Source organism: Mchenga conophoros, linkage group LG14, assembly GCF_057382185.1.
Source record: "Mchenga conophoros isolate Kocher_MC1m ecotype Shallow Benthic linkage group LG14, M_conophoros_male_GT1.1, whole genome shotgun sequence".
Lineage (NCBI taxonomy): Eukaryota > Metazoa > Chordata > Actinopteri > Cichliformes > Cichlidae > Mchenga > Mchenga conophoros.
In genome coordinates this window covers 23,649,051-23,721,139 of record NC_140539.1, presented here as the reverse complement: position 1 = coordinate 23,721,139, position 72,089 = coordinate 23,649,051, and the positions used below count along the sequence as shown (strand labels likewise).

The 72,089-nt window shown below is 41.5% G+C and overlaps 1 protein-coding gene across 1 annotated transcript; it reads left to right on the top strand.

Annotated features, from left to right (window-relative positions):
* Positions 1-41,003: 41,003 nt before the first annotated feature.
* LOC146559755 (uncharacterized) lies at positions 41,004-71,656 on the top strand. Its single transcript, XM_085244345.1, has 23 exons — positions 41,004-41,031; positions 41,115-41,147; positions 42,327-42,369; positions 48,735-48,889; positions 49,491-49,625; positions 49,993-50,187; positions 51,821-52,012; positions 52,542-52,733; positions 53,409-53,600; positions 54,130-54,321; positions 55,073-55,264; positions 55,794-55,985; positions 56,665-56,856; positions 61,851-62,048; positions 62,219-62,232; positions 62,320-62,342; positions 63,061-63,161; positions 65,824-65,909; positions 66,747-66,826; positions 68,422-68,581; positions 69,542-69,704; positions 69,829-69,882; positions 69,982-71,656. The coding sequence occupies exons 1-23, from the start codon at positions 41,004-41,006 to the stop codon at positions 70,233-70,235; spliced, it is 3,066 nt and encodes a 1,021-aa protein (XP_085100471.1). The 3' UTR covers positions 70,236-71,656.
* The last annotated feature ends 433 nt before the right edge of the window (positions 71,657-72,089 follow it).

Below are 72,089 nucleotides of genomic sequence, written 5' to 3'. Positions count from 1 at the left end.
AGTGTATGTTGAGACGAAGAGGAGGACAGGGACAGGTGATGCTAGGGTGAGACAGACGTCTCTCACGGAGTCCTTTAGTGCTGCAGGCAGGCAAGGTGTTCAAATAGCGCACAACTTCAGTTTTTTTTATTTATATATGATGAACCCTGCATTATTAAGTGATAAGAACAAGTAATCTGATGTCCTATAATCATTATGACGCTATAATGTGAGATACAATAAATAAAATAAGTTTTTGTACAAAGTATCGGTATCGGATCAGTATCGTCGATACCACCCTGAATATTACTTGGTATTGGATCGGAAAGGAAATCAGTGGTATCGCACATCACTACTGTTTGCGTTTTTCCCCTCCTTCGTCCAGAGTGGTTTTGCTGCGTCTGTCTACGTCTCCCTGCATCTCCATTTGTGTCTCTAGGTTTCTGGTTTGTTTTCTATTCTTAGTTTTCCCAGTTTAGGTTTACTCAGTTCTGTTTTTCGCCACCCTCGCCTTTGTTACTTGAACACGCTTCTTCAATAAAGCTTCCTCACCTCAGTTGTGCTGCATCTTGGGTCCTTCAATAATTTACACACATCTTGTCCCGCAAACCGTGACACTATGTACATTTCATTTATCCACCATCATACAATAAGCCAAAAAGAGGTCAGACCAGATAATGCAAAGCATTAAATAATCAATATTCATCTGAAGAAAGCTTACCAGTTAGAAAAAACGGTGGTATAGTGGTTAGCACTGTCGCTTAGCTAGAAGGACTCAGGTTTGATTCCGGGGGTCAACCGGGTGCCTTTCTGTGTGGAGTTTGCATGTTCTCCATGTGTCTGCGTGGGTTTCCTCTGGGTACTGTGGTTTTCTCCCACAATCCAAAGACATACATATCTGTATGATGTACTGGCGACCTGTCCAGGGTTCCCCACCTCTCACTGTCTCAAAGACAGCTGGGATACGCTCCAGGACCCCTGTGACCGTTACGGGGATAAAGCAGCTTGGAAAATGAATGAATGAAAAAAAAAAGGTTTCTGATGTCACAGAATAAATCAGTGTAATGTGGGTTTTGTTTTGTTTTAACAGATCATGGCTCAGCAGTGGACTGTTGGAGAAGTATCTCTTTGGCTTGAGGAAAATGAATTGGCAGATTTTCAACAGGTCTTTGTAGGTGAGCATTTCTGTGGATGTGCCATATCATTTTCCATGGTGCCGCACAAGAAAACCAACAAATGAAAAATAGCTGAAATATCAACAGATATATTATGAAAGTAAATAGGGATTCTTCAGTGCCTGCGGACTAAAAGACTGTCCCAGAAAATTCTTGTCTGTGAAATCTTTGAAAAATCACATAAGGAAGAAACAATAATATATTAGAGTCTGCCCCAGACTGTGACACTGTGACCCTGTCATCCAGGAAACTGTTGAATCTCCCGGATCATCTGAACTAGCCCTGAGTGAACTTATAGAGAACTTTACAGAGACTGTGAGAAACCAATTGGCATTGTTTTCTTTGAATCTTCAAGAGAAAAGCATTGTAAATAGAAAAGTTCAAACATTTGTTCTTAATGAAGTAGAGTCACTTTTCAAGTATTTTATTGAAAACTATAGGGAGATATTTACTCAATGTTTGCAGACTCTTAATTTTGATATATCAAGTCTTCATTATATTGATGGCAGTAGTTTGGTAGAACATTGCTTCAGTGCAGTCAGGAATACATATCAACTAGACAGATACCGTGTTGAGAAATTAAACTTGATTGAACCTGTTGAATGCATCCTGGGGATAGATCCTTTTTACTGGGAAACAGGAGACTTTTAAGTATATTCCACTTCTAAAAGTTTTACAATTATTATGTAATGATCCTAACATTTTAAAACAAATATTTAAGCCAGATCCCTGTGCTCCTGAAACCTTAACAGATTTTAGTGAAATTTTAGTGAAATTTACAAAGAACATGAGTTTTTTAACACAGGCAACCTACAAACTACAGATGACCGTGGCCTTCAGCGGATTGTCAGACAGAAGATTCAAGAATCTGGCAGATTGGAATGAGCCAATGTCGGAAGCAACTCAACTGAACCAAGGAGAAGATGGACTGGACTGTTGGCCAGTGGTCAAACGTCCTGTTTTCCGATAAAAGTAAAGTGTGCCTTTCATTCAGGAATCAAGGTCCAAGGGTTTTGAGGAAGATGGGTGAGGAACAGAACCCAAGCTGCTCGAGGTCCAGTGTGAAATATCGACAGTCAGTCATGATTTGGGGTGCAGTGTCTGGTGCAGGTGTTGATAAACTCGGTTTTCTTAAATCCAAGGTCACCGCAACAGTCTACCAGAATGTTTTAGAGGATTTCATGATTCCTTCTGCTGAGGATCTGTATGGAGATGCAGATTTACATCTATACACAATACTAGAACAATGGCTGCAGCCTACAGCCTTTAAACTCATCATTAAAATGATGTCTGTAAACACATCAGTCCAGATGTATGTTACCCCATTACTTTATGATACTCAGAGTTAAAAGAACCGAGACAGAGTGATTAAAATAATAGCTGTCAGTTCTCTCATTCAGTATATTATTGCCTTCTAACAAGACGGGAGATGACACTACTCATTTCAATTAATCTATTTTAATACACGAATGTACACATTCATTTTCAGCTGGACAAAAATTATGATGATCAAGAACCATGTGCAGTTTTTTATGCCTGTCTTTATTAATGCATTTTGAAAATGAATACACGAAAGCTAGATGTTTTATAAATTAATCAAATCCCTGCATCTAACACAGTATGCTTAATATGAGCATTGAATGTCCACTATATTTCAATGAGTATAATTTAAGCATCTACAGCATCTGTACCTGGTCAAATGTGTGGTAAAGATACAGATAATCAAAAAGAATGAAAAACGTTGAAATTGATTCCGTTCACCACTTTTCTCTGTATGCTCTGTCATTATAGAGGCCCTGAATGTTGTGCTATATACAATAAATGATGTGAAATGATTAGATCAGTAACTTTCCAGTAGAGATGATCCACTGTTATCTACTTTTTCCCAGGCAAGCATGAGCGAGAATCTACAGCTTTCTACTTCCCAAGGACACGTAGTCTAATGCCTTTATTTTTCAGGGCTGTGTTCACTTAATACTATACTATATAACTTTATAACACTTATTAATAAAAAGCATAGCATTATTCAGGCACTTCAATTAATTTTTCTCAACACCTGTTGAAAATCATGCAAGCATCTCACCACATATGGCAAATAAGTTCCATTTTATAAAGTACACTGTTGAAATTATAAACTTATCAGTAATTTTTTAGTAAATGGATGTCACTGATAAATCAGTGGTGATTCACCGGCAATTGTTTAACAAACTTTGTTTTTTGTTGAATTCATCAGCAGCTTTGGAGGGATGCATTCGAATATCTTCTGTTCCACTTTTTCAGCTTTCAGGTGGTGAAAAAGCTAAAAAATTGTGCTAAAAAGAGGTGAAAAAGCTGAAAATTGTGCTAAAAAGAGGTGAAAAAGCAGAACTTTGTGCTGAAAAAAGGTGAATTGGCAGATTTTCTGCTGAAAAGAGGTAAAGAAGCTGAAGTTTGTGCTGAAAACAGCTGAAGAAGCTGGAATTTGTGCTGAAAAGTAGTGAAAAACTACTCACGGCATTCACACAATAAAGAATAAAGAGAAATAGGAATGCATTCACACAATGAGTTTGGGTGTTGGGAGGATGATCTGTAATTGGTTAGGGAACTAACACTTATGGAGGGGGTCAGTTTCATCTATGTTGCAAGGACCTTCACTTTCCCTCAGCTTTAGTGAGCATTTCAGCATCTAACAGTTCTCTTAACTTTAAAAAGGTTGATTGAATTCAACTAGACACAATGCTTTTCAGTGGGAGAATCATTTCATCCCTCATCCATTAGTTGTGTGTGATACTGCATATTTTGATATTGATCCGATACCAAGTAAATACGGGCTAGTACCGCCGATACCAATACCGATACTTTTTCAATAAAGGTGGATGCATCACTGAATTGCTAAATCTCAATTAATTTTCATGACCTGAAGTGTTTTTTGTGATGATTCCTTTTTTATTCTTAAGTAGTAAAAACCCAGGACATAATTAGGACAAAGTTTATAATTAAATTAAAAAATACTTTATTATTGTGGCGGGGCATGGTCTGCAATGCAGCTGCCTCGCTGGTTTAAAATCTGTGCTCTGCTTGTGCTGTCGTTGTTGTCGGTGGTGATGTGTACGGCTGGCTTCGGAAGAGCTGCAGCCGTTGAATGTACTGTTACAGCAACCGTGTGATTATTGTAAGGGTGGACGGTGCGCAACTCGGGATGAGCCGGAGGCTGGCAAGCCAGCAGGACAGACATCATTTTAATCATGAGTTAAAAGGCTGTATTCTGTGCATAAATATAACAGGGCTCAGTGCTGGTTCTTGGTCTGAGCTACTTGAAGATTTATTTGTGAAGAGCACATTAGTTTACACAAAATGGTAGCTAGCTTGTACTGTTGGAAAGTAATATTAACATAAGCTAATGTGATCTTAAAAGAATGGGGGTACATGGGGTCATGCAAGCGTTAGCTAGGTTAGCATGTTACTCCAACTGGTCTCCAGGCTGTCCACAGGTGCACACTCTGATGTTCAGCCTTCCATTTCATTGCAGAGTCCCTTCATTCTTCATACATCTGTGTTGGGCAGAGTGTAAATCCCGAGGCTGTATGGCCTTTTGTACAAGCACGTGTACACTTCATAGCAGTGCAAAGCTATTGGCACAAACAGCAGTGTAGCAAAATCCATTCAAACAGCTTGCTTCAGTCTTACAAATCAGAGTGCTCATTACATCGCATAATTTGCATTGCTTCTGGATTTTGGAAACGAGAACCAAAATCCAAAAGTTAATCTGTTAGCTAATCCAGTAGTTAACCCAAAGCTAATACATTTGCTAATATAATACCTAATCCATGAGCTAACAGGAAAGGAAATCCAGTGAGGAAATTGGTTTTCAAATCAGAATCGCTATTTTCAGTCGCAAATAAACATTTGATTTTTTAATACATTTACTTTTTTCCCTTTTTAAATTGTATTTTTTTTTTTAAATAAATTCATTCTTTTTTGTGAAATGAATTGTTCATTTGAAATATTTGTTAATGGATTCATCATTTGTTTTTGAAATATTTATTTATAAATAGTGTTTTTATGTTAAACTATTAAATAATAAATTACTTCAGTAATGTTCAAATAAGATGAGATAAGATGCTTTTCATACAAGTTTCACACAAGACAGATACAAACTTTATAAGATTTCAATATGGACAGTGTTAGTCAAGTTACTTGAAAATAGTAATTAGTTAATAATTATTGATTACTTCTTTAAGAAAGTAATCCTGTTACTTTACTGATTACCCATTTTCAAAAGTAGTACTTTATTACTTAGTTACTTTTTAAAAACATGACACACAACCTAATTAAATTTGTAATGGTCTTTTGCATTTAATGCTTCATTGAGCTGTATGTCCGGATCTTGCTCTTTTTCACCATCTGGTGGTGCACTGTGGAGGCTACAGTTGTTTGCAGTTTGGGTCTCCACCCGACCGTTTTATTTGCTAACGCACATGGTGTCTGCTAGTGATGTGGATTAACAGTAGTCCTGTGCCATGCTACAAATTTTGGTATATATCCAATACCCAGTCAATACAGGGCCAGTATTGCTGATATCAGTACCAATAATTTTAATTCATTCAGGGAGCTAATATCAGCAGAATAGAATGCCATGACTTATGAGGTGAATTCTCAATCTGCAATTTTCTGAACATATTTTAATCACTACTATATTACTGTGGTTGTTACTTTCCAAAATAATTGCTTAACACAGTGGCTCCCAAATTTGGGGGGGGGGGGGGTTCCCAAAATGCAAAGCCATTGTAGGGAGGTGCGGTATAAATTAAAAAAAAAAAAGACACTGCTAGCATAATGGACAGGTTTTTTTAAGGGGTTCCCACACAAATGAAAAGCAGAAGATGAAGCATCGCCAAATATGCTTCCAAACCAACTTCCTTCCAAGCCAAAGACTATAAAATATGATGAAGCGTATCTACCTTTGGCGTCAGCTGCATAGCGGTGGTGCCAAGTAGGGGTGGGTTTCAATAATCGAATTTCCGATTAAAATCGTTTTTATCTTTTAAAAAAAAGGTATTGATTCATTAAATCCTGAATTGATTTTTAAATATAAACATACGGTGCCAGAAACGCCAGGATCTTAGGTTAATTACCTTTAATTACCACGGGCTTGCCGGCGGGCCCAATTTACAAGCACTGTTAAATGATCCTAACTCCGTCATCGTTTATGCTAGAATAAAAATGCGAACGGTTTTGAAAAGAAGAGAAGCAGAGCTTTACGGGGATATGCGGTGCTTTACGCTAGCATGAAGCATACACAAGCTAATCCTGTCTGAACTGAGAAGCAAAACTCCACCTCCAATTTTACCATGTGTGCATCACGCTACTGTAACTCTTCAAGCATTTGAGCAAGAGATGAATTTTAAACAGCGACTGAAAGCTGAGAAGACGAGCTTTACAAGACTTTATGGTGCATTATTCAAATGCACATGCAAAGACGGTCCCATCACTGAGCAGAGACCGGTGTTGCGCAGCGGAAGGTTCGGAATTTTGAAAAATCTTATAGTGAACAGAGAAAGAAGAGAGAGAAAATGTCAAGAAAAAGTAAAAGACAGAGAAAGCTACCCAGAAGGTTCATAGAGGAGGAAAATGACCTGGAAGGAACAGGAACAGAAGGAACCAAGCTCGTCTGGAGTTGCTCAATCTAAACAAAAGTAAGTAATGAATTTTGCAAACATAAGAAAATGGAGATTTACTTACCTGGGTGATTGAGAATGCATCAAGATAAGAAAATAACAATTTTGCTAAACCCAAGTTTCTGCTTTGTGTGATTTTTTTGTTATTATTATCTGTAACTTTATTTGTTTCAATTATCAATTATTTTTTACATATTCTATACATACTTTCCATTATTATTATGCTATTTTACAATTCTTTTAGTTTTTTTGTCTCTATGTATGCACTTACCTTTACCTTTAGTTACCTTTATTCACAGCTAATGCATGATTATCTTTTAGGCAAGTTTCTGCTGTACAGACCTCCTCTGTAATGGAGAGGAGTCTCAGCCAGGGTCAGACTTGCGGACAGCGGGATCAAACCTCTGGGAATCCTATTCGCTGAAAAACTGCTAAAACCCTGATGTGGTTCCCCAGCCACCAAGGTTTATCCCCAAAAGAACCCCTGGTGTACAGCCACCTCTAAATTGTGGAAATCCATCAGCTGGTGAAATATTTTCACATTTTTTTTATGCTGATGTCCTCAAAATGCTGTGTACAAACACCAACAAAAATGCAGCAAGAAATCTATAGAGAGGGAGGAGGTTTGAATGGAAGGAGCTAACACCAGTAGATATCCAGAAATATCTTGGACTGCTACTCTACATGGCTGTTTTGCGCCTCCCAAAGAAGACTTCTGGAGGACAAAAACAATTTTTCAAACTCCCTTTCCTGTCTCTATTATGTCCAGGAATCAGTTTTTTATAATATCAGCTAATAGCTGAAGATGTCAAAAATGACAAGAAAAAAAGGCAGGTCTCCATTAGGTCAGGCCTCTTCTTGAAATGATGAGAATCTGAAGCATGTCCCTGTATCATCCGAGGCAGAATATTTCTGTGGATGAGAGTATGGTTGCTACAAAGGCCAGGTTGGGAATCAAAAAATATATGAGAGACAAACCAACTAAATGAGGGCTCAAGTTTTTTGTACTAGCTGATGTAAATGGGTACACCATAGATTTCAAGCTATACATAGGCAAATCCAAAGTGGCCTCTGGATCTCCTTTGATGTGGTCACATCTCTCATCAAGAAGGACTACGTTGGCTCTGCCTACATCATATACTGTGACAATTTCTACACAAGCCCCCTCCTCTTCCATCACTTGGGCCAGCAGGGATTTGGGGCTTGTGGCACCTACAGGCAAGGGAGAACAGATGTTCCATCCACCCAAGAAAATTGTCATAACAATAAAATAACGTAAAATGTCTACCAGGTATTGAAAGCTAAGGTTATTCTGAATAAAGGGGCAAAAGCATTCACTTATAGTATGATTTCTGGTCCTTTTACAGCCAAAACTACCAAATAAGTCCAGGCAGCCTAAATGATGCTTGGACAATTTCAACAACCACCAAACAGCTAAAACAGTAGTGATGGGATTTCCGGCTCTTTTTGGAGAACCGGCTCTTTCGGCTCGGCTCACTAAAAAGAGCCGGCTCTTTCGGCTCCCAACTGGCTCTTCGGGTTGTTTTGTTGCTTTAATTAATTAATTATCAACAACAATGTAAAATTACACACAAAAGGAATTAGTAATATAAAAAAATGTGGTTTTCTTTATGTATGTTTATATATAAATATTTATGGGGGCCCCTAGAGACAAAAACACGTACAAACTCCAAAGCACGTACAAACTCCAAAACACATTGCTAGTGTTAACTGAACTTCCAAAACAGAGCTACCTAGATCACTTAAATTACACAATTGAAAGCACGTGTCTATTGTTTTTGTATTAATACACAAATACTCATTCAAATAATTTAAAAAAGAAATTCATTTACCTGTTACTACCACACACCCAATCCGATTGTTGGTAGTGATGTGCAGATCGATCCTGAAATATCGATTCCTCCGATACCAATCATTTATGTTCTAGAATCGATTCTCACATTAAAATATCGATATTTTAGTAATTTAGAGTAAATTTGTAGTTTATCATTAACAGGAACACAGTGGAAAGAAACTATAACATTCGGATTGTCTACATTCAAAGGAACTACTTCCTCTTCCGCCTTTCATAGTCATGTGCGAAATACGGATGTATAAATGTCTCGCAGCGCCTTGGCGTGCGCACTCACAACAATGGCTGAGCGTAATTGTGCGGACGTATTTTACCTCCACAAACAGCTGAGATGTGGATTGCGATACATGTGGCAAAAAAGTGCTCCAAGAGTGAGGTGTTGTGGCCGTAGCCTACTAGGGAGACATTCAAAAGGTCTGTTGGGGGGGGGGTGTAGTAAATACATTTTACAGGGTTTATTTATCGGTTAAAATACGTTAAATCACCGTTATTATTGGCCGGCCCGGAAACAGCGGGGGTGTCCAAATTCAGAGGCTGCTTCCACCTGAGGACCCGGCCTTCGCGGTCTAAGGAAAGCCGGGTTGTACATCACGAGCCCCCTCGGTGGAGGGTGAATACAACTGGGCGCTGACGTAAACTCTCGACCGTCTCACACTTCTGTTTAATCATTTTCTGTTTGATGTTTTTCAGCTGTGTGAAAACCCCGGAGGAACCCTCCTGAGGGAATAATAAAGTTTAATTTAATCTAATCTAATAACTTTAATCTCAGCCAAACCGATTTACTCACGAACAAATAAAACACTGAAAAAGCCAAACAATAACATTTTTAAGTTATCAAAGTGACTTGTATATCATGTTTAACCCGAGTAGCGAAAGACCGCGGGGGTTTGAAAACAATGTGTCAGTTGGCTCAGATATTTGAAGTTTACACAGCTACATTCTCACCTGAAAATATGTTAAAAGTTTTTTGCGACCCAGAAAGAGAAATAAGAGTGATATTAAAACTAAGTAGCTGCCGCCATTGTTGGAAACTGGAATTGGCTGGGCCCGCTATGAATTCTGCGATATGGTTTTTCAATTTTGTTGTCCGGGTGGAAAATCGGGAGAAATTCAGGAGAATGGTGGCTCCGGGAGATTTTCGGGAAGGGCACTGAAATTCGGTATTCTCCCGGAAAAATCGGGAGGGTTGGCATGTATGATAACACATATGGCAACATCACTAACCTTGTCAAACACCTCAGAGTAAATCATATCACAGAATATGAGGAGTGTATGTTGAGGCGAACTGAAGAGAAGGACAGGGACAGGTGCTGCTAGGGCGAGACAGACGTCTCTCACGGAGTCCTTTAGTGCTGCAGGCAGGCAAGGTGTTCAAATAGGCACAACTTCAGTTTTTTTATTTCTATATGATGAACTCTGCATTATTAAGTGATAAGAACAAGTAATCTGATGCCCTGTAATCATTATGACGCTATAATTTGAGATACAATAAATAAAATACATTTTTGTACAAAGTATCGGTATCGGATCAGTATCGTCGATACCACCCTGAATATTACTTGGTATCGGATCGGAAAGGAAATCAGTGGTATCGCACATCACTAATTGTTGGTACTTCCTGGCTTGTGTAGCGATCGTGGCTCAAGAGTTGGGAGTTCGCCTTGTAATCGGAAGGTTGCCGGTTCGAGCCCCGGCTTGGACAGTCTCGGTCGTTGTGTCCTTGGGCAAGACACTTCACCCGTTGCCTACTGGTGGTGGTCAGAGGGCCCGGTGGCGCCAGTGTCCGGCAGCCTCGCCTCTGTCAGTGCGCCCCAGGGTGGCTGTGGCTACAATGTAGCTTGCCATCACCAGTGTGTGAATGTGTGTGTGAATGGGTGGATGACTGGATATGTAAAGCGCTTTGGGGTCCTTAGGGACTAGTAAAGCGCTATATAAATACAGGCCATTTACCATTTAGGAAACAAAAGTTCAACACTGCCCCTAGCATCCTGGAGCACTTCCGTTGTGTTTTGGAATTTGTACGTGTTTTGGAGGTTTCACGTGTTTTGGAATTAGTACGTGTTTTGGAGTTTGTACGTGCTTTGTCTCTAGGGGCCACTGTAAATATACTTTTATTTATTCACTCCACATAAAATTAACAAATAAATTATAAAATACAAAAAGCAACTATTTACATTTCAACTTTTAACTACCGTACTTAAATTTTCAGCTTTTTCCTTTTAATCAAATTTAAAGTGAAACAACACAAAACACTGCAAACCACAACACAGTAAAATATAAATTGAAATATGAAAAAAGAAGAAAGAATGCCCAGATCTTTAGTTAAGGGAAAGGTTGGCATTTAGAAATATTAATATCACACTCAACTGACTGCGTTTTATCTTCCCACTAATGGGTGGACAGTTCTTAGGTGCCTGTGCATGTTGTTTGTGGAACCGGCTCTATATGATATCCTTTTCTTGCAGACTCTACACTCTGCCTTTGTTTTGTCAATAAGATTGAAATGGTTCCAGACTTTGCTTCTTTTCTTAGTGTCACTTATTTTCTTTACCGTACCTTTCCAATGTGACGGTGTTGTCTCTTGTAGTTGCTCCTAGCTCTATTTCTTTTCCTGTCCCTCCTGCTCTATTTGTGTGCAGTGTTGCCAACTCCTCAGTAAGGAAAATCGCTATTGGCTGTCCTAAAAGTCGCTAGAAGTCGCTAAATGACGCCATCGCCTAATTTGCATAATTGGTCATGCTAATCTAATTGTAACCTATGTTGTTGGAGAGAGAAATAACATCGTGGAAGAGATGTAAAGTGAGTAAAAAACGTCCTAAATGCATTTAGAGTTTATTTAGAACTACAAATTAAATTTCTTTTAGCAATTATTGTTTTTTTAATGTCACAATTCCAACCCTGCTCCTTTACCTGGGCTTGGACCGGCAAAAGTGACCCGAAATAGGCGCTCTGGTGGAGTTACTTTGTGTGTGTGTGTGTGTGTGTGTGTGTTTTTTTTACAGAAAAAGTCGCTAAGGAGTCTGAAAACTCGCTAACTATAGCGACAAAGTCGCTAAGTTGGCAACACTGGTTGTGTGCTACTGCTGTTGTGAGTGTAACTACCGCCCCGCCCCTCAGCTCAGCACTGAGCAGAGGGGGAGGGGCGCAAACGCAAGGCTCTGTTTGGCATCTCTGCTCCGCGCAAACACAAGGGTGACTTGCAGCGTGAAGCGAAAAAAAAAGGGAAAGAGAGGGCAAGAGAAAGAAAAAAAACAAACAAACCCATGGCTCCCAATAAGGAGCTGGCTCGCATCGTTCACTTCAAAGACCCGGCTCTAAGAGCCATTTCGTTCGCGACCGACCTATCACTATAAAACAGCAAAGGAGAGCAGGTAAATGGATTCTGCACAAAGACGTAAACACTAGTGATGACTGCGAACGAAATGGCTCTTAGAGCCAAAAGCACGTACAAACTCCAAAACACGTAAAACTTGTAAAAGAAAAAGTGGTTTTATTTCTATGTTTAAATATAAATATATGCGGTGGTCCCTAAAGCACGTACAAATTCCAAAGTATGATCAAACTTTTCTTTTTTTAAATTATTTGAATGTATAATGAGTGCTTGTGTATAAATACACAAACAATACACATATGCTTTCAATTGTGTAATTTAAGTGATCTAGGTAGCTCTGTTTTGGAAGTTCAGTTAACGCTAGAAATGTGTTTTGGGTCTTGGTAACCCCCTGGGGGGGGGGATATGTGTGTTTTATGATGATTAGGTTGGGGGTCGCTAGGACCCCCCCCGGGGGGCATATGTGATGATGATGATGATGATGATGATGATGATAGGTTTGGGGTCACTAGGACCCCCCCCCCGGGGGGGCATATGTGATGATGATGATGATGATAGGTTTGGGGTCACTAGGACCCCCCGGGGGCATATATTGTGTTATGATGATGATGATGATGATGATGATAGGGTGGGGTGGGGTGGGGGGGGTGGGTCGCTAGGGGACCACCGTTGGGGCGCTTGTGTTATCACGGCGTCGGTGGCGTCCGGGGAGCGGCGTCGCGGGAAGAAGAAGAAGAAGAAGAAGAAGAAGCGGCGCAGTTGGGACAGTACGTGACGGCGCAGTTTGTACACACGTGCGCTCGGCACTCGCGGCACAGGATCTTGGTCTTGACGTCTTTGCTCCTGGGACACACGCGGCACCTTCGCCTCTTGACCGGAGAGGAGTCGCGTGGCGTAGCGTTGTTAGAGGCTGCCTCGGCGGTAGCGCCTCGGGCCGCGACTCTGCCTCCTCTTCCTCCTCCTCCTCCTCCTCCCGGTCCTCGCGCTAAAGCCGCCCTGGCTTCGAGCATGGGGCGCGCGAGCGCTTTGCCCAGTTGCTCGAGGAAGAGCCGTCGTCTGTTGAGCTTGCCCGGCATCCAGTCGGGGTGAATTTCCCTCCACAGCACGAACGCGTTGTAGGCCGCCACGTCGACCATGTTGTGGAAAAGGGCCACGGGCCACCTGCGGGTCTTTCTCCTGCAACTGTACGTGCTCACGACCTTGTCCAGGTTGTCCACTCCTCCCTTGGTGCGGTTGTAATGCAGCACCAAGGGCGGTTTCGCGCCGCTTCTGTTGCTGCTGCCGCTGCTGTTGCTGCTGTTGCTGATGCGGCGGCTAGGCCGGGGCTCGGGGCCGGAGCGATGGTGGTAACGAGGAGCTGTGGTGAGGAGCAGCACGTTCTTGTTCTTCTTGGCCACGTAGGAGAGGATGATCGTGTTGGGCCCTCCTCCTCCTCCTTCTCGTCCTCCTCTTCCTCCCCCTCGTCCCGCGGAGCCGCCAAGTACCACGGATTCGACGGAGCCCACGGCCCTGCCCTTGACGCAGCGCAGCTCTCTGGGGATCTCGGGTCTGTTCGACCGCAGAGTGCCCAGCACGGTGTGGCCTCTCTCGCGATAGAGCCTATCGGCGAGCTCGCGCGAGGTGAAAAAGTTGTCGCACGTGACGTTGCGTCCCGGAGTCAGTCCCTCGGTGAGGTCCACGACCACTCGAGTGGCCAGGTGCTTTTCGGGAGGGCCGCGCTTGTCGGGCTTGCCGGTGTAGACTTGCATCTTCCACGCGTAGCTGGAACGCGCGTCGCACGCCACCCATATCTTGATCCCGTACCTGGCCGGCTTGCTGGGCATGTACTGTCTGAACGGACACCGTCCTGATGGATAGAGAGAGAGAGAGAGAGAGATGTGGGAAAGTGTGGGGGAGATTGGGGCAGAAACGCAAGGAGAAGACATTCAATTCAATTCAATTTTATTTATATAGCGCCAAATCACAACAAAAGTCGCCTCAAGGCGCTTCATAGATACAAAGACATAAAGAGTCATAGACTTCATAGCTTCATAGCTTCATAGACATAAAGAGTCATAGACTTCATAGCTTCATAGCTTCATAGACATAAAGAGTCATGCGAAAGCAGCACAAACGCGGAACCCAACACGAGTATGCAACAGAGCGAGCTAGCCCGTTTTCGTCATTCCCGCTCCTATTCCTCCTCTCTTCCCCCAGTCACACACACACACACACACCACATAGTACGTACGTACCTCTGAACGGCACCAGTCTCTCGTCGACGGTGACCTCCGGTCCCGGGCGGTACATGGCGGGCAACCTCGCGCACCACTCGTCCCACACGGCTCTGATGGGGGCCAGTTTGTCGTAGCAGCTATCGCCCTCACCGCCCTCGCCTCGCCCGGCCCTTCTGGTCTCCCTGTCGTCGAAGCGCAGCGCGCTCGAGTAGGCTCGAAAGGTCTTGAGCGGCATCGTGGCTCTGAACACGGACCTGCCGCTCTCGGCATCCCACAGGCTCTCGCAGGCCTCTCCCCGGGACCTGTACACGCCGGCGAGCACGAGCAGCCCCAGGTAGGCTCGGAACTCGACGCGGCCCATGGGCTTCCATCCGTCGATGGCGGGCCTGCGCCTGCCCGCTTCCAGGTTGGTCATGGCGATCACCGAGTCCTCTATCTCCGGCGGGAAGTAGGCCATGAACGCGGAGGCCTCGTCTCGCGCCGCCGCCACGGCCTCTTCGGTGGGGCCTCGTCCCGGCGGGTCGAGGTCGTCGTCTTCTTCTTCTTCTAATTCTAATTCTTCTTCTTCTTCTTCATAGTCTTTGTCTTCTTCATCGTCATCGTTATAATCATCAGCGAGGACGTCGTCTTCTTCTTCTTCTTCTTCATCATCATCATTGGCGAGGATGTCTTCTTTTTCTTCTTCTTCTTCTTCATAGTCTTTGTCTTCTTCTTTTTCTTCTTCTTCTTCTTCTTTTTCTTCTTCTTCATAGTCTTTGTCTTCTTCTTTTTCTTCTTCATCATCATCATCATCGGCGAGGACGTCTTCTTCTTCTTCTTCCTCTTCTTCTTCTTTTTCTTCATAGTCTTTGTCTTCTTCGTCGTAGTCGTAATCGTCGGCTACATCAGCGTCGCGAGTTTCACCGACAGCGCCGCGGCCGCGATCGCGCCCAGGATCATGAACGCCACCTGCAGCGCGGCCGGCGTCGTCCTCTTGCCAAATCTCCCGAGTCCCCCGCCCCGGTGGGTCGGCGCCTGCTTCTTCTTCCTCTCCCTCTCGGCGGTTCGACTCGCCTTGCGAGCCGCCGTCCTGGCAGAGTTGCGACGCCATTTCGTAACCGCGATCATCTTCCTCGCAACTACATACCCCATCGTTTTCGTCCTCCTGATCCTCCGAGTGGCTCTCCTCCTCCTCGTCTGCGAGCGTTCGGGCCGTCGGGTCGTCGTTGTCGTCCCCCTCGGCCTCTTGCTCCTCTTCCTTGCTCTCGTCCTCCTCCAAGTTCTCCTGTAGCTGCTGCTGCTGCTGCTGCTGCTGCTGTTGCTGCTGCTGCTGCTGCTGCTCTTGGTCTTCCTCGACCCCTAGCCCTCGATAGCGAAACGTGGCCGGTCGCAACAACGGAGCCACCGGAGCCGACCACGCAGCGTACGCCAAATGCGATGGCGACGGTGATGGTGAGCGGGAGGAGGAGGAGGAGGACACCGCTGGCGATTGCGATCCGCCTGTACCGACCTTAGTGCTCTTTGGCTCCCACGGTCTAGTGCGTGACATTATCTTCTTCTTCGTCTTCGTCTTCTTCTGCTTTCGCCGGGGTGTTTCTCGACCACCTTTTTACAAGACTTTATATCTCTCTCTCTCTCTCTCTCTCTCTCTCTCTCTCTCTCTCTCTAATCCCATCCCCATCCCATCCCCCAGGGGGGGTGGGGGATCTTGCGACCCCAACCTCCTCCCTCCCTCCCTCGGCGGGGGACCCGCATCCCCCCCCCCCGAGCCCGCCATCCCATCCCATCCCCATCCCATCGGGGGGATCTCGCGACCCCAACCTCCGCGGGGGACCCGCATCCCCCGAGCCCGCCATCCCATCCCATCCCCTCGGGGGATCTCGCGACCCCAACCTCCTCCCTCCCTCCGCGGGGGACCCGCATCCCCCGACCCCGCCGCTCTCCCCCTGGCGGGTGCATCAGGGTTAAACAAATTTAAAGTGAAACAACACAAAATACTGCAAATCACAACACAATTAAATATAAATTAAAATATGAAAACAAAAAGAAGCTGCACATTCTCTGTCATATGGAATGCATGAATAAACTTTCTGAAGCCTTTATCATCTGCAACTGAAAATAGTTTTGGATGATTATTATTATATCTTTCTAATGTGACGTTGTTGTCCCTGGCTCTCTTTCGGTCTCTCTCTGTTCCTGTGTTACTGCCAGTGTAACTACCACCCCTTCCCCCTCTAGAGATTGACAGACCACAAAAGAACAAATTACACTACACTACTGAAACCTTCTGCTGCTCTTTTTAAAGTTCCCATGTTACCAAAATACGGAGCCCCGCAGGGGACATGGGAGAAAAAAAAAATTAAGACGGACTTTTGCGAGATCTCGCAAAACAAACTCGGGATCTCGCCAAAGTTTTAGCCGCATTCTTCCCGTTAGCTTCGAGCTAACGGGAGGTCTCGACCTACTACAGCCGGGAGGAACACCGCTTTCCCGGCACATCGTGCCTCGACCTCCCGGTCGGCTTCAAGCCGGCGTCTGAAGAATGCGGCTAAAAGTTTTGCGAGATCTCGCAAAAGTCCGTCTTAATTTTTTTTTTCCCATGTCCCCTGCGGGGCTCCGTACCAAACTGTAGAGTGCTCTGAAGATTTAAACAGTTTTAGATCCATTACACTCTGTCTTATGTTGAAATGTCTGTTACGGTGCCAACATGCATTTTTTGGTGAACACTAAACACTAACCTAAACTGGGTGAACTAAAACTAAACATGAAAAACCTTAAGCATAGTGAACTGACAGAGATACCTGGAGATGAGACATGGATGAGCAGACGACCTGACCAGGAATGACTGAAAGCACGCGGACTAAAATACACACAGGAGGATAATGAGGAAAGTGGGAACACATGGGGAAACAGCTGACACACATGAACATAACGACGTGACAAGGGGAGCGTAACATTAACAACATTGAACCTAGGGACACAGGAACCCTTCAAAATAAAACAGGAAATCTAATGAAACGCAGACCTGACAACATAAGACACATAGATAAGAAACACACAAAGCGAAGGGCAAGGGAGACTTCACAGGGTATGACAATACAAGGGGGAACTGATAAACAGATAGGAAACACATAGGAAACATAATAAGCTAGAACATACACTAACAGCATCAAAAGAACTGAAACTCAAAACACTGGGCCATAAGACCCAGGACCGTGACACTCAGAGTGATCCACTGAAACACTGAAAACATCTTTGGGGTAGGAAAGGTTGCGGATCCTCCACTGAAAGCTGGTCTTTGTGTCTTTATGCATGAACATGGGATTTGAGCTGTTCTCTTTGATCATATCAGAGTCCAAAGATGCCACAGAGCCTGCAAGGGGCTCCCCAACCTCCACCAGCCACAAGCCCTGAACTCCAAGCGTGCTTTTATGGCGCCATTTTCTCACGAGGAGCTCATCTGTCTTTAAGTCATATTCGTCTGCCATTTCTTTTCCATCTGTGAAGAGATAGTGGATCTTCCTTTTTCCATCATGTATTAAAGCCGTTTTCTTTGACGATTTTAGGATATCACTCCAGCTCTGCCGCCAACATGCATTTGACTGTACCAAGTCTCTCCTTTGCAGTGCCCCTGTACTGGCTGCTCTGGACTTTGAAAAAAAAAAAGATTCAAGCTGCATTTATTTATATTTCCTGTCACCTTAGATCTTCACTCAAAGACAGGTTCCTTTGACACTGTATATATAAATGTATTATATATAAGAGACAAATATTGTTCTTTCAATATGTTGGCATTGCTAAATTTCTCTCAGTGCTTACTTTAAATATCCATGAAATCATCACATTCTCTGTAAGATTAAGGTCAACTATTGAACGGCGTATATTTTAAAGTAAAGGCTTTAAAACCAAGTTAGTACAAACATCGCTAATGTCACATAACTTTGTCGACATGTGGCCAACAGTAATGTTTTAATGTTCTTCATTATTAAACATCTGCACATAAATAAGTGACATAATATTCAGTACTTACTTTTAAAAGTTTACTCTTCGGACGCCCCTCATCCGCCGTTTTTTTTTTCCGGCAAAATTATCCACACCCACCGCCGCGATATGTATTCTGGGATATGTTGGGCCACGAAGTCAACACCGCCACATCCTTAAAATTCAGGGAAATGAAGGACGCATTTGAGGGCCACATTTCGAGCAGCCTTTGAATTTGGACAGCCTTTGTCGCGTCGCTGTGACGTAATCGGGCTTAAAATGCGACCTTTAAGGCTGCAGACCCTGAATTGGGATACAGCCATAGTCTGCCATCCCAAACTGCCACGCCCCTTCCACTTCCCTCATTTTGCCAGAGCTGTGAGCTACAGTGGATTGGGCAGCAGGCTTTAGTGTGTGTGTGTGTGTGTATTTAAACTCTGTGTAACTTTGGTTTTCTTTCTTTATTGTGAGCAAAGGTATGCCTTTACTAGGGATGGGTATTGATAAGATTTTCACGATTCCAATTCCATTTTCGATTCTGTTTAACGATTTGATTCTTATTTTTAAAAAAGGAGAACACTAAGGTCGATTAGCTTAGAACTTTGTTTTATATCTTCTCTTTGAACAAAATAGAAATTTAGGAGTAACATGGCCTTACAAACCCAACAGTGAGATCTCAAGAGATCCAGCCTACGGCTCTTCAATGGGGTGTCACAGGGTCCCCAGGAAAAAAAATTGTAAATGTAAAATAATAAAATAAATATTCTCCTGTAGCAATAACAAAGTATAACATAAATTATTCTTTAGCAATTACACAAGAATATCCAGTAATGTCCCTGCCTACAATTAAACACATTCACATCTTCTGTGGCAAATGGGTGCAAGGCTTTTACCACAAACTTAGTCACTGCTCGGTGACATTCGTCTATCCTGGCCTGATTGGAGACGCTACCGGTAGACTGAAGCGAGAACTGCCAGCATCTGAGCCAGCCAGACTCTGTCTGTCTCTCTCATCATGGTCCCCTAAATGCACAGTAATGGCAGGTTTTGTAATAAGGCAGATCACGCTAACATAATATGCACTGTTAGTTGATTATTTACCTGCCGCATTAACAGGAGAGGACGTGCAAACGTTACCCCTGCTGCTGGGTTGAGATTCACGAGTCCGGAGCAGAATTAAAAACACGACATACATTTAAGGTTATCGCGTGTTTTGTGAGCAAATGCTTTTGCATATTCGTAGTGTTTCCTCCCTTAAATGAAATCTCTACTTTGCAGGTTGCCCTGTTGTCATCCGTTCTTGTAAAGTATTCCACCAAATTAATTAAGACAATTAGACATTAAGCTAAGGGACAAGGCACAGTGAATCTTAATGAAGGGATTAAGTACAGAAGAAATAAATGAGAGCTCATACGTGACTGGAAAATGATGCTGCGAGGTTCTGCTCTAAATGCAACCCAGAATTATTCCCTGGCTCCCACAGGCAGAATTCAATGGGTTTTGCAGTCGACATCCCCGTCAGCACTCCCCTTCAGCTTTTTCAGCTCCTTCAGTAGCTCTTGTTCAAGGGTTAAGATCTCTTTGGGTTTCTTGTAGCTAAGGTGGCAGAGCAGGTAAGCCACTAACCAGAAGGTCGGTGGTTCGATCCCAGGCTGCCTCCTGGCTGCATGCCAAATATCCTTGGGCAAGATACTAACCCCATGTTTGCCTACTGGTGGTGATCAGAGGGCCCGGTGACGCCAGTGTCCGGCAGCCTCGCCTCTGTCAGTGCACCCCAAGGCAGCTGTGGCTACAATGTAGCTTGCCATCACCAGTGGGTGAATGACTGAATGTAGTGTGAAGCGCTTTGGGGTCCTTAGGGACTAGAAAAGCGCTATACAAATGCAGGCCATTTACCTATTTAGTATTTACTGTTATATTCCGTGATGTTGTTTATTGTATTGTTCTTGTTTTCTTCTGCTTGTTTTCTTTTTTCTTTCTCAACAGGTGATCCAGGTGATTGATATATGTATTTTTTTTGTCTGCTTATTTAGTTGGTTTTTGTTTTTTTGCCCTTTATCCCCGTCCCTCTTCTCCGCTGTTTTTTCCCCCTCTTCCTTTCTCCCTTTTCTTTTCCTCATTCAAGTCACTAGCAAGTGAAAATAAAAATAATAAAATAAACTAAACAAATTGGTAAAGTAAATCCGTTGGGCATCTTTACTTGCCTTTAGACAATAATTCTGATGGCAAAAGAACCAAACGGGACAGGCAAAAAAAAAAAAAAAAAAAGATTCAAGCTGCATTTATTTATATTTCCTGTCACCTTAAATCTTTACTCAAAGACAGGTTCCTTTGTATATATAAATGTATTATATATAAGAGACAAATATTGTTCTTTCAATATGTTGGCATTGCTAAATTTCTCTCAGTGCTTACTTTAAATATCCATGAAATCATCACATTCTCTGTAAGATTAAGGTCAACTATTGAACGGCGTATATTTTAAAGTAAAGGCTTTAAAACCAAGTTAGTACAAACATCGCTAATGTCACATAACTTTGTCGACATGTGGCCAACAGTAATTGTCAGGGTCCTGGGACTGGGCGACCCAGGATCCCTGGGCAGTCATGGACCTGTGTATTATTATTATGTATTTTTGGTGTCGTTTCCCCTTCTCTGTGCGTGTACATATGTGTGTTTCTCTGTGCTGTGTTAGTCTGTGTCCCACTCATATGTTTAGGCGAGGTATGGGTGTGTATGTCTGCGGGTGTGCCTGGAGGATGGAGCTCGGCCACCTGCAGGCCTGAGGGGTGTGGCCCTGCGGAGGGACTGGCCACACCCGAAGCCACACACCTGCTGCTGATCAGGCCTCGTCGGGGGAGCTACTTAAGAGAGTCCTGGAGCTCCCACCGACGCGGGATCATTGCATGAGACTCCACGTTAGTCACCCTGCCTAAGTTTAGTCAGAAAGTGTATGCCTGCCATTTCTGAGTGTCCTGACAGCTGCGCTATTGTTTCCCGCAGGAAGAGCGTGGAAGGCACGGAGAGCAGCGAGCACCGGGGGGTGCTGACACGGGAGCAGAGAGCACACGGACTATTCACGGGAGACACGACACGGGAGTCTGGGAGAACACGGGGATTTATTGTTACGTTGTTTTCACTCTGTAAATAAACACTGTTTGTACATAGAGCACCGCGCCTGGGTCCTCCTTCCCCACTCCTTCCACGGTGTGCCATGCCATACCGTGACAGTAATGTTTTAATGTTCTTCATTATTAAACATCTGCACATAAATAAGTGACATAATATTCAGTACTTACTTTTAAAAGTTTACTCTTCGGACGCCCCTCATCCGCCGTTTTTTTTTTTCGGCAAAATTATCCACACCCACCGCCGCGATATGTATTCTGGGATATGTTGGGCCACGAAGTCTACACCGCCACATCCTTAAAATTCAGGGAAATGAAGGACGCATTTGAAGGCCACATTTCGAGCAGCCTTTGAATTTGGACAGCCTTTGTCGCGTTGCTGTGACGTAATCGGGCTTAAAATGCGACCTTTAAGGCTGCAGACCCTGAATTGGGATACAGCCATAGTCTGCCATCCCAAACTGCCACGCCCCTTCCACTTCCCTCATTTTGCCAGAGCTGTGAGCTACAGTGGATTGGGCAGCAGGCTTTAGTGTGTGTGTGTGTGTGTATTTAAACTCTGTGTAACTTTGGTTTTCTTTCTTTATTGTGAGCAAAGGTATGCCTTTACTAGGGATGGGTATTGATAAGATTTTCACGATTCCGATTCCATTTTCGATTCTGTTTAACGATTTGATTCTTATTTTTAAAAAAGGAGAACACTAAGGTCGATTAGCTTAGAACTTTGTTTTATATCTTCTCTTTGCCCTGTTGTCATCCGTTCTTGTAAAGTATAACCAAACTTTTGAGCTTTTGAGCCGCTTAGGCGCTGTGTTTCCTGCCAGGTAAATGACGCTCCGCAATGTGGCGACGTCATTCGGGGCGACTGGAATCGATAAGGGAATCGTTTGCAAAAATGGCAAACAATTCCAAGGAATTGAAACAGTGGGAACCCGTTCTCAACAAGAACCGGGTTTCAATACCCATTCCTAGCTTTTACTGTGTAAATTGGTTCATCACAGTGGAAGCAGGTAGGGGTTCTCTGCCATTTTTGTTCAATCATTTTCTCCTCTGTTTTTTGCTAGGCAGGGAGCTCAACCGTTGCATTTTGTTTTCAGCTATAGAGTTCTTGGTTTGATTTTTAGTTAAAGGGGGTGTTTTGTTTGTTGTTTTGACCTTGGAGACCCTGAAGAAAAGAGCTTCCCTCTGTGTTCCTTATTTACTTTAGTAGTTTTGTGCAATAAATCATGTTTAATGACATCTATTTTCCAGTGCTTTGTTTTCTTTTTCACTTTGTGTTACTCCCCACCCCAGTTAACACTTCGTTTTTAAGTGGGGCGTAACAATCAGCATTACATTTTTGATACTGTATTAACAGTAACTCTGGGCCTCTGTGGAGTGTGCAGCTGATCTCATCACTGTCTAAAAATGGATAACAAAAACTAAGGAGTGCTGAATCATTCAAAAATACAGACTATTAGAGTAACAGGTGTGTAGCATTGCTAACTAGCTAGCAACAAGCCTCAAACACAGTGCATATGCTAACAGCTAATCTAGCAAACAAATTAACAACAGAGTGATTTTAGATGTTGTAGAACTATAAGATAATAAGCTGTGTGTCTTTTTTATAATACTGACGTGGTTGTATTTACCTTAATTGAATGAGTCGTCAGTCGCGGTAAACCCATCAGCAGATAAAGTGGAGCAGCCAGGCTACGTAAAAAGTGTAGGGGGACGTGTTTGCGGTCACGTCCAGCGGGTGTGTGTGCGGGAGCGTGACACAGTCGCTCCACCTCAAGTCACTACTGCGCAGACTCTGGCTCCAAAAATGCAAGATGGCAGCCTCCAGAAGCGGGCTAGTTTGGCTTCATTTGTGTACAATGGGAGGAGGTGCTGTCGCGTCGTCCATGTTTTCTACAGTCACCGGATTCGATCCCTGGCTCCTCCAGTTTGCATTTCAAGAGTGTAAATGTGTATGAATGTAGTTAGGAAGCACTTAGTTTAGAGAGATTGGGTGAATGTGGCATTTTGTATAGAGAGAGTAGAAAAAAGTGCTATATAAGAATCAGTCCATTCACTGTCTGAAAAGAGTTTCGTCATGTTACTTTTGCACTATTATGCACATTTTGTTATTAGATGGCTTGATTAAGGTTCACATTAGGCTAACATCTGGGGCCAGAGCTGTAACTTTTCTGGGCCAGCAGTGTGTCTGTAACTGGCCCGTGGCTGCACACAGCTTACACATGGCCCACATATCGCAGAGGTAATCCACACATGGGCCAGCACAGGACCACCAGTGTGTCTGCAACTTGCCTTGTGCTGCCCAATATGTGGGCCACCTCTGGCAAACCAGATATGGGCCACTAAAGGGCCGTCATTCCTTGTGGTATGCGGGCCAAGTGTGAGCACATTGTGTGGGCCATATACGGGCCATACCGGTTTTGCTATGTGGGAATAAGGAGGATTTCAGTTTTATTCTCATTACACTTAAGGAAATTAGAGCTGAACCAGGATTTTAATTTGGATAAGCATTCTGTAAGAGAATAAGGTGGGAGGGAGGAATCAGGCCTGAAATATAACTGGGTGTCATTGGCAAAACAGTGAAAATGAAGATCAAATTTATGGAAAATGCTACCAAGAGGGAGGATGAAAATTAGGCAAGGCTAGGACAGTGACATGTCTGCTATCTTGCTGCTGCTACATCTGCTACCACCATCTTCACAAGGGCGAAAGAGAAATATGTCTGCCTGTTAAGCTGTCAATAACCTCATCAAATTCCTATAGGTATGCTGTTTAAAATATACCTTCCATCACCTCCATCGTTAAGTAGTGATCTAAAGATCACAGTGATGTGATCTAATCTACTGTCAGAGGATAATCTGTAAATTCTGCTGTTTAATGTGTTGTTGTAGGCTGGAACTACATTTAGACAACATCACCTGAAGCAGTCAGCCCTACCTTCTTGCTAGGGACCCACAAGAAACACCATTCATGCCTTCTTCATTGTGATTGAAAAGCATATACTTCCATGTAAAGTGACAGGTTCAGTAGGAGCCCTTAATGAACTCTTTAAGGCCCATTATATCTTTTGTACATCATTTTGAGTCCAAAACAAAACGTCCACAAAAGGCACAGGAGCACAGAACAGTCCCAAACAGGATAGGTGTCAAGACCCAAAAACACATAGATCTGGAGGCCGTGGCACAACATTTCAGGAGGCCGACAGAGCAGGTCCGGAGGCCGGCCGCGAAGCCAGCGGTGGCGACGAACCCGTTCAGGGGACCACCCTCGACGGCGATGACATCCAGCTGGTGGCCTGGAAAGTGGCCGGTGAAGGCGAGGTGGTACAAGCCGAGCTGCATCAGATGGCACTGTAGCAACTGCAGGACCAGACGAGGCGGGACCAGACGGCAGCATGGCAGCTGCGGAACCAGACGCTGCAGGCGACGATGTGGTAGTTGCAGATGGTGGAGCGGGTGGTGGCTGAACAGACTCCCCAGAGTCGTCAGCGGACACGAGGATGTGCTTTCTGGGTCCTCCAGGACCCCCAGCTGACGAGGCGTGATGCTGGCTGGGTTCCCCTGAACCCCTAGCAGACGTGGCTTGATGCTGGCCGGGCTCCTCAGAACCTCCAGCTAACTTGACATGATGCTGAAACAGTTCTCCTGAACTGCCAGCGGAGACATGCAGCGGAATGGGAGCTGCGAAGTGCTGGATAAGCTCACCCAAGCTTTCAGCAGGAGCAGAGGGTGCAGAAACCCCTGGCAGCATAGGTAGCTGAATTGATGTTTGCACTAATTGCTGAGCTACCGGCTGGGCAGTTGACTGAAACAGAAGTTGTAGTGGTGGTCGTGATGATGGTTGTGCTGGTGGTACTGATGGTTGTTGAACTTGCAACGGAGCTAGTAACCGACTCTCAGCAACTCTTCTCCAGGGAACAGGGACAGGTACTGTGCCTGGCCGAACACCAGCCATCCCCACCTGAAGAACAGATACAGGTGCAGGGATGAGCTGTGTTCTGGCTGCCTTTACCCTCGGAGTCAGTGTGGGTGCAGGAGCTAGCTGGACCTCCGCTGCTCCCACCCGAGGAACTGAAACGGGTGCAGGAGTCAGCAGGGTCGTAGTTGCCCTCACCTGGGGAACCGGCACAGGCAACGACGGAGTGCCCGCCATTCCCACCCGAGGAGCAAGTATGGGTGCAGGGATGAATGGAGCCTCAGTTTGCCTAGGAACTGAAGCAGGGTCCAGCTGGACCTCAGCCACCCCCACCCACGGAGCTGGTACGGGTGCAAGGGAAAGCTAGGCCCGAGCTGCCCTGGGAACCGGAACTGGAGGCGGAGAGCAGAGCAGAGGAGCCGTAACAGTCACGGGGAAAACCAGATTTATGGTATCAGACATAGTTCTAGAAAACCGAGACTTATGGCAGGCTGACCTTGGAAAAATTGCTACCCTTAAGCCGTCCAGGTTGACAGTCTTAGGAAAGGTGAGTTCAGGAGCAGTCACAGGTGCTGGGGAATTCATACAAGCAGTGTCTGAATAAACTGGGTGTGAATCAACATTAAACACAGTCTTACCAAACGCAGTCTGGGAAGTTGCACACATAGTTTCCAGGACTACTGGCTGAAAAGCATGGCACGAGTTATGCAGACATGATCGTGGAACTAAAACTTTAACTCTGCAGTGTTCAAACCAAGTGCTTTTGCCAGCTTGTTAACAGCAGATGACACCTTGTTGCTCTTAACCTGGACAGTCACAGAATGCACAGTGAAGAGTTCACAATCAGCAACACAAACTTGAATGAATATTCTGGGCTTGTGATTTTTAACTCAGGACAGGTTATGAAAACATGAGGTTTTTCACAGGCAGCCTCAGAATGAACTGGCTGGTAAGCTGCGTAACTGATGGGTAAAGCAACACCAACAACAGTCTCATGAGGTGTAGCCTGAAAAGCATAGATGGAATTTGGCTGGAAAATTGAACTGTCCATGTTTAGTTAAGCAGTAGGAGAAATTGTCTTTTGAGCAGTGCAGCAGATAGTCTTTTGAACAGCATTTTTAATGTCCTGAGTGAGATTATGATTGTCCAAGTCATAAAATTCCATAACAGATTCACACATGTAATCTACATCTGAAAGCTCACTATTAATTAGTACTACCGAAGCCATCCATTAGAATACTCAGAGTCCCAAAAAGCAACCTCAGAGTCAGCCATCTTAGGATCATGAGTTTCTATCCTTACAGACTCGGAGTTAACGGTCAAAAAGTTAACTGAGTCTTGATTCACTGGCTCTGAGCTTAATAATCCCAGCATGGAAGAAGCCAGGTGAAAACTGTTCTGTTCACTCACCACGTCCAGCTCTTCAGAGCAGGACCTGGACACGATTGCGGTGAGGGACAGCAATGACAGCTTTCTCTTAGAAATAGGACTGGCAGAGAAAACGGAGGGTGTTGGAGCAACGGTGACTGGCCCCTCACCCTCCGACCGGGTGGTTGGAACCAGACGTGAGGGAGGAAGGAGTCCGATGCTACATGACGGAGTTTCTATACAGCTGGGAGGGTGCTATGATGTTACTGATGTTGAACTTTATTTTGTTCATACGGTTAATTATTAGAGTTGCCAACCGTCCCATAAAAACGGAATCGTCTCGTATTCAGAGAAAATATTACGCGTTTCGTATTGAGGTGAAAAGGAACACAGTTTGTCCCGTTCTTCAGCTACAATGAAAAAGACACTAAGCTGGAATTATTCTGTCTTTACGCTGCAGCTGCCTCTTCTTCTCTCATTCTCTCCCCCTCCCTCTCCCGTTTCTACTTCAACCACGAAACTGATCAATGATCAGCTGATTGGCTTTTCTCTCTTGTTTGTTTATCGCCCACTTTGTGTCAGAAAGAAGAAACCAGTGGAGGTCGTGCTAAACAACAGCTGCACGTTTAAGCTTGATCAGCTGTTGTTAGAATTTATTTAATATTAATTTCTAGTATCAGCTGATGTTTGCTGGAGCCACAGCTGTAAAAGCTGCTGGTCATGATGTCGGTTTGGTTATCTGGTGAGAGGGAAACATGAAGATGAAACCAGGAGATGTCCTTACTGAATCATCAGAGCTGAACAGGTGATGGAGAAACAGGTTTACCTTTTAGGTGACCTGAATGAGTTGAAGGGAAGTTATGAACTGTTTCTGAGAGACAAATAACACCAGGATCATCTTCTATGTAGCTGACAGCTGCTGGTAACTGTGCAGGGGCGGGTCTAGCAAAGTTTTGCCAGGGAGCCAGGTAGGGCATTAACAGGGAAAGGGGGGCACAAAGAAATTTTTCTTTCTTATTCTCATTTAAAATGTGTTGCTTTTAATAAGTAATTATCTGAATCTTACAACAAATGATTGATAGATTGATACATATACACCATCAGAACAGTGTACATCACTGTCACAACAGCGTTTGTTTTCATTCAAAGGCTTTATAATTTTTCCTATAGTCAAAACGCCCGGGCCGATTTTTTGTCCCAGTCCAGCCCTGTATGCAGCTCATCTGCAGTCTGGTGTTACCTACATCTTCCTATTCAGAAGGCAGAATTTCCGAGTTCTGAGTACAATCGAAAGCCCCACAACTGCAATTTTTTGTGTTGGATGTAAAAAGCGCACATGACACTGTGACGTAGGCTAGAATCATGGCGGCGGTCAACGACGGTCCAGGCATGGGATTTCTCTTGTAGAAATATGCACATTATCTTTTGCTTTCTGTTGGTAGGTGGCACAGTGCACTTGTGGCAAGTAAGCAAGCTAGAAGACTGGCAATCTTGCGGGGTATCCAGTTATGGAAAGCATCACACTAACAAGAGAATTCTGAGTAAAACCAAAGTTACTTTCCCTAGTAACTAGTTACTTTGAAAGTAACGAGTAACTTGAAGTAACTGAGTTACTTTTGATAGAAGTAACTAGTAATGTAACTAAGTTACTAATTTAAAGTAACTTACCCAACACTGCCTATTACATCGTATGCCATTTCCTCTGTGCATTCATTCATAAATGTTTCCATGTCTACTGGCATCCTTGAGAGGCTTTCTGCATCCACATTTTCCTTACCAGGGCGATATTTAATTGTGAAGTGGGAATCTGCCAGTTCTGCTACCCATCGACAACCTGTTGCATTCAGTTTGGCAGTGGACAGTACATAGGTAAGTGGATTATTGTCGGTGTACACAGTGAAGAATGGTGCATAATATAGGTAATCACGGAATTTTGCTGTGATAGCCCACTTGAGAGCAAGAAACTCTAAGTTGCCTGAATACAGATGGTAATTCTTCACAGCTCCAGTTAAAGTGCGGGAACCATACGCAATCACACAAAGCTTTCCATTCTGCTTTTGGTACAACACGGCACGTAATCCCTGGTTTGATGCATCAGTGTGAAGGGTAAATGGCTGTGAAAATTCTGGAAAGCCTAGAACAGGGGCTGAGTTAGACAGTATATCAACTGCTCTAGTGCTAACTGGTGCATGTCGGTCCACTCAAAGGGACACTACACCTGTTTCGCTTTCTTTGCCACTTTAATCTTGTGTTTCGCTGGGTTTCACCATCTGCAGGTCCCTTGAGCAAGTCATACAAATACAGAGGATTTGCAATTCTGGCAAAATCCTTGATGTATTGTCTGTAATAACTTAATAGGCCCAACATTGCTTTTAGTGAACTGTAGTTCACCAACAGTACCTGGCCGTTGTTTTTCAAAGCTGTCACAACAGCGGTATCTGCGGGATCTATCCTGCTTCCCTCTGCTGACACAATCCTGCCTCACACCAGAGAAGAGTAAGATGAGTTTTATTTTTCCACCCACCCCTGAGCTATTAGGTCCTGTAGGTAGTTTTTCATTTCCTGATACAAGGGTTTTGGTACAGAGATATAAGTCCGTGTGACTGGCTCATTATCTTTCAATGAAATGTTCATTTGCAAGTTTTCAACACAGCCTATCTCATTATCAGATTTAGAGAATGATTCTGATTCTTCTCTTAACATCTGACTAACAGCTCGTCTCTGGTGGTCATTCACATGAGTCAAATCGACAGATGGGTCCCATTGTTCACTTTTAGGTGTGTTCTCACCTGAGCTCTTAGCCTGGATGGGATGGACTGATGCAGTAGGGAGACAGACAGTTTTGAATACATTAGCAGGATATATTGATGCAACAGACTGCACAGTTCCAATAACATTCCTACTTGGCAGTGTGATGTCATGGCTATGGGATTTTGTACACTAATGACAATTTTTGTGTCATACCAGTCTTTACTAAAACAAGGGTATCACAGAACTCGAGTCCTTCAGGCCACTGTGGGTTCTCACAAGGCTCGAAGATGAGGGTTCTATCTTCTTTGAAAGGTGGGACTTGCACTCGACACTCGATTTGGATGGAGCTGTGTTTAGGCACTTCAACTCTCTCATTTGTTATTCTTACGCTGTGCTCACATGGCTGTCCCACTGTCACTGCATTAACAAAAGCTCTTGCCCTACTCTTTCTGAGGTGAGGAAAAGCTACTTTTACTGTTTTCATGAGTTTCTCTATATTCTTATTGTTTGTCTGATCCTGTACTCTGTTTGCAACTAGGTGTGAAATCACATTGAAGCTAATTATTGTCAGTGTTGGGAAGGTTACTTTTAAAATGTATTCCACTACAGATTACAAAATACATGCCCCAAAATGTATTTTGTTCCGTTCCGTTACTCAATGACAGTAACATATTCTGAATACTTTGGATTACCTATTATATTATCGTGCTTTTTATAACTACATGAATGTACTACTGCTGTATGAATTATTACTTTTACTGAAGGTTACTCGCCATACCAATACCGACTAGATTTTTAAATCTTAATATAAAATGAGTAACAGTAGGGTGGACACTAGGTAAGGCTGCACTTTTTGCACTCTGGTGGCCCAGATCTGGTTTGCCAAAGGTGGCCCACACATTGGCCAGCACAAGGCCAGTTGCAGACACACTGGTGGTCCTTTGCTGGCCCATGTGTGGATTACCTCTGGAAAACCTGGTCTGAGCAACCAAAGGGCTGTCATTCTTTGCGGTATGTGGGCCATGTGTAAGTTGTGTGCAGCCACGGGCCAGTTGCAGACACACTGCTAGCCCAGAACAGTTTCAGCTCTGGCCCCAGATGTCAGCCTAATGTGTATCTTAATTAAGCCATGTAATAACAAAATGTGCATAATAGTGCAAAAGGAACATGACAAAACTCTGTTCAGCCAGTGAATGGACTGATTCTTATATAGTGTTTTTCAATTCTCCCACATTACTCAAAGTGCTTTATACAACATTTACCACACACTTTCCCTTAACTGGGTGCTTCCTACCTACAGTCATACACATTCACGCAATGCAGATTGGAGGAGCCAAGGATCAAACCACTAACCTTCCGATCAATAGGTGACCTGCTCTACCGCCTGAGCTACAGCCACCCACTGGCAAAGCTGAGTAAACCCTCACTAGATTTTGGATAAAGTGTACACTCACAAACCTGTCAAACCTGCATTTGAAACGTTGGCTACCAGAGCAGTATAGTATTGCAACATGGCATTTGTTGCAATGACACATCTGCTTACCTGTATCTTTTGCTCGTTTCTCCTCCTCTTCTTTAATCATAAATACATAATGGGCTTGGATTTACCACATTATACATGAAATATGCTCTATTTGGAAGTGCCCCCCACCCCCACCCCTTTGACAGGTTGTGTGTGAGACTTCATCATCAAACTGTAAATTATAAATTTTAAATTGTCATTGATACCTTTACCCCTAGTCCTAAAGTGTATATTTATTTTCTTACTCTTCTTATATATATTGTTTGTTTACTTGCACTGCTGTAATTGGGGCGTCATCATCTCGTCTCTCTGTATACTGTACTGTATGTAGCGGAGATGACAATAAGGTTTACTTTGACTTCAGCAGCAAGCAGGCGCACCGAGGGCTCTCGCGCTCACTTTTCACGTATAGAATTTTGAAAAAACATCGGTGCAAATTATAAGTCTGTATCATAATGTCTCGTGTTTTCGTGTTTGTTGGTTTGTTTTTATTTTGTTTTATTTTGCGAGTTGGTTATTAGATGCTGCTCCAGCCAGCCAAAGAAGTCCCCGCCGCCCCATTCTCTCCTCCCTGTGCCGCAAGCAGCAGGCGCACCTCACAAACGGATGGCGCCCTTACTCCCAGCAAATGGGCGATATAAAACCAATCGGTGCCTATGCCATTCCCAATATGCGCTGGCATGACATCGGAGCAGCATAAGAGCGAGCAATTTTTAAATTTTTTGCCTGTGATGCCACCCCTCACCACGATGCCGCCCCAGGCAACTGCCCATGCCGCCCGTATCAGAAACCGCTACTGGCCCAAAGCATGCGCACCACAAAGCGCCATACTCGGGTCCACCAATAGGTGGCGACAACACAACATAGGAACCGGCTTAAACATCCACACTTGAAAATTACAATCACCTTATAAACACATTCCAATGCGACAGCTACAGTCAAATTGTGAATGTTTTTATGTTGTTGAAAAATATACTTTATTATTTATTCTCTGTGAGAATGCCTTACTGTGAAAATTGATTATTTTATGTTGTTTGTACAGTGCTCACGGCATCTTTGGTGGCACATGTGTCCAATAAATGCCAGCAAAAATTAAGAACGCCTTATGTCCGTTTTTCAACTTGGAGGGAGTTACACTGTCTTTCCGCTGCACAGCAACTTCAAAAGTGTTAAATGTTTTGGTGTTAGTGGTCTTCTTGCAAAAGTAGAGTTAATTTTACTCTAAGTAGAGTCACATTCTTTTAATGTAACTCTGAGGTGTAAAATGATAGTAGTTAAAGTCGAGTGTTAAAAATGAGTGTTTCTAGGTCAAATCTGGAGGTGTTACAATGGAAACATTAACTCTTGACCTCCTAACTCTGAACTCCTACAGGGGCTATGACACCAATAGAGTAAATTCACAGACTCCGCCCCCAGCACCATAGGCTCCAGTCGAAGCTGAAGTGAAGCCTTTTCAGAACATTTTGCTCTACATATTTGAGTTGTTTGCCATGCTTGGTAAGTCATTTTTTCAAAGATTGTTTCAATTATTATTATTAGCTTTTACTTCTGTGGCTCTTTGGAGTTGAGACAAAGCTGTGTGAAAGGCATTAGCCATGTTGCTCGGTGATAGCATAATATTCTGTTTTAGCTAGCTGAAAGGTATTGTTTGCGGGCAAATACCACAGCCTTGGAAAAAAGCTTGCATGTGAATTTTCAGTCAAATTTTTGGTCAAATACACCTAAAACAATGTCTAGAATGTGAAATGTTGGTATAATAGTACTTGTAGCCTGAAAATGATCTCCCATAACAAAATGAGCAAACAGCAGTAGCAGATGTCCTGACTGGGTTCTACGTTAGCATTTAGATCCCTCCAGAGTTTTGTGCACACGGTTTAGGTAAAAATGAAAAAGGTTGAGGTTTTACATTTAGTTCAGTATTACCTGTTGCCTGTGTCTTTGTCTTTTGGGAAAATACTTTACACAAGTTGACTCAAAAAGGATTCCTTTTTTTTTTTACTGTGCTGCAATTGATTACTGGATTATTTGTGCCATTAATTAGTGTCAACTAATTTTTATTCAATCTCCACATAGGATATGCTTGTGAAGATGGAATATGGGGAGAGCAGAATCAGAATACTTTATTCATCCCGAGGGAAATTAGGGGTTACAGCAGGCAGCACGCTAATGGCGCATGCGCACTTACAAAGGAACCTTCAGACCAACTTTACACAAACATCACATTGGGCAGACATGTCAGAAGGTAGGCTGATAGGAAAAAACAACGAAAATACACTACATGAGGTAAGAGGTGGAGAAAAAAAACTCCACTCAGACTGAGCTCCTAGTGGGAGAACAGTTTGATAACAGAAAAAACACCTCAGCACAAAAGCACATGACTATCAATACACCATAGAAACACAAGACAAGCAACAGGGGCGGGTAAAGGGTAAGAGAGAGCCGGTGTAGACAGCGCATCCGGTCCTGCAGCATCTGTGCTGGTCCAGTTGACTGCTATCTTCCCCGGTAGGGCACAAGCATCGAAGGCGTTGGAAAGGGAGGGGGGATGAGTGAGTGCTTATCAGTATAAGTGTGTGTGTGTGTCCATAGTTTAGCTGAGACAGTGTCCTTCGGCCTATCAGGCTAAGTAAACAGTCCTCCAGCAATCCAGAAGTGCGTTGCAGTTCCACAAAGTAATGAATGAAGGACATGTATATTGTATTTTGTATTTATTGAAATAAGTGATGAGAATGCTGTTATTTGCATTTACCAGCTCACCTATGTCAGACCTTTTGATAAACAAAATTCTAATGAAAGTGAGAACATGTACACTGTTACATCTTTCAGAAAATGTTTTGAAATTGTGGTGCACAGTTCAGAATAAATGTTTTTCAAAAACCATTGCGTCTTTTTAGTAAATGTTTTTTTCCAAGAGAAATTTTTAGAAGTTCAGAACAGTAAAATTCCCACTTTTTAGAATTAATTAGAAGATAACTCTTACGTAGTTAAACTAAAATACTCTTTGAGAGTTAATATATTGTCACGGTTTGCCGGGGCAAGCCGTGTGGAATATTTAGGACCTGGGCCCTATTTCAGGAAGCCGGTTTAGTGGAAAAACTGAGTAAGTATACCCTGAGTTAACGAAAACTCTGGGTTTTCGGTTTCACAAAGCGAGTTCAGCTGAAGCCTGAGTGAGTCACTATGACGACACACGCCGTGAAGCTAACCTGCCCCCTAGCAGGTTTACTACAACTAACCCTGACTGTCTCCGCCCCTTTGTCGGAAACCTGACTGTAGGAAGTGTCAGACATGGCGTGCTCCTTCCTTGAAGAGCCAGTAGATCGTGAAGCCCAAATTCTCCGCAGAGCTCTCCGCCGGGAGAGAGTGATCAGAGCGCGTTTGGACATTTTATCATTTCCTGATGATTTTCTGTGCAAACGTTACCGTTTCTCAGCACAATCTCTAAGTTATTTGAATAACATCCTCAGGCCTAATATTGCTCATGTGACACATCGCGGACATCCTCTCAGTTCTGTACATATTATTTGTATTGCACTTCGGTTATTTGCAAACAGGAGCTTTCTGTATAATATTGGTGACGCTGAGCACGTTTCCAAGGCTACCGTCTGTCGGGCAGTCAGGAATGTTACAGTTGCACTGAAACGTCTCCTGTACTCGTTTGTGGTGTTCCCCGGTCATAGACCCACAAGATTTATCAAAGAGGGATGCCACAAAATTGCAGGTATCAGGATGAATGAAACTTAATTCATGATGTGGTGATACTTGAACTACTACTTAAATTTTACATTTATTTTCAGGGTTCCCAGGCGTGATTGGCTGTACAGATGGCACTCACATTCCAATCATTGCTCCTTCAGTAAATGAAGGAGACTATGTGAACAGGAAGTCTTTCCACAGCATTAATGTACAGGTACATAGTTCCCTGTAGCATTTCAAACTAACAAATTATTTCATCATAGTAATGGATGCTAATTTGTGTTCTCTGCACTGTGAAGATCATATGTGATGCTGCCAACATTATCACAAATGTGGAAGCCAAGTGGCCAGGCTCTGTCCATGACTCACAAATATTCCGTGAATGTACACTGAGCACAAAATTTGGACATGGTGAGTTGAGAATACTTTAAAATATATAAAGACCAATTGCTTCAGGGACATTTGAACTGAAGTGTATCCTTCTGTCTTAGGAGAGTTCACTGGCTACTTGCTTGGTGATAGGGGGTATCCATGTTTACCCTATTTGCTTACCCCTTACCCTGACCCTGAACCGGGCCCACAGCAGCGATATAATCTGGCTAATTGCAGGACAAGAGCCAGAATTGAAATGACTATCGGAATGCTTAAGGCCCGGTTCCAGTGCCTGCAAAGACTCAGGGTCACCCCAGAAAGGGCATGTGACATTATTGTGGCATGTGTGATTCTTCACAACATTGCCACAATTAGAGGAGAACACTGTCCTTCTGAACCAAACATCAGCAGTGATCCAAACCATGAACATCCTGACCCTCCCACGGACATACAAGATGGAAGCGCAGTCAGAGACACCATATGTCACAATCATTTCCTTTGACCCATCACCTCAACATGTTGAAAGAAGAATAAACAGATGTTTTGTTCAACTGGCTTTATTGGTCGCCTGTGTTTCCTGTACACAAAGTATTAAAAGATGTACACCTCATAAAGTGTCTCTGTTGCTTCCTCCTCTGTAACAGCTGTCAATGTTTCTTCATTATTTTCCTGCAGTAAAGAAATTAACAACATTGCTGTTCTACTGTAAACTCATATAATCTGTGGAGTATTAAGAGTACTCACAACTGCATGTTGGTCTGGCTCAACAGGAGGCTGCACCAGATGCAGTACACCATCAACTGATAGAATATGAGGTTTATACAGGTCACTTATAACTTACAAGGGACCAAATGGCAATTAACAAACATACCAATCACCTTACACTTCATTGTCATTATGCTCTCAAAGACAACCAAGACTGAGGGAAGGCAAAATCAGTCGGAAAATTACTCCACTACAAAATAATCCATTATGGTAAAGAGTTTATCAGATGAATGAGTGGCACTGCAAAGGTGACTGTGAAGAAAGGATGTATGCACATCATGTATTATTTTGAATTTACCCCTTATGTAGGCACTTGTGTCTTGCGGGGTTATTGACTCAGAGGATGTCCCCGCAGAGATGCCTTCAGCCACAGGGAGCCCACTGTTTTGGCTGAGGGCCAACTGCTCAGCCTCTGTGAGTGGTGGTGGTGGAGGACCCCCACCTGTTTTTCAGGCCTCCGCTTTTTTTCTGTTGGCTATAACGGGTCACATTTGAGCATACAGAGTAAGCAAATATGTACTTGTAATGTGCTCAGATAATTTCAATAAGTGCTTACAGAGGGGAAATTAATGTAGCCTCTAACTGCAATTGATTTACATCGGACAAACAGACCAAGCACTATGGCTCATAATACAATTACACCTCACCTGTTTGGACTATATTTTTATATTTCATTTTTACTTGCTGCCAGGAACGTTTGGGGCCTGTTGGGTTGCACCTGCGCTCACATCACATCACGAAATCAAATGTATAAAATGAAAAATAAAATAAAATAAAATAACGTGTTAAATGGGTGGAAATCCCTCGATCAATGTTTAAATTAACACTCACACATTGACTCTGTCGGCTTTGTTTTGCCATGCATGCTCTCTTTCTTTTGCAGCTGAGGCTGTGTTACTTTTTTTCCGCAAAATTTGCATGTTATCGGCATATGCTGCCATCAGAATTTCGGCCTCAAGCGCTGTAAAATACATTGACCGCACCTTCTTTCCCTCCGTCTCCATGGTGACTCGCTTATTCTGTGCTCCACTAATCAGGGCTTTATGTATCCTCGTGCGCGCGCTTAACTTGGGGTTAAAGCAACTCCGCGTTGACTGAACTAATTGTTATCAGCCTTTCTGAAACCGAATATTCCGAGTTGGACAGTTCGGGGTTACTCAACCCTGAGTATCGTTTTTCACTCTGAGTTTTCTAAACTTGAAAAGACACAACTTAAATACACTCAGAGAACACAGGGAGATTACACACAGGTGGGGAACACAGCCGGGAGTGATTAACGTGACAAGACTAGGGAGGCAAACTGAAAACACTCACATAAGACGCAGACCTTCACAATAAAACAGGAAACACATACACGCAATGACATAACCCACCAACTTAACACAGACTCAGGGACACAGAACATAGGAACATGAACCATGAAACAGAAGAGTACAAACACCCAAGGCAACCAAAACCACAGAATACTAATAAACTAAACATAAACACGGAGTTTATATTCCTGGAATATTTAAAATACACATCATTGATTTACAGGTTTGTCGTCTGTATAACTCAGTGTATGCTACTCTGATTTGCATTGTGTTTCACGCAAACTCATTCAACCTAAATCATTACACTGCAAATAATAGCGAAATGTAATTTTATGACAGTACATTCTTTGAACACGTTTTGTATACAGCTACATCACTTTGCTTACATCACCTGTGCTCACCTGCAAAACACCGAAACATAACCATGTCAGTTCAACGGGAATGCGCAAGCAGGCCGTCCTTGCACCAAACAACACAGGACCCCCAGCCCCCTCCCCCACCCCTTGCCTGCGTAAACTTTGCTTCTGGGTCTGATACCTAACGCTAAAACATAATAGTTGGATTGCCCGTGAACATAATGTATGTCAAGGATAAGTGAAGATGTAAATAAACACTAACAATATCTATTAGAAATACATTCTTCTGTCTTCGACCATTCTGAGTCACACACAATCAAGCACAGTATGACATGTCAGACCGAGTGTTTCCTAAATCGTGTTAAGAGACAGGGCCGTGCAGAGAGGTTTAAAGGGGTGGGTGCTCAAAGTTAAAAAGGGGCACATTGAACCAGGCTGAATAACAACAACACACATTCATCAAGAATCTAATATGGGAAGGGCAGGGCTGTGTTGATCTGAGACTGTAGACATTAAAAAGTCCACAGGAGAGATGGTAGCTGATTAAACAAGTGTCATGAGATAATAACAAAATGCAAAGATTGGTGACAGCGCTTGGCAACAAAACACTGTGAGAAATAAACTCGGCTCTGCCTGTGAATCACTCTTTGCTTCTCTTCTTCCTTCCATCCCATCATTTCATATATCACTCTCCACTTGCTGTCTATCTGAGAATAAGGCACAACTTGCTATTGCAATAAACTATAATCTAATTATCCACACCTAACAACTCTTGCACTTAATGTATAATAAAATGATGACAGAAAAATGTTATAGCCCTGCCTTTAGTAGCCTCACACAGCTCCTACTGTTTCCTCCTCATGTCCTTACCAGGCATGTCTGGACAATGTTATATCATGAGTAATATTTTTTTTTTTTTTTTAAATCCATCTAAATAAAACACACACATGTACGCACACACAGTGACATTTTAGACCTTCTTCAGAATACTGTATATACTTTGGGCATCATGGTGCTGATCCAGAATCCTTACATTATTATTTATTACTAGAGCTACAATAATAAAGCAATGAGGAGGGGGAAGTAATAAATATGAAATAATGTATTGATGATGATTCCATTTGTTTCACTATCCACTCTGTGCAGGGGAAAGCTTATTACATTTTTAAACTGTAGAGATACAATAATTTTGCTGCTGTAAACTCCAAATTTTGTCTTATTTAAAATATAAATCTAATATAATCTGCTTCTTAATGTATGTTCTTTAAAATACAGTGTGTGTTTTTTAATATATTATAATTATAATAATGCATAATTATGTGGACATGCATATTAGATCGTTTTTAGTGAAATATAATCCCTCCAGAAAGGCAGGAAAAGTCCTGTAACTTACTTTAAAACTAAATATGTTCCCTAAAACGGTGACAGAGCTACAGACCCATGACAGCCTTACACAGGTAGCCAGCAGCTATGACCAGCACTACTTGTGCAGTTAATAAAAGGACAGGTAATGTTTGTCGCGCTGTCGCACACACAGCACGCTCGTTTGTTTCAGTTCGTCAGTTGCCACAAGACAACTTACCAACGTGTACAATACTCCTGTGTGCTATACACTATATATTATTGTTGAGGGGCACAGACAGGACTCCACACGCACGCACACATAAAATTTTTTTTTTTTTTTTTTTTTTAAAAAGTTGCCTCAACAAAGGGCACTTTGGGCACCCATCAGGAAAGGGGCGGGTGCTCAAGCCCCTCTAGCCCCCCCCCCCCCTCTGCACGTGCCTGTTAAGAGATGATTCTCCCATACAACCTCTTTTTAAAAGAGCCTGCCACCAAAGAAAATTTGCTTCAATGTAAAATTGGCTTTAGTAGACTACATCGAAGGAAAACCAGACAAACAAGTTCAGCCTACAACATGAAGTACCCTAGATCAAAACAGAAAGCACAAAAAAACCACAGAATACAAGTGTCATGCCAAGAACTTTCATGTATTTAAATGGTAGTAAATGTTTGCTTATAGTCTGTCAAACATATCTCATCACAATTCTATAAATACATTTTAAGATGCCAAAAAGGACACTGGATTGCTCATAATGAGGAACACATAGGTACAATGACGAGTCATAAATATACTTGCAAAACGGGCAATTCCTTTATTTTATATATAACCCTTCAATACTCATGAACCCATTAACCGTATGCTATCTACCAACATAAATAAATATTCTGTATGTTTAGACATAAAAAAAGGAAAAAGAAAAAACACAAATCTCTTTTGTTCCCGATTGTGAGATGAGGGATCTGTCAACAACGATTGCTTAATGTGGTTCACCACCTGCACAGACAGGTAAATGAGTTTTTTTGCCAACCTACAAAACTTTCTACCTGATATTCTGGAGATAATAATTCGACGAGTTACCAGTTAAACGGATGCTTGGAAGTAAACGGAAGCGTCATCTCCAAGATGGAGCTAAACGCTGCAAAGTAAGTCAGGAGTCATGAAGCAGGTGAGTCGATAGAACATAAAACACACATGTACACACACACACACACACACACACACACACACACACACACACACACACGAAGATTTGAGCTTGGAGTGTATGTTCGACATGATTTATTAGTGAGTTTTTACAACATAAGTCAAGCCTAATGAGTCAGCGGTAAAATAATCTACTGGACGAGTGGCCTGGGATGGAGTCGAATTCACGTCCTTGATGATCTTTTTGTTTTCCTGTCCCTCCCTGTCTACAATGCTATCACACCAGATGGATTAAATGGAATGAAGGACCTTTACTTTTAACGGTTTTTTCTGTCTTTTTCTCGTTTTTCTTTTTCTTTTTTCTTTTTACTTTCTAAATTGATTCAGCAATATTTTCCTCGGGGATTGGAGTATGTACGGTATGTAAGTTAAAATAAGAATCCTATTATCAGAAGGACTGCATGTAGGGCGCAGCGCTCCCCATGACAAACAGATGGGAACTAGCAGCATTTGGGTAGCTCTCGTCAGCATACGACAATCGTTAACATGTCACACACACACATGTAGACAATATGGTTCAGCCCATTTCAAAGACGATCACTTTTCAAACACCCTGTCGTCACTTGTAAGAAGATTTCATCATCTAAAACATGTATCAAGCTGAATGAAAAACTGAATTTTCACAAACTAACTCCCATGGATGACTTGGGAACTGCATCAAAGTAAAATGCTGCAGTAACAGACAGAGATAAAAGTGTTCACCATCAGATCTGGACTATCTAAAAAATTGAACCCACCAACAGGACAGGAAAGCCAGGTTCCCCTAATAAATCTTCATCTCAGTGGGATCTATTTCAGGTATAGAAATCAGTGCACACCTGAGTGCGGTGTGTTTAAAATTGGAATCTATATTGTCTAGAGCAGCTGCATACTTTAACAACTGCATGTTACAAGTCTTTTATTGTTGCGGAGCTTCTTGGTTTGCATACCATGTAATCAAGCCCCCGCTACCTTGACCCTCTGGTTATAAATGACATATTTTTAGGCGTTATGGGAGGTGGGGCTAATTAGACTATTTAGCCGCATATGTTTGCCTCTCAGACTCAATGGGAGACACATTCTCCTAAAAGGATTACAGATGTACCTGCTTCAGACTCTCGGGTTTGGTAGGATTTCGTACCTTTGCTGATATAGATATATTTGAGTATTTTAAGGCTGTATAATGATGGTTCTCCACCTGTTCTTTTAGCTTGGCTGATTTTTGGATTCTCTACTGATTGTGGTAAGTGATATTGATTTATTTATTAGTTCTTTTTGAGTTGTGAGAATCCGTGTATAGGGCCACTGGCTTGACACAACTAATAAGGTTCCGACTGCTGGTGCGCTGTTTGTGGAAGCTTTGAGAGAGAGAGAGAGAGAGAGAGAGAGAGAGAGAGAGAGAGAGAGAGAGACCGTGCGTCATAGGTAATAATGCTTGGAGGCAAGGTACTTTCTTCTCCACTTCCCACTGCCAGTATTATAAATAATAATAGCATAAATAATAATAGCATGCATATATATAGATAGATAGATAGATAGATAGATAGATAGATAGATAGATAGATAGATAGATAGATAGATAGATAGATATGACGGGCAGAAAAGGGGGGGGGGGGGGTAATAAAGGGATAGCGTAAAAAGAAATGCACAATGTATCACCAACTGCCTCACCGCTATTAACAAACAAGCATGCAACACCTGGAACACAAACAAATCCACAGGTATATAAATCAGCTAACTTCTTGTGGTGTGTGTGTTGTTGTTTTTGGGGGTTTTTTCCCATCTTTTTTCATCTTCTAGTAATTTACTGTGGCGTTGTGGGAAAAAGAATGGGAAAGGTGATAGCATCAGATGCGTGATGTCCGGGCGTGGGCGGCAGACTGATTCATCCATTTGAAGACACCTCGGGGCAGTCTCGTGGGTTCTTCAGGGACGTCAGACTGTAGAATCATATATATATATCTTGTATAGTTAACGAGTGGTATGGGGAATATTATTGGAGCAAAAGGATTTGTTTGTGCTTCCCAAACATTTAGATCTGTGAGGTCAGTTGTGTGTGCGTTATCAACTCGGTGTGTGTTTTGCAAGAATATTTACAGAACTTCATAAATAGTTCAAAAGGTGCATAGGCATCTGCAAATATGAATTAAGAACCTCTCGTGCATGCAGACCTTTAAATGTAAATTCAAACTTGAGGGCGTATTATAAGTAAATGCCCGGGACAAATCTATAAACGCCTCCAGAGATGTTCAAATTCTTCGATTAAATCACTGAAAATAGAGACAACTGTTTTACCGTCAGTCTTTTTTTTAACCTGTGGTTCTTTACATTCTTTACCGTAGACAATCAAGATTCCTAATGCTATTCAATTTTAGTCCAAGTTTTTAGTAACTCATCATTTTCAATTTGTGCTTGCTGACAGTTTCTGCCGCAGGAGCAAACGCAGCCTCCAGAAACGACTGTGGGTGAGTCACTGTTTCTTCACTCGCTTTGTGTTCTTTAATTTCTGGCCGCTGATCAAAGGTCAAGCGTTTGGTTATAGACTACAGAGAACTCATTGTATTGATAAGGCTCCTCGCAATTTTAGAGTTCGAACAATTGTGTTGATTACAGTCCAGGCAGAGTGGTTATGCGGTTGTGCAGATGATGTTTTTTGCGAGGGCGGCGGCAAAGATGAGTGCAGTGCCAAGGAATTCCGCAGTAAGTTGAATGAAATGGAACAGCGTGTCCCCAGGGGGCTGGGACTGGTGACTGGATCAGATTTCAGTCGACATGTGTGAAGGGAACCTAGGTGATAAGGAAGTGTTGGGCAGGTGTGATGATAAGGAGAGAAAATAAGTTGGTTTTGGATTCTGAACACATTTGACTGCGTGAGAGTGTGTGTGTGTGTGGGGGGGGGGGGACGCGAATACAGATTAAATACATGGTATGCAGAAGCAGACGGTGCAGTCTGAAAGTGAATGGGAGACTTCAAGGTGGTGTCAGGTCAAACTACATGGTGGTCTGCAGGATGATTTAAGAAATCAAGGATATGAAGCAAGAAAAGGCAGAGGCAAGGGTCACATGGTGAAACTGGAAACAGAAGAACATAGAGTTCTCGGAGGATAAAGTACATCAAAGTATTTAAAGGGAGAGGTTGTCAAAGAAAAAAGTGTGATATTCAGGGAGATGAATGTCAACAGGCTGTGAGGAGGTTGAGGACACACATGCAGACACATAGATGCGAGAGTGAGGTTTAACAGTAGGCAAGCCGTTTATTAATACCTGAACATAAAAAAAGCAAGAGGCAAAATGGAAACTGAGGTTTAACTAACATAAACTGGGTGAACTAACTCAAAACACTGAACAGCAAACCCGGAGATGGACACAGAAACATGGAGAGAGAGAGGGAGCAAGTTTGTGTGACTAAGGCTAGAGATTGAAATGTACAATGAGTAAAGAGAGCCTGTTGAGAGGGTGGAGAGTATTCTGAAAAGCTCATGAGAGTCAAAAGTGGAAGGATGGAGGAGTGTTGAATCAGGAAGTGCAGGACATGAAAAACACACACCACTGGGTTTTTGAACAGTTTTCACTCAAAGTCTGTCATCACTGTGAGTGCTGCTATAAAGTCAACTAAATAAAGTAAAAGGTATAACATTTATTTTAAAGCATATCCAGGCACTATGCATTACTGACACTGTAGGTATGAAAGGTGCTGCGCTGCAGTGGTTTGATCCATATCGTTTCCCTGTGTCATTAGAAGGCATAGCATACATTTTCACTGCTTTGCAGATGATACCCAACTTTGTCTATCCATGAAGCCAGATAACACACACCAATTACTTAAACTGCAGGAATGTCTTGAAGAGATAAAGACATGATTTCTAAATTCAGATAAAACTGACATTATTGTACTTGACCCCAAAAATCTTAGGCTATGTTCACACTGCAGGTGAAAGCGCATCAAATCCGATTTTTTTGACCCTATGCGACTCATATCCGATCATGGTATGACAGTGGCACAAATCCGATACTTTCAAATCCGATCTGGGTCACTTTCGTATGTGATACTGAATCCGATACATATCCGATGTTTCAGAAAGCGACTGCTCTTTGAACGGTCAAGTAGCATTAAATCCGTCTTTTACGTCACTGACACAAGACAGACGCCAATTATCAGCTCCGGAGAAGACATCGCGAACGCTTCCTGGCCATCCGGTGAAACTCCTGGGAAGACAATGTTGGAGAAACGTTAACATTTTATTTGTACTGCATAGTCTGCAGACTCTTACAGAAATCTGCAACTATCCTTTGAAGCACCGCTCCTCTCTAAAACAGCAATAAGGATAATTATTTTGTTATCTACATTATTATGTAGATAACAAAATAACTTAAAGCAAAAATTGGGAAACGTGAAGTCGGAAGTCTTTATATTAAGGGCCATCAGTCAAACAATACTGTTGCTCTGGGTCTAAACAGAGCGCGTTGTGTGTGACGTCTTCTTTTGCGCATGCGGGCCGCTTTGAGCGTTCACACTAGAGCGCGTTTGCGGTCGCATTTTATTTGTAGTGTGAACGAGCAGACAAAAAAATCGGATTTGATCAAAAAATCGGAATTGAGCATCAAGACCTGCAGTGTGAACGTAGCCTTAGAAATATGGTGTCTGCCACAGTGAATAAATGGACTCAAGCGCAGGACTTTGTTGACCCTGAAGATGAACAGTTTATTTACAATGTCACCAGGTGCTATATACAAAGATGCAAGGGGAAAGGGGCTCCAGGGAATCCGGGGAGGGGGAAGGAAACACTCCACACTCCTGTTCGACCACACACGCTACTCGTAAACCACTTGCGCTCATGAACACACTCCAGGGATAAACAGGTCCAGGAAGATCTATATACAAGAGAGCACAGTTTCAAGCTAGGAAAGCACTAGAGACAAGAATAAACAGCAAAGAGCTGGGGCTACACTGACCTGTGTCGTGCAACGATCCAGCAATGACAAATACTGAGCTGTTGTCTTAAGTAGTAGCTGGAATGGAAGTATAACAAGCAGTGGGTGAGTGATTATTTGCAGGTTCGTAGGCCAGAAGCGGGAACTTGCAAGGAGTTCCACCCAGGCAGAGGAGAGGGAGGGAGAGAGAAACAAGAATATTAGAGTGATGCTGAAAAGCTAGTTCATGCATTTATCACTTCTAGGCTTGACTACTGTCATTCATTATTATCAACTTATCTTAACAACTCCCTGAAGTGCTTTCAATTGATCCAAAATGCTGCAGCAAGAGTACTGACAGGGACTAGAGAGAGCATATTTCTCCTATACTGGGTTATTTTCATTGGCTCCCTGTTTGATTCAGAATCTAATTCAGTAGTACCATATCACTCCAGTAGAGAAGACTGTAGGCTTACATGTGGATCCTGGAGTATTTAAAAGTACAGCATTTGAATAAAGTGAGTACACTCCTCACATTTTTGTAAATATTTTGTTATACCTTTTTATGGGACAAGATTGAAGATATGACACTTTGATACAATGTAAAGTAGTCAGTGTACAACTTGTCTAACAGTGTATTTAACAGTGTATATGCCTCTCTAAACAATTTAACACACAGCCATCATTGCCTAAACCACTGGCAACAAAAGTGTGGAGGGTCATCCTTTCGGTGCTCAGACAATACACCACACAGCATCAAATGGCGATTGTCCCAGAAGGAAGCTTCGTCTAAAGATAATGCACAGGAAAGCCCGCAAACAGTTTGTTGAAGACAAGCAGAATAAGGACCTGGATTACTTGTGGTCTGATGAGACCAAGATAACATTATTTGGTTCAGATAGTATCACGGCTGTGTGGTGGCAACTAGGTGAGGAGTACAAAGACAAGAGTGTCTTGCCTGCAGTCAAGCATGGTGGTGGGATGTCATTGTTTGGGGCTGCATGAGTGCTGCTGGCACTGGGGAGCTATAGTTAATTGAGGGAACCATGAATGTCAACATGTACTGTGACATACTGAAGCAGAGCATGATCCCCTCCCTTCAGAAACTGGGCCATAGGACAGTATTCCAACATGATAACAACCCCCAAAACACCTCCAAAAGACCGCTGCCTTGCTAAACGAACTTAGCAAGGTACTTAACTGGCCAAGCATTTCTCTAAAGCTTAAACTCTACTGAGCATCCGTGGGAAGTCCTCAAAGGGAAGATGGAGGATCAAAAGGTCTCTAACATCCACCAGCTCCAGTATGTCATCATGGACGAGTGGCACCCCGTGAAGCTCTAGTGAACTTCATCCCCAACAGAGTTAAGGCAGTGTTGGAAAATAATGGTGGCCACACAAAATATTGACACTTCGAGGACAGCTTGGACATTTTCACTTAGGGGTGTATTCACTTTTGTTGCCAGCAGTTTAGACATTAGTGGCTGTATGTTGAGTTATTTTTAGGTGACAGCAAATTTACACTGTTATACAAGCTGTACACTGACTACTTGATATTGTATCAAAGTGCCATATCTTCCATGTTGTCCCATGGAAAGATATATTTGTATATTTACAAAAATGTACTCATTTTTGTGAGATATTGTATAATGGGAGGCAGAGCCTCCAGCTTTCAGGCCCCTCTTCTGTGGAACACGCTTCCAGTTTGGATTCTGTAGACAGACTCCCTCTCTACCTTTAAGACTAAAAGGCAGGGAACTTAACTTTCCTTGACTTTTCCTTAAAACTTTCCTTTTTGAGGAAACATATAGTTAGGGCTGGTTCAGGTGACCCTGAATTCTCCCTTAGGCCATGTCCACACTAACACGTTTTCGTTTGAAAATGCATCCTTTTGCCTCCGTTTTGGTCTTCCGTCCACACAGAGAGTAAAGATTAATATCAGTTTGTACATGCTTCAGATAGCTTTTCTTCAAATTCTTTAATTCTCACTCGCTTTTGCAGCTTTGTACTTTTGTGTTACTCGCAGCAACAACTCCACCTCTTTGTTAGTCCATTTAAAAAATTCGCTGCTTATCCTCAACATTTTGCCGCGACGTTTCAAAGAGCCAGAAAGTAAATAAATGACTGACAGAAGTGAGGTAGGTTGAATCGTCTTGTGTTTCACACATGTGCAGTACTGGAGCATTAGTGTTTTCGCCTGTTTCAATGTGGATGAATAACTCTGTGAAAACGAATGAAAATGATAGTGTGGAGTGTTTTCAGACTTATACATCATTTTCAAATTTATCCGGGCTAGTGTAGACATAGTCTTAGTTATGTCACAGTAGGTCTAAGCTGATGGGGGAGTCCCATGATGCACGGCGTGTTTATTCTTCACTGATATTTTTCACACACAATATTTGTCTGTACACTACTCTGCATTTAATCAGTGGGAAACTTTTCCTTCCCACTGTCACCAAAGCGCTTACTCACAGGGTGTCATATCATTGTTGGGTTTTCTTTATTTTCTCTTTATTATTGTAGGGTTTTTACCTTACAATGCAAAGTGCCTTGTGGTAAGTTAAGGTTGTGATTTGGCGCTATATAAATAAAATTGAATTGAATTGAACTTTTATTTATACTATAGGGAGGGCCATCTTTTTAAGCAGTAGTACAGTAAATTACCTTGTATATTGTATTTTACAATGACAAATAAATGAACCATGAACTTTGAATGGATTAGTAAGGAGGAAGAGAAGACAGCAATGAAGAGGCTGAAGAATGAAAGGCAGTTGGTTCAGATGGCGTACCTGTGGAGGAATGTGAGGAAAAATAGAGAGGTATCCTTGTACTAACACTCTGAAAGCAATGTAAGCTTTGAGAGTATTGATGGAGTGCCAAGGTGCAACGAGAGGAAATGTGATACTGTATGAAGAAATCAGGAATTCCAGAGAAAGATATGAGGCTGATGAAGAAGATCTATGGAAACAGTGAGACAATGGTGTGTGGTAGGAGTGACAGGTTCATGGTGGAAGTGGGATGAATGTCAGGTGTGATTTGGGACAGAAGAATAGCAGCAAGAGTGAAAGGGAAGGTTTACAAAATGGTAGTGAGACCCACTATGATGTGGTGCCTAGAAAAGGAGACAGTGGCACCTAAAAGAACACAGGAGGTTGACATCCAGGAGGCAGAGTTAATGGAAAATGGTAAATGGACTGATACTTCTATAGTGCCTTTCTACTCAATATGACCACCTAAGGCACTTTCTACTACAAGATGATGGGGTAGTCTGTTTCACATCTTCAAAGAATCAGTTGAGAATACATAAACCTTTTTGTTTTTAATCATTAAGCTTTAAATTGTAAAATGTCCTGTAAGCTATAATGGAAATAACTAAGGATAAACTGCCTTATTAGAAGAGTGAGGAAGATGTATGGTAAAGGGGCATGGGTCAGATTCAAACCTGGGCTCCTAGCCATACATCAAGTGGTCACCTGCTCATCCCAGAGAGCTAAACCAGTACCCATGAGCTTCTACATTTAACCCAGTTGGAAAGATGTGATGGAAGACATACTAAGACAAGTTAATGTAAAAAAAATTCTGAGAAACTTCGACTTTGAGCTGGGATTTTAAGAAGTACCTTCCAGTTTTTGACATTTGGAGTAGAGGGAGGTTTTAAAATGTCCTATATTCAGATAAATTTTATGTCAGCACAGCAAGGGTGGAGGTGTTAAAAATACTATAAACAGCTTATGGGTATGCTCCTGTTGCTACATTTTAGTGTATTTTCATAGTTGTCCAATAGAGGGCATTAGTACAAAGGTTAAAGGGAGTAGTCTCTCTAGGTTTGACGGTGTAAAACAGCAATTTTCTGTATGCACTGTTAAGTCTATGGAATTTACTGTCATTGATAATAGGCTTTGGTTATCTGTGCTTTTCAGAAAAGACTGCAATGGGACAAAGTATGACACACAAGAAGCTGCTTGCTGTGGAAACAAACTTTACCCAGGGGCGAGTCTGTCTTGTTGTGGAAAGGAACCTTACAATCCTGAAAAAGCAACCTGTTGCAAAGTACAAGACGGAAACACTCTCAGAGGTAACGAACTTGAAATCTAGCTAAACTGAAACTGAAATTTTGACTTTGTAACTGGCCAATAAAGAAAAGCACCTGAAGAGCACCTAAATTAAAAATCTTAATAGAAAATAAGTTAAAGAGCACAAAAACTCTTAACCACCTTTCTGGCTTTATGAAGCAGTTGAATTGTACCGCTTTAGACTAAAATTTGTTTTTAATACAGAATTTAATTGACTGAATAAATTGGAAGTTGACTGTATACACCCCCTACTCTGGTAAAAAAAAAAAAAAAAGTCATGGCAGATACTGTAATAAGAAAATCATTACCCAGTTATGGATAGCTATGTTTGAACTTTTTGGGTGCTTGTTGTTGTTATTGTAAATTAGCATGCTTTTTGTCAGAGCGCAAATGAACAGAAAAAGAACAATAAAGTAATGATGGGAAGTCTGGATTCATTGCACACATCTGTATGTGTTCATCTGCTATCACTAAGTCAGATGTTTCCATTTATTCAGAGGTATTGCAACATTTCTTTTTTTGAACAACTGTGGGCCATTTAACACTTAACATGACACTTTCAGCTGTTACACTGCTTCTAGTGTTTGTGTCTTTATTATACAGCCAATGTTACTCATGGTCTGAGTGAAAAGGTGTCCAACTGCTGTGGGCTGAAGCCCTACAACCCTGTCAATGAAGTATGCTGTCAATCAACCATCACTGCAAAACCTGGACTAATGGCTGAATGTTGCGGTAAAGGTGAGCAGACACACTGATGAAAAACATCACATTAAGCATATATTATATAATTAAAAGGCAAAATTCGAAGACAGACAGTGTTACAAACAAAAAACAGGACTTCTTGAGAGTTGTGATTTTCTACTGCAAAATGTACTTATTTTATGTAAGTAAGGAGAAATAGTGGAAACAAAAGAAGATGGATTTGTGGTTCTAGATGTTCATTTGAACATACGGTAATGTTGTGTAGAAGGATCCCTCATTCTTCAGTAGAACAAATATACAAGTGGAAAAAATATAATCAGCATCGGCAGAATGTTGCAGAGGCTTATCAGCTTAGTTATGGTTGAGGCCAAAGAGTTAAGAATCTCCATGGTATTCTCCACAGAGGCTTTTGCCAAGGACAAGCAATTGTGTTGCGGTGCAAGTGATAATAAGAAGATTCTGGTGAGAAATTCCAGTTTCCACCGGTGCTGCGGGCACAACCAGTATGATAACAGGACTCAGTGCTGCTGTGAGAATGAAGGTGTTCTGGAGGTACAACCGAAGGATTCATCTTGCTGTGACAAGAGCTCCACTACAGGTAACTCATTACTTTGTACATTTACATGTCAACTGTGGGTGACTCATTAGTTTGTACAGCCAAAGGAGCTTGCAAAGAAAAGCGTCTGGACTTCTTTAAGTTACTTGAAGACGTTTCACCTCTCATCCGAGAAGCTTCTTCAGTTCTAAGGTCAAATATTGGAGAGTCCCAGATATAAACCTAGTGGGAGTTTCCCCCCACAGAGGGACAAAAGGACCTCCTGATGATCCTCTAATCGCCTGAGCCAAGGTGTGAAACTGGGTGTGGGTCCCAATCAGCCAGAGTTTCGGGTGAGTTCATTGTGAAACCTGGCCCCACCTTATCATGCGAATTCCTGAAATCAGATGGCTCAGGATGTGAGTGGGCGTTAAGTGCGTCTGGGAAGGGAACTCAAAACTGGATTATAGATGGCAGACAGTTGGTGTCGTAAACCCCCGCCTCTGTTCAAAGATGGTCGCTCACAGTGGACATAAATGGCTTCTTTCACTCCTCTTTCAAACCATCTGTCCTCTCTGTCCAAAATGTGAACATTGGCATCCTCGAAAGAGTGTCCTTTGTCCTTAAGATGCAGATGGACTGCTGAGTCTTGTCCTGTGGAGGTGGCTCTTCTATGTTGTGCCATGCGCTTGTGAAGTGGCTGTTTGGTCTCTCCAATGTAGAGGCCGGTGTATCACAAAAACTCAGGAGGGTTTTCTCCAAGCATGACATCCCGGTGCATTTCAGACCCAGCAACACGCTCAGACAAAAACTGGTTCACCCGAAAGACAAAACGCCTAAACACAGACTTAACAATGTGGTGTATGCTGTACAGTGCAGCGAGAAATGCCCAGACCTCTACATTGGAGAGACCAAACAGCCACTTCACAAGCGCATTACAGACTAACTAATAAACCTGCCACATTTGTGTGTATTTTTCTCCCTTAATTCAGAACTCTATAAATGGTAAATGGCCTGTATTTATATAGCGCTTTACTAGTCCTTAAGGACCCCAAAGCGCTTTACATATCCAGTCATCCACCCATTCACACACTGGTGATGGCAAGCTACATTGTAGCCACAGCCACCCTGGGGCGCACTGACAGAGGCGAGGCTGCCGGACACTGGCGCCACCGGGCCCTCTGACCACCACCAGTAGGCATGGGGGGAAGTGTCTTGCCCAAGGACACAACGACCGAGACTGTCCAAGCCGGGGCTCGAACGGGCAACCTTCCGATTACAAGGCGAACTCCCAACTCTTGAGCCACAATCGCCCCACAAGCGATACCATATTTTATAAAAGATCTGCCATGTCTACAGTGCTGTTGATCCTCCAATAGTTGTCATATAGCAATCCAATAAAATCCAGACTCATAACTGGAGGTGATGACTTTGTCATTTCCTCTACAGCTTTCCATAGTTGCCTCAACAAACCAAAGCAACTACAGTGTCAGATAGCTGTTGTTTTTTTTTTACAAACGTCCACAGAATATTGTTTAAACTGAACTAGAGCTAATCATAAGATAATCATTTTACAGTGAAAAGCAGTATTGCAGGATATACTGTACGAGAAACACATAAACACAAAGCTAAACATGAATTAACTATGACTGAAGTATAAGTCTTACAGTTTTTAGTATCTGATTCATTTTCACAGGAGTGCATAATGTAGGAATTCTGCATTGTGGTCCGAATGATAATAAGAAGAGTCTGGTGAAGAATTCCACTTTCCACCAGTGCTGCGGTCACAACCAGTATGACAACAGGACTCAGTGCTGCTGTGTGAATGAAGGTGTTCTGGAGGTACAACCGAAGGATTCATCTTGCTGTGAAAAGAGCTCCACTACAGGTAACTCATTACTTTGTACACTTACATGCAAGCTGTGTGTGACGAATCCAATAAAAACAGTTGCACTTGTTGTCATATTGTACATATGAGTCTTAATGCACATCAGACTTTGGTGAGAAATGTATTTGATTGAGTAAACATCATAGAATTAAATACTAATTAATAAACTTGCCTTTAAAAAAGATCTGCCATGTCTACAGTGTTGTTGCTCCTCCAATAGTTGTCTTACAGCAATCCAATAAAATCCAGACTCATTACTGGAGGTGATGACTTTGTTGTTGCCTCTACAGCTTTCCACAATTGCTTCAACAAACCCAACCAACTATGCTGTCAGTTAGCTGTTTTTCTCAAACCTCCACATAATATTATTTAAAATGAGAGAGCTAATCATAAGATAATCATTTTACTGTGAAAAGCAGCATTGCAATTATTATTTTTACGGTTTTCTTGTACAGTATAAGCTATACATGAATTAGCTATGACTGAAGTATAAGTCTTACAGTTTTTAGTATCTGATTTTTTTTCACAGGAGTGCATAATGTAGGAATTCTGCATTGTGGTCCGAATGATAATAAGAAGAGTCTGGTGAGGAATTCCACTTTCCACCGGTGCTGCGGGCACAACCAGTATGATAACAGGACTCAGTGCTGCTGTGAGAATGAAGGTGTTCTGGAGGTACAACCGAAGGATTCATCTTGCTGTGACAAGAGCTCCACTACAGGTAACTCATTACTTTGTACATTTACATGTCAACTGTGGGTAACTCATTACTTCATACACTTACATGTCAACTGTGGGTAACTCATTACTTCGTACACTTACATGCCAGCTGTGTGTGACGAATCCAGTAACAACAGTTCCATTTTTTTTTTTCATATTGTACATATGAGTCTTAATGCACATCAGACTGTGGTGAGAAATGTATTTGATTGAGTAAACATCATAGAATTACAGACTAACTAATAAACCTGCCACATTTGTGTGTATTTTTCTCCCTTAATTCAAAACTCTGTACAAGCGATACCATATTTTATAAAAGATCTGCCATGTCTACAGTGCTGTTGATCCTCCAATAGTTGTCATATAGCAATCCAATAAAATCCAGACTCATAACTGGAGGTGATGACTTTGTCATTTCCTCTACAGCTTTCCATAGTTGCCTCAACAAACCAAAGCAACTATAGTGTCAGATAGCTGTTTTGTTTTGTTTTTTACAAACGTCCACAGAATATTGTTTAAACTGAACTAGAGCTAATCATAAGATAATCATTTTACAGTGAAAAGCAGTATTGCAGGATATACTGTACGAGAAACACATAAACACAAAGCTAAACATGAATTAACTATGACTGAAGTATAAGTCTTACAGTTTTTAGTATCTGATTCGTTTTCACAGGAGTGCATAATGTAGGAATTCTGCATTGTGGTCCGAATGATAATAAGAAGAGTCTGGTGAAGAATTCCACTTTCCACCAGTGCTGCGGTCACCACCAGTATGACAACAGGACTCAGTGCTGCTGTGAGAATGAAGGTGTTCTGGAGGTACAACCGAAGGATTCATCTTGCTGTGAAAAGAGCTCCACTACAGGTAACTCATTACTTTGTACACTTACATGCAAGCTGTGTGTGACGAATCCAATAAAAACAGTTGCACTTGTTGTCATATTGTACATATGAGTCTTAATGCACATCAGACTTTGGTGAGAAATGTATTTGATTGAGTAAACATCATGGAATTAAATACTAATTAATAAACTTGCCTTTAAAAAAGATCTGCCATGTCTACAGTGTTGTTGCTCCTCCAATAGTTGTCTTACAGCAATCCAATGAAATACAGACTCATTACTGGAGGTGATAACTTTGTTGTTGCCTCTACAGCTTTCCACAATTGCTTCAACAAACCCAACCAACTATGCTGTCAGTTAGCTGTTTTTCTCAAACCTCCACATAATATTATTTAAAATGAGAGAGCTAATCATAAGATAATCATTTTACTGTGAAAAGCAGCATTGCAATTATTATTTTTACGGTTTTCTCGTACAGTATAAGCTAAACATGAATTAGCTATGACTGAAGTATAAGTCTTACAGTTTTTAGTATCTGATTTTTTTTCACAGGAGTGCAAAATGTGGGAATTCTGCATTGTGGTCCAAATGATAATAAGAAGAGTCTGGTGAGGAATTCCACTTTCCACCAGTGCTGCGGTCACCACCAGTATGACAACAGGACTCAGTGCTGCTGTGAGAATGAAGGTGTTCTGGAGGTACAACCGAAGCATTCATCTTGCTGTGACAAGAGCTCCACTACAGGTAACTCATTACTTTGTACATTTACATGTCAACTGTGGGTAACTCATTACTTCATACACTTACATGTCAACTGTGGGTAACTCATTACTTCGTACACTTACATGTCAACTGTGGGTAACTCATTACTTCATACACTTACATGTCAACTGTGGGTAACTCATTACTTCGTACACTTACATGTCAACTGTGTGTGACGAATCCAGTAACAACAGTTCCATTTTTTTTTTTCATATTGTACATATGAGTCTTAATGCACATCAGACTGTGGTGAGAAATGTATTTGATTGAGTAAACATCATAGAATTACAGACTAACTAATAAACCTGCCACATTTGTGTGTATTTTTTTCCCTTAATTCAAAACTCTGTACAAGCGATACCATATTTTATAAAAGATCTGCCATGTCTACAGTGCTGTTGATCCTCCAATAGTTGTCATATAGCAATCCAATAAAATCCAGACTCATAACTGGAGGTGATGACTTTGTCATTTCCTCTACAGCTTTCCATAGTTGCCTCAACAAACCAAAGCAACTACAGTGTCAGATAGCTGTTTTGTTTTGTTTTTTACAAACGTCCACAGAATATTGTTTAAACTGAACTAGAGCTAATCATAAGATAATCATTTTACAGTGAAAAGCAGTATTGCAGGATATACTGTACGAGAAACACATAAACACAAAGCTAAACATGAATTAACTATGACTGAAGTATAAGTCTTACAGTTTTTAGTATCTGATTCGTTTTCACAGGAGTGCATAATGTAGGAATTCTGCATTGTGGTCCGAATGATAATAAGAAGAGTCTGGTGAAGAATTCCACTTTCCACCAGTGCTGCGGTCACAACCAGTATGACAACAGGACTCAGTGCTGCTGTGTGAATGAAGGTGTTCTGGAGGTACAACCGAAGGATTCATCTTGCTGTGACAAGAGCTCCACTACAGGTAACTCATTACTTTGTACACTTACATGCAAGCTGTGTGTGACGAATCCAATAAAAACAGTTGCACTTGTTGTCATATTGTACATATGAGTCTTAATGCACATCAGACTTTGGTGAGAAATGTATTTGATTGAGTAAACATCATAGAATTAAATACTAATTAATAAACTTGCCTTTAAAAAAGATCTGCCATGTCTACAGTGTTGTTGCTCCTCCAATAGTTGTCTTACAGCAATCCAATAAAATCCAGACTCATTACTGGAGGTGATGACTTTGTTGTTGCCTCTACAGCTTTCCACAATTGCTTCAACAAACCCAACCAACTATGCTGTCAGTTAGCTGTTTTTCTCAAACCTCCACATAATATTATTTAAAATGAGAGAGCTAATCATAAGATAATCATTTTACTGTGAAAAGCAGCATTGCAATTATTATTTTTACGGTTTTCTTGTACAGTATAAGCTAAACATGAATTAGCTATGACTGAAGTATAAGTCTTACAGTTTTTAGTATCTGATTTTTTTTCACAGGAGTGCAAAATGTGGGAATTCTGCATTGTGGTCCAAATGATAATAAGAAGAGTCTGGTGAGGAATTCCAGTTTCCACCAGTGCTGCGGGCACAACCAGTATGATAACAGGACTCAGTGCTGCTGTGAGAATGAAGGTGTTCTGGAGGTACAACCGAAGCATTCATCTTGCTGTGACAAGAGCTCCACTACAGGTAACTCATTACTTTGTACATTTACATGTCAACTGTGGGTAACTCATTACTTCATACACTTACATGTCAACTGTGGGTAACTCATTACTTCATACACTTACATGCCAGCTGTGTGTGACGAATCCAGTAACAACAGTTCCATTTTTTTTTTCATATTGTACATATGAGTCTTAATGCACATCAGACTGTGGTGAGAAATGTATTTGATTGAGTAAACATCCTAGAATTACAGACTAACTAATAAACCTGCCACATTTGTGTGTATTTTTCTCCCTTAATTCAAAACTCTGTACAAGCGATACCATATTTTATAAAAGATCTGCCATGTCTACAGTGCTGTTGATCCTCCAATAGTTGTCATATAGCAATCCAATAAAATCCAGACTCATAACTGGAGGTGATGACTTTGTCATTTCCTCTACAGCTTTCCATAGTTGCCTCAACAAACCAAAGCAACTATAGTGTCAGATAGCTGTTTTGTTTTGTTTTGTTTTTTACAAATTTCCACAGAATATTGTTTAAACTGAACTAGAGCTAATCATAAGATAATCATTTTACAGTGAAAAGCAGTATTGCAGGATATACTGTACGAGAAACACATAAACACAAAGCTAAACATGAATTAACTATGACTGAAGTATAAGTCTTACAGTTTTTAGTATCTGATTCATTTTCACAGGAGTGCATAATGTAGGAATTCTGCATTGTGGTCCGAATGATAATAAGAAGAGTCTGGTGAAGAATTCCACTTTCCACCAGTGCTGCGGTCACCACCAGTATGACAACAGGACTCAGTGCTGCTGTGAGAATGAAGGTGTTCTGGAGGTACAACCGAAGCATTTATCTTGCTGTGACAAGAGCTCCACTACAGGTAACTCATTACTTTGTACACTTACATGTCAACTGTGGGTGACTCATTACTTCGTACACTTACATGCCAGCTGTGTGTGACGAATCCAATAACAACAGATTTATTTTTTATTTCATATTGTACATGTAGGTTTCCTTCGAATGGAGCCTTAGCTTGACGCTCCGCTTAGTCCCTCTTTCCATATCCAAAAAAAAACAAAAAAACAAAAAACAGTCCTTGATAGTTTTTTCAATATTTACTTCAAAAGTCCAAACAGGTACACAGCAACAGAATTCCAAATTACGAAAACTTATAAAGCTCAATTCAAAATGGATGAAGAGAGATTGCGAGGTCAAAATACCATGTGGCTCCACTCTCCTCTCGCCCAACTTCCTGTTTTTTCTGCACTATCAAAATAAAAGCATACATTTCAAATTAAACTGCATGTAGGCTTCTACATTACCGGCCCCTAATTGTTATCAATGTCTTTGAAACAATTACTCCAAAATCTTTAACTTAAATGAAAAGGTCTATGGCTACATTACTTAACTGAACTTCAACTATCTTAAAGAAATCTTCTTTCACTTTCCTCCCCTCAGAGGAAACTAGTTCTTGACTTTCGAAGAGTGCATCAATTATCTTCAGCTTCTTGCAAAAGGCACAGCTTTGTAACTGGTCGGCCAAGCTCATTGGTCTTGGTCTTTACTTTCACCTGACGCACCAGACCTTTCTGGTCTGGAAAGGTCTCTACGATTCTTCCTAGTGGCCATGAATTTCTGGGTGCTGTGTCATCTACGATCAGCACAACATCACCAACATGGAAATTTCTCTTAGGTGTAGTCCATCGTTGACGCTCTTGGAGCTGCATGAGGTATTCCTTGCACCAGCGTTTCCAAAAAATGTCTGCAAGATATTGGATTTGTCTCCACCTGCGATTTACATACTGGGCATCCTTGTTGAAGATTCCTGGGGGTAATTCTGGCTTAACCTTCAGCAACAGGAGATGGTTGGGTGTTAAAGCCTCCAGGTCATTGGGATCTGAAGATTCCTTTGTAATAGGCCTGCTGTTCATAATAGCCTCAGCTTCACACAGCAAGGTGTGGAGACCTTCTTCATCCAACAGTTGTTCTTTTACTGTGATGTTCAAAATTTTTCTCACTGAGCGGATGAGTCTCTCCCAGCTTCCTCCATGGTGAGATCCTGCTGGTGGATTAAAATGCCATTGGATCCCCCTTTGCTGCAATGATTTTATGATCATACTGGAGTTCCATTCTTTAATTGCTTTCTTTAACTCACTGTTAGCTGATCGGAAGTTGGTTCCATTATCTGAGTACATCTCTTTAACTTGTCCTCTTCTGGCAAGGAATCTTCTGATGGCGTTGAAACACGCATCAGTGTCAAGTGAAGATGCAACCTCCAGATGTACAGCTCGTGTGGTAAGACATGTGAAAATGACACCATATCTCTTTACTTGACTTCTTCCCCTTTTTACCAGGAATGGACCAAAGTAGTCAACACCTACTTTGGTGAATGGAGGGTCATCAGGCAGGATCCTGCATTTTGGTAAATCTGCGATTATTTGTTTGCCAGCACTTCCGTGTAGCCTTTTACAGGTAACACATTTTGACAAGAACCTTCTAATGGCTCCATTTGCTCCAGGGATCCAAAATTTTTGACGCAGATGAGCCAACATGTGATTCCGTCCGGCGTGAGCTGTAACATCATGGGTATGTCTTAACACAAGCTGTGTGATATGTGAGTCCTTTGGCAAGATGACTTGCTGCTTAGCATCATCTGGCATTGCTGCTCGACTCAACCTTCCTCCAACTCTTATGACTCCATCTTGCAGTACTGGAGTCAACTTGTAGAGAGAGCCTTTTTTCTTCACCCTTTGATGTTCTTTCAGCATTGCCAAGTCCTGTTCAAAACTTTGCTTCTGACAGTACTTCACAATTTCCATTTCTGCTTCAGACAAATCGTCACAGGTTAGATTTTTTCCCTTGAAAGCTTTCTTGAATTGGCTCATCCTGATTTCCTCACTCATTGTGCTTGCTTCCTTTCTCTTTGCTATTAATTCCTTAAGCAAACTCTTCAGTTTCATGAACCAGGCTACAGCACGCTTTAGCTTTGTCCAAGATGAGTAGTGATTCATCAGCTGGTCTACTGAGTCTTTGAGCCCTTGCATCTGAATGACATGTGTCTGAGCTTCTCTTTTGACCTCTAAGTCATCAAAATCCAGCATTCTGGGATCTGGATTCTTCGGCCACTGATCTTCTGAGCAGAATAGAAAACTTGGACCCGAAAGCCAATCGCCACATTTTAAGAATGCTGCAACAGTCTGTCCTCTAGAGACATGATCTGCTGGATTCAAAGTGGTATTGACATATCTCCACTGCCGAATGTGAGAATGGCTTAAGATCACTGAGATCCTATTAGAAACAAAGGTCTTGAATCTTGTGCCTTCACTATTCAAGTACTTTAGCACAGCCGTGCTATCTGTCCAAAAAACAGATTCATGCAGTTCTACTTCTAGTTCCTTCTTTAGAAGTTTATCCATCTTCACTGCAACTGTTGCGGCAATCAGTTCCATTCGTGGGATGGTTGGACACTTCAAAGGTGCAACCCTTGCCTTTGCCATTACCAAGGTGGACTGAGTCTCGCCACTTGCATTGCGCAGCAACAGGTAGCTTGCTGTTCCATAAGCGTCTTCGCTTGCGTCAGCAAAATGATGCAGCTGCGCAAAGACTGGTGCACCAAAATGCTTTGACTTGATGCTCCTGTCAACTCCAAAGTCGTCAAGCCTTTGCAAATCTGCAACCCACTTATTCCAGCTCTTAATGACATCCTCTGGTAGGGATTCATCCCAGCCGTATTTCCTCCGACATAAATCGTGCAAGATTTTTTTTGCACACAGAATCACCAGAGCAACAAATCCCAGTGGATCAAAGATGGAGCTGAGAAGGGAAAGCAGTCCTCTTCTAGTGTTCGGTCTGTTTTTAAGGTTGATCTTGAACTTGAACTGATCTGATTCAGCACACCACTGAATTCCCAATGCTCTTTCCATCGGCAAATTACTCTCGTCCAGATTCAGAACTTTAAATCCTTGTGCTCTTTCTTCATCAGGAATTGAGTTGAGCAACTTTCTGCTGTTGCTTGACCATTTTGTTAGTCGAAATCCGCCTTTTGCCAACATGTTCCTCAAGTCAGAACACAGGGTGATTGCTGCGTCTTCCTCTGCAATTGACTTAAGACAGTCATCCACATAAAATTTTTTCTTGACTGTCCTTGCAGCTTCTTGACCAAATTCCCTTTCGAAATCAGTAGCGCATTTCTGAAGTGCAAAAGATGCAACACTTGGCGAAGAGGTGGCACCAAAGATGTGGACCAACATTTTGTGTTCTGCAAGCTTCTCCTTGTAATTCCCATCAGACCACCAAAGAAACCTGAGGAGATCTGTATCTTCCTTGCTGACTCTGACCTGATGGAACATGGCCTCCACGTCAGCCATTACTGCCACAGTCTCCTGTCGAAACCTCAGGAGGACTCCCACCAGTGAGCTTGTCAAATCCGGTCCCTGCAAGAGATGCTGGTTCAGCGATGTTCCTTGAAAGCTTGCCCCACAGTCGAAGACAACACGTAACTTTTGCTTGACTGGATGTCTCACTCCATGATGAGGCAAATACCATGTTCGTCCCTCCAGTGACTTACATTCAGCATCGTTCAGTTTGATCGTGTAACCCTTTTTTAGGATATCATCCATATATGCAACATATTCTTCGTAAAACTTGACATCTCTGGTGAATCTTTTCTGTAAGTTCAGCGCACGTTGCACTGCGACTTCTCTGTTGCTTGGCAAGCACAGCGCCTTGCTTCTCACTGGAAGACAAATACTATAATGGCCATCCTCCAGTTTTGCAGACTGAGACACCATGTTCAGAAACTGACGATCTTCCTTGGACATTTCAAGATTTTCGTCTTGTCCCGCATCAGGAAAGTCTTACTTAAACTGTAGCTGCCAGAGCTCTTCCAACCTGGCTACTGATATCCTATTCACAGTCACTTGTGCCAATCTGTTTCTCCCACTCATGTCGCCTCCACTCCTAAGTGGTCCATTTACTGTCCAACCTAATATTGTTCTCACTGCGTAGGGTCCATTGTCCACGCTGTTTACCACCTTAAGCGGTTCCATGGTTTTGGGAACATTCACTCCTATGAGTAATCCAACATCCGCTTGGATAGTGGGAAGTTTCACTTCCGTCAGGTGTTACCACCTGTCAACATCCTCCTGGCATGGGATATTGTTTTTACTTACAGGAATGTGGTCTTGTGCATACACCTCTGAAAGTTTAATAAACTGGCTACCATCCAGACTACTGACTTCCAGTCCAGTCACAATGCAGGTGTTCACAACAGATTCATTTCCCATCGTTCGGAGTGAGATTTTCGTAATTCGTCCGTTCAGGTTCAGTTGTTTTATCAGTGACTCTGTCATAAAGGTGGCTGAGCTGCCTTGATCCAAGAATGCATATGTTGTTACTGTCTTGGTTCCTTTCTGGGCCTTGACACGTACTGGAACGATTGGAAGAATACAATCTTCCTTACCGGCCCCAGTCATGCTGAAAGTTGCTGTTGTTTGTACAAGAGCACTTGATACGAACTGTTGAGCCGCCCCCCTTGCTGTTTCTTCTTGTGAGTCCCTATTGGTGATGTGCAGCAGGGTAGGATGCAGTCGAGAGCATTTGCAGCTGCTACTCATGTGACCATGTTTCAAACAGGCAAAACACAGTCCTATGCTCCTTAAAAACTCAATCTTGTCCTTATGAGGCTTGTCCTTGAGCTTTCCGCAGATTTGGAGGTTGTGTTGCTCTCCCTTGCAATAAACACAAGGTTTGCTGCTTGAAGCAGCATTGCAATTATTATTTTTACGGTTTTCTCGTACAGTATAAGCTAAACATGAATTAGCTACGACTGAAGTATAAGTCTTACAGTTTTTAGTATCTGATTTTTTTTCACAGGAGTGCAAAATGTGGGAATTCTGCATTGTGGTCCGAATGATAATAAGAAGAGTCTGGTGAGGAATTCCACTTTCCACCAGTGCTGCGGTCACCACCAGTATGACAACAGGACTCATTGCTGCTGTGTGAATGAAGGTGTTCTGGAGGTACAACCGAAGCATTCATCTTGCTGTGCAAAGGAGTCAGCTAACCCTGAAGGTCAGAAATGGTCAAATGCAGTCTCATGCATATCTTACAAATCTATTTAAGATTTAACTCTTAGCTTCATATTTTCTATTAAAATGTAATGACAAATGATGAGTTAATGGCAATTATTTTGGTTTAGTTTAGTTTTCCACTTCAAAAGGCTTTGTGCTTTATCTTTACAGGTTTTCAACAACTGGTAAGATACATACTGCAATAAAATATCATTCTTTTACTTTTTTGTGCAAATATATGAATGTTTGCCTTTATGTTTTATATTTTTCAGACACATGAGCTCCAACACTTTTGGTAAGTAAATGGGTTTTACTATAACAATTTTTACTATAATGTCATATGTAGACAAATGTAAATTTAATCTAGTCAAGATTAACTATCATGCATTCAGGCTTTGTAGGAAATGTTCTACTCTAATTTGAGTTTATTTACAGTTGTGCTCAACAGTGTACATAGACTCATCACTGGCATGAATATCATAGTAAATTTGTGCTTAAATTATTTCTTTGAACTGCTCTTTTTCATGAGAGACTATACAGCACACACCTTTAATAATTTAAAAAACAATGGGTGCACAATTTTGAAATGATTTTTGATCTTCTGTAATCCCCACAGTGCCAAAAGTCTAAATACACCCCAACTAAGTTAAATGTCCCTTAGTAAGTCGCACCTAAACCACATACTTTTGGTAGCCATGAGCAAGCTTTTGGCATAAATTTGATCACTCTTCTTGACAGAATTGGTTAATTAGGGGTTAGTTAATTGAAATTTGTTGGTTTATAGACACACAATTGGCTTTAAGCCTGGTCCACCAATTTCTTTCAGTTGGATTGAGGTCACAGATTTAATCTTTACTGAATGAAATCCGAGTACACGCAGTAAAGTGTGATGCTATCCAGTAGCCGGTAAAAATAAATATACCTGTTAATACTTTCTGTTCTGCTCTGTGGTAGTGTACCAGTGATATGGAGTGGTTTTTGTGTTTATTTTGGCTGTGTTTGTCTATCCACAGCACTGAACCAAACACACATCTCTGTGGGTCGACATGTTACAATCCAAAGACGCATCGTTGCTGTGAGAGACACCAAAAGCCTTTTTGGTTCTGCGCCTCAGGTATTACCGTCTCCATAGCTGTTTCTTTGAGTGAGTGTGTGCCAGGGAAAGTTTTCAAGAACTCTGCATAGTCCTGCAAAAACAAAAACAAAACTAAGAACACTCTTAAAGCTTCCCTGCAGATGTTCTATCTATCATTGATCATTGTATGTGACATTGCATCATCCCATGGTTTTTATGTGGGCCTGTAGAGTGAGTTGAATCAGATAAGGAACAGCCCACGCTCCAAGAAAGCAGTTAGAGCTGAGTGAGCAGTTTAAACATGTTTATCTTACGTGCAACCGTGTAAAAACAAAAACTTATTTGCAGCATAAATTTCCCCTAAAGGGAACATTGCATCATTTGCTTTTGTGACACCATCTCATTTTGGAAAATCCCTAGAATGGAAAACTATAAAGAGATAAAATAACAAGCTTAACAGGTTCTATTGACAAGATGTTGACAAGAACTTTCATCTAGGATGATGAAACTATATTATATTATACTGTAACCTGTTTGCTCATTGTGAAGTCAATACCAAAAAACCCTTTTCCAAATGTTTAGGTGAGGGGCATGTTTCCCACTGTGCTGCATCCTCTTGTCTTTTTACACAACTTGTAAGAAATTAGGAGATCAAATAGCTTTTGAAGTCGCATGTTTTCACAGTCTCATGTTTCAAGTGCTAGCCAGTTTTTTGTCTCTTTAGTTTTCCACAAAGTGCCAGATGTTTTTATTGGGTGGCAGATCCTGAGGGAAGCATCAGTTTATCAGCCATGCTTTTATGATAGTTACAGACTGAAAAGAATGCAATCTTATCTGCACGTGTTCCTCCAAAGCATGTTCATTATTAATGGTGCTTTCAAGTTACCCTGGCCCTATGCCTCTATAATGGTACCCGTAAATAACGTTTTATTGGTCCGTATTTAGCTTGGATGATGTTGGTAGCTGAAAGTGTGATTCATCAGTCCAGAGAACAGTTTTCCAGTTAGCCTTATTCTATCTAAAAATAAGCTCAGGCCCAGATAACAGTATAACTAAGGAAAGATCATGGCTATGGGTCGAATAAAATTATTTCTGTTTGATTCAGTAATTCATCCAACACATTGTCATCTATACATGAACTCTTTATGTGAAGTCTTCCTACTAACAGCCATGCTTTAGAACTTTAAGGGTTCCTTTTACAACAATGTGATTAGTCACTTGCAGCAATAGTCCTGACAGAACGTTGATATGTTGTTATGCAAGTCAATAAGGTACTGCATAATACACAGTCTTTTCTCACTTGACCTTCCATATGGACCTCATGCCTGTATGGTGATTAAAAAAAAAAAACCAACTATAATTATTATAGTGTGTTTAGTGTCAGGAAAGAGTCAGAGTCATCATGGGGTTGAAACGTACCCCAGCTGCAAGGCTCTGTTTTCCAACCAGAGGCAGGATGAGCCCCTGAACAGCTGATCAGTCTGCAGACTGATCAGTTTTAGGCCTTAAGTTAAATGGCTTTTGCCCAAAAAGAGGGACTGTTTTAAAAGAAGTTCACATTGACATTCTTATCTTGGGTGTGTAAATAACTCTGACAGTTAGAAAGTTAGACAAAGACTTTTTTTTTCTAAGGGTTCCCTGAAGACTTTAAGTATTTTTTTTAATCAAACTTTCAGACAGTGAAGTGTGTCTTTATTTTTCCAGACAGTACATCTTGCCAAGATCAAAATCATGGAAAATGTAAGCTGCGCGGAAGGGTGGTTCACTTACAAATAAAAACTTTTTTTCTCCCTACATAGAGAAAGATTTCATTGTTCATATTAGCAAAAGGTTAAATTGCTATGGGAAAATGGTCTTGATATTTTCCCCCAGACCACACAATTGAAAGAGCTTCCATCTTTTTGAACCACCCTATGAAAAACATTAAAGCTTTGCAATGAATAAAAAGGGATAACTCAGGATTATCTTTGAATCCAAAAAAGGATGTGCAGCAGCTGGTTTGTTCAAAATCTTGGCATCTATATCAGTTACTGTACTCCACAAAAGACGTTTTTTTTTTTTTAAATCACCATATCTTAATCACCATAAGGCATTAACTTCTGAGAGTTTACACTCCCTTCATGTCAAGTATTCCAGTGTGGAGAATTAAAGCTCTAAGCCCGGAGGTGGAGGGTTTTAAACATGTGGTTTGGTCTTTCCATAATATGTGAGCTGTTCAGAAATGTCTGGTATGCTTAACAGCCCACATCAGGGTGTGTAGTGTTAACCTTTATCCTTTTTTTTTGCATTTTCCTGCACTAGTTGAGCACTCAAAACACTTTCTACTATAAATCCCTTTCACCCAGTCACTTACATGTAGGACTAAGCACTTTTATCTAACATTCAGACACACTCACACTACCGTGTATGCATCAGTGGTAACTCAGTATCTTGTTCACTATCTTGCCCAATGAAATGCATAGTGGGGACAGCTCTTCTACCAACCTAGCCCCAGATGCCTCCTACAAAGACTTGGAAACCAACCGAATTCCTTTATTTTATAGTCAGTATTTTGCAAAGGAGGGAGAATAAAGCAACTTGTGTGTAACAAAGTTACACACAAGACATCATTAATCGCAACATGTTTTATTTTTACTGCAACTACTATCTCTTCTTTCCACCTAACCCCAACTCACCCCAACCCTCACACCTATCTGTTTAGGTCAAAGCAAGGCCAGGGTGTATGACCCACGTATAGAAGTCTGCTGTGATGGATCCGTATTTCGATGCAAGCCGTGGCTAGATCAAGTAATGTACAAATTGTTTTTTGGGTTTTTCTTTTCCTTTTCTGGGCCTGCCCAGCTGTTTGTGTTTTTTAATCAGTGTAAAGTGCAAAGCTCAACAGTTTTAATCTCCTTTTCTGTAGGAAAATGAAATCAAGCTTTCAAATTATGGCTAAAGCCTAAAGCACTGTTTCCTTAAAAAAACAAAAGGGAAAAACATATTAATGGCATTTTGGCGAGATTTTTCATTAAAGTTTTTGTTATTAAAAATGAAGGGCCTCATGCTGCAATGTTCAGTTTTACACAAATAACTGACAGCAATGGTACCTAGTGATCCCAGACAAAAAAGGTTGTTTTTGTGCAGCTTCGATGAGAGCGCTTAGAGCTCCACCCCGCTCCTCTTATACAGTAACTGAGGGTGTTTTTCAATCTGATGTTTAAACTCGTCTAGCGGTGTTGGTTTTGGTTACCACTACTGCAAAAGGTCCATAAATCTGGTAAGACAAAAAAAAATTAGATATGTTATGTGTGGAAATGAGACCTGTGTAATGTTTGAATTGTTTCAACTTTTTGTGTTTTTCCTGATTTTTGCATTTCATCTGTAAAAACTCATAAATTTATGTGTTCATCCATGTGCATTTAAATGTGCAAATAAAAGGGTTTGGCTGTTTGTGCATTGTTGAGCAATTTACTGCATTATTTCTGATTCTTCAAGTGCTGTGGAGTGACTGCGTATTGCTCAGCATAACGTGGAGTTCTCTGTTGTAATGACACCTTGTACGAGGGCAGAGATGATGGAGAGGAATGTTCAGAGATGTGTATTCCTTACAATCCGGCTAAAGGGACTCTATGTTGTTCTCAGTTTTATGGCAGCCCGGGACAACACTGCTGTGGGACGGAAATTTACCGGCCTCGTACTGAGATCTGCTGCAATGGACACAGGTGATTGTGTGCGTGTGTGTGTGAGTGAGTGTGTTTGCGTTGCTGCTTTACATTGCTGAGAAAGTCCAGTGAAAAATTAGTTCTTTAACTTTGTTGTTTTAATCAGTTGGAATATAACGCTAGTTGGAATTTTGTCAGACAGGGTGGCCGAAAGTATGGAAACATTTTTTATATGTAGTCTGTCTCTTGAGTGAAAACAGAAACCGTCTGAGAAAGGCAGACGTTCTTTTTTTCCCTTGGAAAATGCGCTGAACTACTGTGCCAAGGAATCTCTCAAACAGCCTGTCTGGGTCTTTTATTGGGTTTGGTGCTAACTGTTAGTTGTTACACCCTGTCTGGTCATGACTTATGTCTTTCAGTGACTGATTTTTTTATTTTTTTTATGTGGACACTAACAGAGAGATGAAGCTGTAGCTCTAATGATGTTCTACTTTTAATTCCCAGCCTGTGTAAAGACTGTGGTAAAGACATTATCTTTCAAGCTGGCATCCAGCAGTGAACATGAGAACTCTAACTCAGCCTGTTAGGAGCATGTTTCTTCATGTCGCTGTCCATATTTAATTATAATTAGTACCTCTGTTTTCCACCCATACAAATCAGAACATGTGTGATTTGTTTAATTACTTTACATTGCTGATGAAAACTGGAATTTCCTCCTTTTTTTTAGAATCAGTATGGGAACACGGGAGCATGGGAACAACTTATTCTGTCTCTTCTGTGAGAACGAAGGGATTAAAAAAACATCTGCATGGCACAATCCATTTAAACAGACATGGTGTCTGAGATAGGAAGACACATAATTACCGGAGCAGAAATTCAGCTTCATCTGTTTCCTCTTAACTTACTGTGCCAAACCTCTCTTTGTCAGCCTGTCTGAGTCCCTGACTCTGACTGCCATTTGAAATTTTTATGTTTAAAAACCCTGTCTGTGTGCATGACTCATCTCCTGGGATGCCTTTTTGTTTTCAGTCGGATTTCTCAGAACCCTCCAGCTGTGACGTAATAACCCTATTCACCACACTACTGTGTTGCCCTTACCGTTATTTCATCATTCAGTATTTCTCATATGGGTTGAAAGAAGTATTGATGTATAAAATATCACGTTCAGATCTCAGTTTCTGTTTTATGGTTAGTTCCAGATCAGCTGAACTCGTTGAATTGTGGCTGTTTTCAGCTACAGTAGCTGTACAGTAACAGCAACACTGGGTATAAATGCATTCTGTGTAGACTCTGAGTGTTGAAATTGCTCTGATAGTGTGTTTCTTTCACTTCACCCTGTGTAAACACTGTTTTGAAGCAGAGAGGAAGTTATCTTTCAGGCTGACTTCAAGCAACATACATAAGCAGTGATCTAAGTGGGCTAGTACTTATATATTGTCTTTCTACTCAAGCAAACACTCAAAGCACTTACTTCTATAAGCATCATTCACTTAAATATAGACATTCATACAGCTCATTTATGAGCCTAAGTACTTTGTACTAATATTCGGAGTGTAACAGCAGCAACTTGGGGTTCACTTAGCCTCTTATGAGCATACTTCTTTATGTCACTGTACTTAATTTAATTCTAACTGCTACCTCTGTTTTCCACTCAGACACCCCAAATCAGAAAACCTTCACTGCTGTGGGGTCAAAGCCTACAACATTAAAGACCCACAGATGAAGTGCTGTGCAGGAACACTGTACAATCTGACATCATTAGACAAGCATGGAGGGGACGCTCAGTGCTGCGGATCCATCCTGCAAAAGCCACAGGTAGATTTATTAATGGTGTTATCTGAGGATCTGTTGTTTGTGCATCTATTCATGTCTTACACTGTATTATATCATTGTCACGGTTCGCTTGAGGACTCACACGCAGGACTCAGAGGCACAGTTGGTATTTATTACAGTTCCACCAGGTGTATATACAATTAGTGCAGGGGTAGTGCTATATACAAAGCGGTGACAGGGAAAAGGCTCCGGGGAAATCCAGGTAGGGAAAAGACACTTGCTCCTCTTCTGACTCTCTCCTATCGTGACCAGTCTCTCTCCAAACACTCACAAAAAAACAGGAATCCACTCGGGGAATGCAGGGTCGGGTCCAGGGGATCTATGTACAGAAGGAAACACACGTTAGAGGTTTTGCGCAGGGAAGAACTTGCTCAGAGCTGGGCTGCACTGACGCGAGTCACACGCGAAGATCCAGCAATGAGTAGAAGCCACTCCCTGGCTTAAATGTTGGCTGCACTGATGAGGCCCAGGTGTTTCCTCTTCAGAGGGGCGTGGGCCAAGGGCATGAATCCACCATGAGTTCCGCCCTGGCGAGAGAGCGAGAGAGAGAGAGCAAGAGAGAGAACAAGAGAGAGAGAGAACGCTACTAGTCAGCGGCCTGCTGATCCCCTGGCCGTGACAATCATAAGATCTTATAACATAAAACAGTTGCGAAGTTGGAGTAGTTATTGTTAATATCAGGCTCAGTGAGCTCCTCTAAGCAGTTTTCTCTAAGGCCATAGTGAAATCTATGTTTGAACTGCACTCTGGATCTATTTACTGTATATCTGACAGTCAGAATAACTTAAGTCAAATCCATTCTTCGTTCCCATGTGCAAAAAATATAGCTAAATTCAGCCAACGTACCAAAATTACTGACTGAACTTAATGTTGTGGCCTCACTGGTTGCAAACGATTATGCTTTCATTAACCATAATGAATTATATATCTTTTCAAAACCAGGATATTTGCTGCTCAAGCCAGGAAAAAGAGGTGCTTTACTCTGTCAAGACAGGATTTGGATGCTGTGGTCACCTCTATTACAACACCAGCCTGTGCTCATGCTGTGCGGAGAGGCTGAGAAGAATCCATGAACCAGGAAAGGATCAGAGAAACATGATGCATGGTCTGTTGTGTCTGCTTAAATGTCCTCTCACAAAGTTAAACTTCATTTTGTGTCATTTTGACTTCATAGCACAGTTGAGGTAATGCGTTTGACCAATAATATGCCTGTAATGTTCTTTTTTTAGGATCCAGACTTCTATCTTTGAATAATCTAAACACAAGTGATCTCTGCAAAGAAAGTAAGATATCATCTATAATTTTCAATATTGGAACAAATGTTGTTCTTAAATTTTTTTATGGGTTTTTAATGTAATGTACTTGTGTATCTCTTTATTTAGTGTACATTGGGACTGTGGAAAGTGTGTCTGTGAAGAGCGTTGTGTTCAGGAATGTGCTATGGGTTCATGGGAAATATTCCAACGTGACAGCTCTGCCTTTGCATCACATCTTGGACATAGATGATCACTGCAAATCACCTAAACTGTTTCTTGGGAAGACCTACATCTTTAACAACGTTAATATTTTCACTGATTTCAACCATGACTCTGTTCTTCAGTCGCTCCATTTCATTTTTTATAAATGTTCATCTTAGATCACCACTGTCTGATCTATGTATGGTCAGTTATTAGCTATTCCCTTGTTTTTGTCTTAGAACAAGTACTTAATTTTTATTTACTCAGTGCTGGTTTTCTTACTCTAAAATAGTGCTACACTAAGAGTAATGCATAGGGGTTTTTTATCCTCAGAAGAATGTACTGTTAAAGTACTCATTACAGGGATGTTCTCTTACATGGTCTATTAACAATATAACACTGAACCTTAGAAATGCCCATTAATTTGTAAAACTCTACCCTAAAAGGAAAGACCATTGAAGCTTAACATTTGGGCACTTTGCTGGTGTAAGCATAAAATCAAAGAACCAGCCATATTTCTATCACACATTTTATTTTTACATTAGTTATTGTTGTGCAAGCACACATGAAAATGTTTTAAAATGTGATCTTTTTAATCTTTTTGTTACCTAAATAATTGAAGAACATGTAACTCAATTGAATTAATTCATTAACTGAAATATGTTTACTCAATAATGCATTATAGAAAAAATTAACTTGATTAGGGATTGCATTACTTTTCAACTGTTTAAATTTAAAAAATCCAGAATTAGTTATTAGTGATATTACTTACAAGTTGCTATCAGTAATGCATTAAATGTTCAACGCTCATTTCCATCCAAACCATGTTGCTCTGTTTTTGAACGCATCCCAAAATGTGTGCTCGGTAATTACTACTGTTACACAGCTAATTAGTGCACAGTGTTGTTAACTTATACATGCAGTAATGCAATATGACCATTATCTTTCAAAGTCTTAAAAAGCTAAAGTAGTAACTAGGATATCCAAGCTAGTGTTGGTTTGAAATTAACAGTAGCTAACACCTTAGCTATCAGTGTAACAGGAAGCAAGGCATGCAAGAATGTTAGCATACAGCTTAACGGTCACATAAGCTAAACTGCTATCAGCTAATATTGTTTGTCATTTGAAATTTTTGTGACTGTTATTTCTATGCCTCTTTTTTGCACTGAACTAAATTGTAAATGGCAACTATTTGCACTTTTTGAACCATACAATTGAATGTATAAATGTACTGTAAAGCATGATTTATTTGAAAGATAAAGCTTGTAACTGTCAAATGGTTAGTTGACAATACCATTATTATAAGCACCCCAGTTCTCACTGATCCCTCTAAAAATGCAATATTTCTGTTTCTTTGTAAGTACCTACTTTTAATCACCTTGACCCAAGTTATTTTTATATATGTGACTTTCGGGAAGATGTTTGGCATTTATTGTACTGTGTCTTTACTAAATTGGTAAGAACATACCTTTAAGCTACTAACAGGACAAGCTCATGATATACAGTATATATATTATATATTATATTGCATGTTTATATTTAATATTTAATAGCACCTCCTGTATTATTAAGTTTTAAATAAATAAGAAGATAAGAATAATTGAATGTGTGTGTGATTTTTTTTATTACTTTTATTACTTATTATTTTATTTATTACTTTATTACTTTTTATTACATAACAATTTATTGGACTATATATACATAACTATTACTACATTTTATATACACATTGTTTATTTGTATATTCGTAGATATTCAACAGAATTAGATAATAAATCAATACTCTGTGCTTATTTTTCTTACTTTACTTTACGGATACCCATATGGATACCACATACCCAAAACATACTAGGGAGTGCATAATTTTTTCATTTTTTGGTTTGTTTGTTTTTTTGCTCTTTTTAAAATTCTTTATAAAACACAATGTCATCGGATTTGATTTAAGGTCCAGATTTTTCCTTGGGATTTAATGTTGCAGTCACATGCTGCTGTTCAACCATTTAGAAACATCTCATTATATTTAATACATTACA

Coding starts and splice junctions, on each gene's coding strand:
- LOC146559755 (XM_085244345.1), top strand. CDS start 41,004: ATGTACCTGCTTCAGACTCTCGGGTTTG. Junction 42,370..48,734: donor GCCTCCAGAAACGACTGTGG/GTGAGTCACTGT, acceptor TGTGCTTTTCAG/AAAAGACTGCAATGGGACAA. Junction 52,013..52,541: donor TGAAAAGAGCTCCACTACAG/GTAACTCATTAC, acceptor TTTTTTTCACAG/GAGTGCATAATGTAGGAATT.